Source organism: Gossypium hirsutum, chromosome D12 (genome assembly GCF_007990345.1).
Source record: "Gossypium hirsutum isolate 1008001.06 chromosome D12, Gossypium_hirsutum_v2.1, whole genome shotgun sequence".
Taxonomy (NCBI): domain Eukaryota; kingdom Viridiplantae; phylum Streptophyta; class Magnoliopsida; order Malvales; family Malvaceae; genus Gossypium; species Gossypium hirsutum.
Window position 1 is genome coordinate 26835778 of NC_053448.1, and position 72089 is coordinate 26907866.

A 72089-nucleotide genomic window follows, 5' to 3' on the forward strand; every position below is an offset into this window, starting at 1 on the left:
TAAATATAACACCCCAAACCCAGCCTAAAAGTTTAAGCCGAATTTGGACGAGTTACACCAACATATTAAAAATTGATTTATTTTCGGAGTTTTAACTTTGAAAACAATAAATTCATTTTTGTCGATTTAGATGGTTTTGTAGTTTCGTGTTAGAAATTGACAAATGCTGACGGGATTATCAAAAGAAAAGCAAGACAAATCCAAAAACAATTTACAAACCAAAAAGATCAAATCATAGTTATATCCATGCAAAATCATCTGAGCTCCCATACACTGTCCGGTCCTAAGTCAGATGTCCATCTGAACAGTTTAAGGTAGGACAAAGGGTGAGCTAGCAATCATCGCGTATAACCAAATGCAGATTCAAATAAATATCTCTTATTATATAAATCAAAGTAACGTAAAGAACTTAATAACAGTTTTATAACCAGTACGAAATAAATCTAAAGTATCATGAAGATTTCCAGAATGATAGTATAACAGAACCGAACAGAGCAGAGTAGAACATAACAGAGTAGAAGATGTGCGTTATGCAGATGTTACATTTTTCAAGCAATTCAGAATGCAGATGTATTAGAAAACATCCTACCCAAACTCTGCTACACACCAAAATAGAGTTCCCTTGGAACTCATCTAGCCAAATTACACCAATAGATAACTGTGGACGGTGCCACTAGAATTTTGCAGTTAAAACTGCCAGATCGGATACATATGGTCAAGCCATTATAGTACAGCCAAACTGCCAAAACTAAATTATGGATAAATCACCAGATAATGCAGATCTTTAAACTTTCAAAAACTTCCTTCTTTCACACCAACCCAAGTCTCATACAATGAGTCATGGAATGCATATGCAGAATCAAAGAAATGAGCATGTAAGTTATACTATTTTTCAATAACAGAATTAGTAAACATGGGATCCCATGTTTTGTAAAACAGACTTATTAGACCTTAACAGATCATATTAGATTTTCCATAAAGTCAAATGCATGGTTATAAATCAGAATTAGTAACAATCAATCTAATATATTTAGATATTGCATATTCTTCATCAACAGAGTAATGTAGAGGCGTACCAACAAACTTAACAAAATACAGATCGTACCTAGATATTTCGTAGACATTAGACAGTAGCAAATTACGTTCTTAGAGATCCTACTCACTTAGGTTCAAACATAACTAACATACGTACATATCATAAGTTGTTTATTATCAGATCATCAGATATCAAGTTATATAGCCTAATTCAGATCATACAGACCCTATAGTATGTCTGTGTTCGTTTCAAACGACGCTTGTGGCCTAAGGGAAAATTTTTAACTATTGCTTCACACGCACGTGTGGTTTCACATGATCTGGAAAACTGACCTGTGTGACTCCACATGTTCTAGCATACTCCCGTGTGCTTGCCTGTGTGCCCACACGGCCTACCACTCGACCGTGTGTTGTCAACAGTCCCATTTTTTATGACTAAAATTTAAAGAAGAAGGGCTTTCTGATACCCACCTGATACGGATTCGACGCAAGAGCAACAAGAATGAATTCTCGTCTCTAAACGACAAGCAATTGCCTAACAAACTATTAATTCGCAGTCAAATCGCTAAAAACTAACATTCCAGAATTGAAGTTACTCGAAGAACTTTCAACACGAAAACTTTAAATCGAACTTACCGACCAACGAATTAAACTAGAAGGAGAAGTCAGACCCTGTACAAAATTAGTATAACGTAAAATAACAAAAAGGAATGTCATTTGAAAATAAGAACCAAAATAAAGAAACTAAAGAACGAAAAAAGAATGACAAAAAAACGTCGCAGAAAAAAAAGAACAAAATGAAAGTAAAACCCACCAGAGGTTTTTGGAGGTTTTAAATAACCAACTGAAACTAACTACCATATAACAAAATTAAAAATAAAACATTCTTTATTGCTTTTGCTGGGATTTGAACACCAGACAATAAAGTACACAAAAGCTTAACCATCGAACCAGCAGGCTCATTCTTGACATCAATTGATTGAATTTAACTTATAAGCCAAACATTTAAAGGTAAGAGTTTAAGCAAAATTTCCAAAAATAGGATTCGAACCCAAAACTTTACACATGTACCCAGAACATTTGACCACTAAACCAAACTAGTTTACTGGTAAAAAATTTCTAAGATCTAAACTCATAATCGAGGGATGACCACTCTTGGTTTCAAAACTCAAATTTCTTCTAACCCGATTTTTGAGATGTTACAAGTATAAATGAAGTAGAGATATATTTCTATTGACTATAAGAATTTAAAGTTTACCTAAACTTTTCTTGATCTTGATTGACATCCACTTAATAAGATATTCATAACATTTTTAATTATTAAATTCTTTTTTATTATTTTCTACTTTCTACTTTATACTTTTATATTTTTTTATTTTTTTTATTTTTTTATATTTGTTGAGGTGACTTAATAGGCCAACTTTTTGATCTATATGGAATGGCATGGCATGTGCTAACATTTTAGCATTTCTATTTTTCAAGTCAACATCTATTAATGGTCAAACTAGTCAATGATAATTTTCATTAATAAAAGGACTCAAATGATTTAATTTTGGTTATTAGGATTAATTGAGCATAACTTTTCCCTAAAGCTTAATTGATTTTTTATCGTTTACTAAGGGGATTTTTTTCGTTTGCAACTTGAAGGGTTACCAAAGGATTTGTTTTTTTTTCTGGGAAAGGAAATTAGATTTTGTTAACACTAAATTAAAGTCATTTAATACATAATACACCCCTATTTATCAGCTACTAATACAGGTTTAACACAACCAGGAGGAGAGTTGAAAATACAAAACAAATTCTAAAAGTTTAAATCACCAAAGGGAGAGGTGGGTTGAAGATTGCTCCTAATTGAGTTAACATATCCACACAAGTGTTCTCTTCTCGAAATATATGCTTCAAGGTGCTAATAGTCAAAGATCCAAGGAGCATCCTGCACTCATCAATCAAAGGCAACAGTAAAATATTAGAAGTTATTTTAGATTTCATAAAGTAAATAACAGTAGTAGCATCAACTTCAATCTCAATGTTGTCAAGATTTAGTCTAATCGCTAACTGAAGTCCATCCCTTAGAGCCAACAATTCTGCTTCCATACTAATTGATACGAGGATATGTCTATAAGCTCTAATAATTCAATTCTCATCATAGTCATGAATTAGGAGTGAGCTCTGTTGGAACGCCGGCACCCCTACGGCGCAGCGAAAAAATAAAACATTCGGTGATCCTAACCATGGATCCATGTGTGAGGAACGAATCGGGGTGAAATAAAGGTTTCGAAATTACTGAATCTTTAAGCCTCAGCAACGAGTAATCTGATCTACTATCGAACCAAGCCGCAATCTATCCTGACTCCGGCCTCTACGTAATCCACCCAGTTGACAATGAACGGAAGGAATCTCCAAAACTGTTTTGGAAAAATTTTGCTTTGACGGCTTCTAGACCCCAAGCAAAGAAAAAACAAGATTTTTATATCTATTTTTAGGGTTTCTAGAAATTAAATAAATATAACTATGTTTTAAACCGAAAATTATAATTATATTAATTATAATAATGATTTCGGTAAACTATATATTTATTTGAATTTATATACTAACCAAAATCATGTTCTCATTATGCGTACAACAACCTTGTACATAATGTGTTCGATATTTGATTATCCAATTAATTTAATTCTATAATTAATTTAATTCAAGCGACGACCAAACACAATACCAACTATGTTTTATTCCATTCATTTCAACTATAAGGTGTGACCCTGTAGGTTCTTGTAACGTTAACAGTAATACTAGAACGATTCCAATGTTACAAACAATGAGTGGCACCTAGCAATGCATCATTGCTACCTAAGTCACAAGAAATCATGATTCGACATAACCTTTTATGATTAACCTTTCATGCAATAATCCTTAAGTCCTTTATCTCTGGATTGGACACAAGTCATGGAATAGTCACACTTGCATAGTCCATTCCATGTTCCTTGATATCTTAAGTAGACTATGATATACAAATAAGTATGACATCTCATATCAGCTTATTTGAGCATGGCCATGCATTTCTAGTCTCACTCAATCAAGTGGCCTAAGATATTACTCCCATTATGTAGGAGGGACTTATCCTATATCGATCAACCATATCCCTCTACATAGATCGTGGTATATCCAACATCAGCCTTTATAGAATAACCAGTTACGGTGTACGTTTGACTGTATCAAAATATACAACTCACGATGTTGGGATTATGATGATCTCAAGTCTGAGGATCATATATATATTAATCACTATAAGTAATGTTGTGACAATTACATAATAATCCAAGAAACATACTCATAATGGGTCAGTCCAATATGTTGTTCTCTAACACACATATTCATGCATCGATTTTGACATTCCATATCAATGGCAACTCTTTATCATCAATCAACTACATGTTAGTCTTAATGCATTATTGTTCTCCTATCCAACAATAATACTTGACTAATGACCTTTTAAGAATAATCATATTACTCTCAGGACATTATTATAAAGCAGATTATTTATACACACAGAAAAGAAACTGAAATAATAATGGTAACGCCTTATATTAATAAACATGATAAATCAAGTATGTTATTACAACCATCCCATAATTGATCTTTGGGCGTACGCTAACAGACTCTTGGCCCCGTTTTATTTAGATTAGCTAAAGATGATTCATCTGTATTGAATTTATACCAACCCTTATACAAAAATCAACAAGTTTTATCTGTAGGTTAGATATTAGATATTTTATACATTAATAATTTATTTTATATGAATTTTCATTTGAATGTCTTTGTGTCATGTTTGTAAAAAAAAAAATTCACGTGTTACGTGGATGTTAGGTAAGTTTCTTATGATAATAATTTGAAACAAATAGAATATTAAGTTGTAAAAGGGCATAATTTTAGAAAATTAGAAAAAGGACAAACAAACTAAATTTAAGGATGGGATCTATAAATGAAGATTCAGCTTTACAATATTGTATCTGTCATCAAAAGTATAATTAAAATTCTAAAATCTATATAACAAAAACAAACAAATAAAAAAAAAAGTGTACTCGATATAATATGGGAAATTAACGACCTAATTAATCTCATCATACTAAACAAAGTTCAATGCGACCTAAAAGATTTTTTTTAATTAAAAACAAGAAGCGTATGTTTTAGTAAAATAATATGCCAGGAATATTCATTATAACTTATTATGATTTATCTTGTCTTATCTATAGCTGGAAACTAAATAATGTAAAGGAAAATAATTAAACATCAAATTATTAAAAAAATGTTTACTTTTACCAAACAATTATATATTGGACATGATGAAAGCATAACAAATTGGATGTTTGGATGACGTCCATATCACAATTTGTGGTCCTTTTTCTTTCATTACAATTTGGAATAAACAAAGTACAAATTATATTTTATATAATGAGTGGCTAGTTTTTTTTTAAAGAAATGTCATACATAAAATAAAAAGTTAGTTTTATAAAAAAAAATAGCATACATATAGATACTTTTATTCTAGTTATTTTTATTATTATTATAACTTCATTTAATCAAATGTTAAAAAGAATTAAATTGAATTTTTAATTTTAGAGAGGGGTTATAAAGTAAATTTTCTCTTTAATTAAGGGAGACCAAGGTTCTTACTTGCCCCTTTTGACTTGATTACACACATATCTAGCTTGATTACATAAGAGAAGTGTTAGGATTTTTGTGTTCTTAGTGTAGTAATTTCATCATATTCAATAAATTACTGAAAACATGTCCTCTCATGGTAATGTGTCGAAAGTTGGTATGTTGGGTACATGAGTTATGCATGATATGCTTTCACTCACAATAATAGAATCATATGTAACACCCCATGCCCGACCCTATTGTCGAGTTCGAGCTACACAATGTCACATTCGTTGCTAGTGCAACTACAATTTCAATTACAATTTAACTCAATGGTTTATACATAATAATAAAGTCATTACATCATTAACACATATTATATAGTTAATATCGGAGTTAAATCTAGCTTATGAAATCTCATTTGAAAACCCGAGTTTGAAACAGGACTAAAATGTAAAAATTGAAAATTATTAGGAGAACATCGTGAATTTGATAGTTCCAAGTCACGATGCCGCTCGCTGTCGACGTTGAGGTTCTAACGTTGCGACGTCACTCACTGATTTCAAACATCCATAAGATACCAATTCACAATGACCTAACAAAATGGCCAATTTCATACCTAACTCATTTGAGCATAAAAGTACATCTTCAACATTTAATATACTACTATAGATATATCATCATTGTCCATTTTATCGACTTAACCATACAAAAATCATGACAAATCTCAATACATATAACAACTTCTACCTTTCAACCATTTAAACCTTATACCATATATATATGACAACTTAACTATTCATGTGCATAAGTTTCAAAATGACATTTACTAATTCAAGGTTTCAAATTACTATATTCATTATAAAATCGACTCAAATTTAGGTACATGTCATATATTGAAACGCAAGGAATTATACAATCATTGCTGAGTCGAGAGTTGTGGTTTCGATGCTGGATCATTCCCTGAGACTGCGAGATTTACAAATACATGTGCACGAAATAAACAAATCATACGCTGATCAATAAAGCTCAGTGGTACTTTCATGATTAAAGTCAATAAAAACAAAAGCATTAACATAAAAAGAAGATAATCATTAAATGATCAAGTTTCATGTAACACCCTATACCCGACCTGATTGCCAGGTCCGAGTACTGTGTGTCACAGTTCACTCGAACAACTTGAAATAACTTCTAGGCTAACTTATTATAAATATGTTGGCTTTAATAATTACAAAATTTAGCTTCGGCTAACAACTCTCATCATTCTACGCTACCACTATTACAATTTTAATAAATCAACAGATCTGGAAGTATATACAATTCTGACTTAAGTCTGAAACACAAATACATGTGATTGAATCCCCGAGGCGTAGCCTATAGGAATTTTCCCCTCTAAACACTAGAACAAAAATCTACGCCCACCCCTCATATTGGTGGTGACTAGCTTAGTCCCTCCCCACGATTCCTGAGTCAATCTTTATCCTGCAATTAAACAAAAATTTTGTAAGTTTGAATAAACTTTGTGAAATCCTGTGAAAACAGTGCATAATAATATTTCGTAAATTTAAAGAATATAAAATTTTAAATCAGAGATTTCCAACCCCCTGTATATCCTTGGCTTTCTACAGATCTCATTGGCATGGTCATCACCCTGCCCTTTTTCGTAGTTTACCGCTAATGGGTTCATTCTCTAACTTAAACATGTATGCATCCCTTTCTGATATAGGATCTCCATGGACTTGGTCTAAATACACCTCATCCCAACTTCCTTTACACCCTATCCAACTTACCTCACACTCTTGAACGTAGGTTCATTGCCAACCACTGGCGATCTTCCACTAATATTCTTTTTATTTTTGGATCCTTACTCATACGGCTTAACCCTAGGCTCTTGGTTTACCTCATTCTATTCTCTTGGACAACCAAAATTATCATCTAATTTAAAACGATCTGCAACCTGCCTCTTCTTTACGGATTACCCGTCCATTGTAGCCTTTGACGGTATCTTTTTCTTTTAGTCCTGTGTAAACTAACCGATGACAGTTAGTTTTGGTTAACCTTCCTCTTCTCTATACATTCCTGATAGATTCTACCAATTAAACCGTTCGAGGAATCATTACTTTCAGGTGGAATTCAGCGGACTTACCCGCCTCTGTTGCCTTTTTACCCGCGGACCCTTTGAATTAGGTTCCAGTTAATCATCCATTATAACACCAGCTCAGGTTTATTCACCTAATACAATAGACTCATAATCGTGAATTCTCCATAACTCAACATAGTTAATCATTTTTACGAGGCCTACTTCCAACTTCCCAAACGCGTCTTACATTTTGGCAGATTTTTAAGTTTCCCCATTTACGCATCTTTCCAAACGCACTATTTTTACCCGATCATGTTACATTTCATGCGAGTCGTACCTCGTTCTCCCTTACTTTTCCCAGTCACCTTTCAAGATAAATATTTTGGTAGACTTTAATTGACGCCATAAACGAACTATAGACTTACACAATTTGACCCCATATTTATAGTCTTCGGGGACTATACTTGTAACACCCCTTACTTGAGACCATTGTCGGATTCAAGCACGAGGCATTACTTAGCTTATCTTACTAATTCGGAGCATAAAAATTTACTTTGAAAATTAATTTCGCTATTTACAGCAAACCTGTCCAATCTCGCAGTATTTACTAAATTAATAATAACTCAAGCTACGTGACTCAAAATTTAATTCCGTAAATTTTCCCTAAAACTATACTCATATATCTTCCAAACATAAATTTTTTAGAATTTTTGGCTTAGCCAATTAGTACAGTTTATTAGTTAAAGTATCCCCTGTTTCACCAATCGACTGCCCTAACCTCTTGTCACTAAAAATAAAATTTCTCATTGTGGGATTTTCATATAGTGTTACCGCTTGTTTCTACAGAACATAGACTCAATAAGGATTCTATACATATAAACCACAACTCATAAATATTTTTGTACCATTTTTAGTGATTTTCTAAACTTAGAACAGGGGACTCCAAAAATAGTTCTGATCCTGTCTCACTAAAATTTACATATCTTAAAATATAAATTTAATTTTTCTAAACCGTTATTTTTACATGAAAATAGACTCAACAAGATTTAATTCCATATATCATTAACCCTCTAATTCATTTTATACCATCCTAGGTGATTTTTCAAAGTCACATCACTGTGCTACCTGAATTCTGTTTCTCTACAAAATTTTACCCATTTCATGATTTCCATACATAATTTATCACCTAGACTCTTATAACAACAAACACCTTCATACTTAACCATTTTTAATAATCATTCATCATCAAATACTTACACCTCATTCTTTAGCAAAATCATATTTACAAACATGCAAAATAACTAAATCCCTATACATGCCATAACTCAAACGTGTTTCATCATAAAATACCGAGCAGTTGTGGTTGATAGTGTGGACGATCTCCGACTTCTTTAGGATCCTTGAAGTAGCCTTGCAATACTATAAGAGAAATAGAAATAAAAGAAGTAAGCATAAAGCTTAGTAAGTTTACTAGCAAATAAATAACAACATTAAACACAAATAATTAAACTCAAGTGTCTATATCTCTAGTTTACTCTTTAGATAATATCATTCTAGTTCTCTTGCTTGTTTTCTTAGTATACTTTTATGCATAACTTGCTCTTCTCTTGCTGTATCATTGAATGTCAATTGATAATATAATAAATTCTTAACTCCTATAACTTACATGAGCTTGCCATTTATGTTTTTAACTGAACTTTCCTGAACATGATTCGTTTATTAGCCCGTTGAGTTACATTGAAACAATAAGGATACTCGGGTCTCTTCTGGTAAAAACATGCCAAAGCCATGTCCCAGACATGATCTTACATGGGATGTTTTCATGTTGGTGCTCATGCCATGTCCCAGACATGGTCTTACGGGGACTTCTCATCTCGGTGCCAACGCCATGTCCCAGAGATGGTCTTACAGGGGACCTTTCATGATCTCAAGGATGCCGATGCCATGTCCCAGACATGGTCTTACATGGGATCTCTTTACCCAAATGTCATGACATTTGTATCCAGTACTTTCCTTATGTATCAACGGGACTTTCTAATATTAATTCTTTATCATTTTATACTTGAATCAACATCAAATAAATTCATGGAATAAATTCATAGTTGCTAGAAAATAGCATCATTAATAATAATTATTGAAATATTGCATATTACCGTAAACTTACCTCGGTACCAAATATATCCCAATTCACCAACTTTGTCTTCAACTTTATTCTTCCCTTTGTCTAACCTCGAGTTTCATTCTTCTTGATATAAAATATCAAATTTAACTTATTTAATACTCACATTCATCAAAACAGTCCTAGACTCTAACTTTGTCAAAATAACGATTTTACCCTTAAACTTTTACATAATTACATTTTTGCCCAAGGCTCAGAAATTAAATTTAATCTCATATTATTATGTTTTATGACATGCTGAACATTTTTCTCTTCTATGACAACATCAAATTCTCACTCTAACACTTACTTATGTACATTAGGGATTTTTACCGATTATGTCAACTTACTCGTTTTCGCTTAAAATCGGCTAGCAAAAGTTGTTTAACATAATTTATAGCTTCATATTCTATCATAAAACATCAAAATAAACACTTTTCACCTATGGTTATTTTTCCAAATATAAACCCTAGGTTAAATTATTGCTAGAATAAGCTAAATTAAGCTACCGAGACTCTAAAAACGTAAAGAACATTACAAACGGGGCTTGGGATCACTTACTATGGAGCTTGGAAGCTTGAAAACCCTAACTATGGCTTCCCCCCTTGCTGATTTCGTCCAAATAAAGAAGATGAGCATAATTTTCCATCTTTTTCCCTTTTAATTCATTTTAATTACTAAATTACCAAATTGCCCCTAACTTAAAAATTTCCTATTTCACTTATCCCATGTCCATTTTTGTCTACTAACTTAACCAATGGTCTAATTACTATATAAGGACCTCCAATTTAAATTTTCATAACAATTGGACACCTCTAACATGTAGAACTCAACTTTTGCACTTTTTACAATTTAGTTCTTTTGACTAAATTGAGTGCCTAAACGTCGAAATTTTCGAACGAAATTTTCACGAAATCATTTTGTGAGATCTTAGACCAAAAAAATATAAGAAAAATAAATTTTTTCCTCATCGGATTTGTGGTTACGAAACCACTATTTCGACAACCTTAAATTTGGGACATGACAATACTGGTTGTCATAGCCGAGCTATGGTCTTACACCTGAAAACCCCATGTTTAATGTCTTAAAAAAATTTCATGTGTTTGCTATTCTGGTGGACTACCCCCTATTTACTATCCCGATGGACTCCATCTGTTGCCATAGTTGAGCTATGGTCTTACTCATTGAACCTCTTTTGAAGTGTTGCCCCTTAGGACTATACCATCATGCGGTGTTACTCTATGGAGCCTAATAACCGTTGGAAAGGTGTCACCGATATCATTCTATTACTTATTTACCCTTGATGCTCGAACACCGAAGTGTCCCCTTTGCAAGACCCGAAGCTTCACACATCATGGTTTCCACTCGGCAACATTGTGTGACGAAATCTTAACAGAAACTTTATTTGATGTTTTTTGTGCTAATATGTCATGATTTCCTCCCTCATGTCACACTCACATTGATATCCATTGTATGATTATATTGTTATATTATTGAATGGATATCATTGTCATGCTTTATAGATTTATCTTTATTGAACATGGTGGAAATGTGTGATACTAAGTATGCTTATTGAATAAATTGCATTTTTTGGCTTATATGTTTTAGTCATTTAATGAAATATGTTTTGTATATTTGCTTCTCCTTTTTATGCTTTATAATTGGTACCATTGTAGCTTTGATGAGCTTTTGGTATCTACTTTGTTGATGTCATTGTACTTTTCATGCCTTATTTCCTTCATTAATAATTGGTATCTAGTAAGGGGGAGTACTAGAAATAAGAATTGGTTGTGAATTTATTGACTTAACATTCATATGCAATTCTTTTATTCTCAATTCATGTCTTGTTAACATTTCTTGTTAACAATTGACATCTTTGTTTAAGTATAAATTAGTATATTTCATTATGCATGAATTTAGGTGAATTTATGCAATTAGGAATTATTTGTATGGTCCTTAGAATTTTGCATAAAGTGTTCTTTTCAAGTGGATTTTAAATATGCTTATTTGACATATCATTGTTTCTTGAAGCTCATTGTTTATGTGTGAGAATAGAATTGGCATGATCTCTTGATGAATATATTATGACTCATTGTGGTGTTGTATCAATTTTTATTCTCCCTAAGCTTTGATTTTCAAAACATTTTTAAAATTGGCATAATTCTTCAACTGCTTTAAATGCTTTTTGATGTATTAAAAAGGGGTAGAAAAAGTTGAAATTTGCATATGCACTTTGTTTTGAATGTATATCTTCATAAGCTTATGCAAATAGATTAATGTCCAAGCATATATCCTTAATTGATACATTGTTTAAATGCATGACATTGGTAGGTAATTTATGAATATAAGTCGAATCATGTTTTATCTTGAGTGCATGCATAAAATCTTTAGGTACTTTATGAATATAAGTCGAATCATGTTTTATCTTGAGTGCATGCATAAAATATTTTTAAAGTATTATATTTTATTAAATTTCTCTAATGCTTAATTGTTATATCTCTTATTGAAATTTAATATGTTTATATCTTGTTTAAGTGTTTGTGCTTAAAATTTTCAAGGAATATTTCATTAAGGGGAGTTATATTTTGAAAATGACTAAATGATTGACAATGAGCCTTCTAAAAAAGCAAATTTCTCTTATTTTTTGATATATAAAAAAGAGGAATATTTTTAGCTTTGTTATCCCAATCTTTTGATATAATAACATTTAAGATAAAGTCACCTAGTAGCATGTGAAATTTTTCTCCAAGATTAGTGTGATTGTTTTTCTTGTTTTTTTTTGTTTTGGGTGTTTGCCTTTATTTTTTGATTGAATAATTGGGCAGTGGTGGTGGTTCTTGTGTGCCCCTGTTGAGTGGTTTTTCTAGAGACGAGGTTGGTGTCATACCCAAGGGTTGTTCGGTGGAAAGTAACGTGGATGTAGACGTTGCGTTAAATCAGCATTTTTGGGTGTGCTTCGGGGATCGGTAGTCTTCGTGAATCGGTGAAGCTTGTCGTTTTTCTCCCTGCGTGCTATCATTCTTTTTAAGCGTTTTCTAGCATTTTACGTGTTTTCCTGCATGAACTCTTACTTCTTGCATGGAAATTGTGTTTTCTTGCATGAATCCCTTGTTTCTTGCATGAAATTCATACTATTCACACGCATTCATTGCCAAAGAGTTTTTTGAGTTTTCTACATTTTATGCATGAAAGAACATTTTCTTTGAGCTTTTTTAATAATGTGCATTTATTACGAGACTATTCTCTATTGTATGCCTCTTCTATCTCTTAAGGTTTTTAGTTGTTTTCTTTTTATCTTTATCGTGTTATTTCTTCTCCTTAATATAGATAGTAGTTTTCCTTTTTGGTCTTTTGATCATTTTTTTATCCTTCTTTTTGTACTTTCTAGGTTATTTCTAAAGAGGTTATATTTTGTATTTTTAGTCAAAATCAGTAGGTTTTCTTTGTTTAGATCTTTTTGTTATTTTTAGGGGTATTTTCTCGGCCTGTCATTTAGTCTCTTGTGATTGATTTATAGTCATTGCTTTTTATTTTTTATTTTTAGTTTTGGTTGTGTTGTGGTTATCTTGCCATTTTTTTTGGTTTTTCTCTTTTCTTAGGTGGTTTTGTTGTTTTCTTGGATTTGTTATAGTTTTGGCCTCTAGAGTGCGTCAAGATCCTTGGTAGTGCTGTATTTTATTGCTCGAAATGGCCGAAGACATAAATGTGTTATTGGAAAGACAAAATTTCTCTAAAGAGGAATATATAAGGGTTATAAGTACGAAATGAAGCCAATACCCAGGGTTATGAAGCTTGGGATGTGGGAAAGATCATGGCAAAGGAAAAAAAAACAAAGAGGCGATGTATAGGGTTCCTAAATCTCTATGGTTCATAAATGAAGAAGTTATCTTGGTTAAATTTGGCAGTATAGAAGACAGAACAAGAATCCTTAATCTAATGCTATGGCTGTTCGACCAATGCCTTTTTGCGATGTTACCCTTCATTAAGGGCCAAGAGTTAGATGCCTACGAGTTTAATACTACACCTTTCTTGTTAAGGATTTACAATATTCCTTTGGAACATATGGATAGTGTAAGAGTATGCCCAAAGATCAATCATGAGATGATTGTAATAACGTACTTAATTTATCATGTTTATTAATATAAGGCAATATAAGGCGTTACCATGATTATTTCAGTTTCTTTTCTGTGAGTATAAATAAACTATTTTATAATAATGTCCTGAGAATAATATGATTATTCTTAAAAGGTCCTTAGTCAAGTATTATTGTTGACTATGACAACAATAATGGATTAAGACTAACATGTAGTTGATTGATGATAAAGAGTTGTCATTGATATTGAGTGTCAAAATCAATACATGAATATGTGTGTTAAAGAAAAAACATATTGGACTGACCCACTATGAGTATGTTTCTTGGATTATTATGTAATTGTCACAACATTACTCATAGTGATTAATATGTATATGATCATCAGACTTGAGACCATCATTATCCCAACGTCGTGAGTTGTATATTTTGATACAGTCAAACGTACACCGCAACTGGTTGTTCTATAAAGGCTGATGTTGGATATACCACGATCTATGTAAAGGGATATGGTTGATCAATATAGGATAAGTCCCTCCTACATAATGGGAGTAATATCTTAGGCCACTGATTGAGTGAGACTAGAAATGCATGGCCATGCTCAAATAAGTTGATATAAGATGTCATACTTATTTGTATATAGTCTACTCAAGATATCAAGGAACATGAGATGGACTATGAAAGTGTGACTATTCCATGACTTGTGTCCAATCCAGAGATAAAGGACTTAAGGATTAATGCATGAAAGGTTAATCGCAAAAAGGTTATGTCGAATCATGATTTCTTGTAACTTAGGTAGCAATGATGCATTGCTAGATGCCACTCATTATTTGTAACATTAGAATTGTTCTAGTATTACTGCTAACGTTACAAAAAAAAAACCTACAGGATTACACCCTATGGTTGAAATGAACGGAATAAAACATAGTTGGTATTGTGTTTGGTTGTCACATGAATTAAATTAATTATAGAACTAATTTAATTGGGTAATCAAATATCAAACATATTATATGTACAATATTGTTGTACACATAATGAGAACATAGTTCTATTAATATATGAATTTGATTTGTATATAAATTTAAATAAATATAGTTTACCGAAATCCTTATTATAATTAATGTAATTACAATTTTCGGTTTAAAACATTATTATATTTATTTATTTTTAATTATGATTATTATGTTCGGATAAAAATTTTATGAATTATGATTCATTATATATATACCAATTATAAGAGGGTTAGTGTGTGAGAGTTTTAAAAAAAACCTTAAGAAATAAAATCCTGAAATTTTGCTTGTGAAGTCTAACAACCGTCAAGCAAAGAATTCTCCAAAACTATTTTGGGGATTTCTTCCGTTCATTGTCAAACTGAGTGGATTACGTAGAGGTCGGAATCACGAAAGGTTGCGGCTTGGTTCGATAGTATATTAGAATTCTCATTGCTGAGGCGTCGTTGTCTACTCAGATTGAAATTACGGTAATTTTGAAACCATTATTTCACCCCGATTCGTTCCTCGCACATGGATCCATGGGTTGGATTGCCGGAATTATTTTTTTATTAATTTTCACTGTGCCATGGGGATACCAGCATTCCCAACAGATAAAAAATTTTCCATTAATGTGGGGAAAGCGATAGGAAATGTGGTGGCTATAGACTGGAGAGAAAGGAATGGAGGGTGGATGGAGTTGATAAGACTAAGAGTTAAGATTAATGTGTTATGTCCTTTACAGAGGGTGGTTCACTTGGTTGGAAGAGGTGGAACTGAGACTATATGCTAATAAGTATGAAAGATTGTCAACTTTTTGCTATATTTGTGGCCTCATAGGACACACTAAACAAAGCTGCTCCAAGAAAGATGAACTTCTAGAAACTAATAACCTAAGCTTCTAGTATGGGAGTTGGCCTAGAGCACAGATAGGAGGACCTAACCAAAACAGAGGCTTTTGGAGAAATGGGATCGAAATTTTAGTCAAGTCAAGTCCCTCAAGTGAAGCAAACAAAAAGAGTAAGACAAGAACTAGGAAAGAAGATGAGATCTTGACACAAAAAGGAAAAGCAAGGGTTGGAGATGAAGGCTCGGAATAAAACTCGCAAATGGAAAAATCATTGTCTAAGTCAGCTCGTGAAGGATGGGGTAGAATAAAATGTAAAAAAAATTAAAGGAAACAGCAGAGAGAACAATGAAGAGATCCCTTCTAGATTGGTTCAAAGAAAGTTGATGGACTGTATATCACCTTGTAAGGCGGCGACTGGTGACCAGTCCCGTTAAGAGCTATGAAGTTCTTTTGTAGGAAATGTCGAGGGCTTGGGAACCCTTCGACAGTTCTGAGCTCAAGCAATTTCTCATTACGAATAATCCTGATGTGGTTTTTTTATGCGAAACAAAAATGCAAGCTAATAATCTTACTCGTATTCAAAATTTATGTAGGATGACTGGCTGTCTGGCGATGAACTTGGAAGGTTGTAGTAGTGGTCTTACGATGCTTTGGAAATGAGCTGAGGTGGTCATTAAAAGTTACTCGAGCAACCATATTGATTCGATTGTGATGACAAAAAACCATAGTAACATTCGGTTTACAGGTTTTTTTGGCCATGCAGGTCCTAACATTAGAAACTATTCTTGGGATATTCTTAAAAGAGTTGGTAGAATGGTTAAGGAATAGTGGATTGTGGGGGGATTTTAATGCTATCATGGATTATGCTGAAAAAGAGGGTGGTCGTAGGAAGCCTAGGGCTCATATGGAAGAGTTTAGGGAGGTTCTAGAGGAGTTGGCCCTGGTTGATGTAAAAACTGACAGGGGTTGGTTTACTTAGGTTAATAATCGGGAGGGTAATGACCTGGTCAAAGAGAGGTTGGACCGTTTTATCATGACAGCTAATGCTTTCTCTATTTTATTCTTTCATTGAGACTAACATGATTAGGCAGGCCAAATTAGACCATGATGCTGTGATTTTGGACACTATAAGAAAGAAACCAAGAGAGAAGCTCAAAGACCCGAGGCTCTTTTTCAAGTTCGATGCTTGCTGAGAAAAAGATAATGTGGCCAAAGAGATTATTCAAAAAGCGTGGTGTATGAGGGGTAGTAATATCATGGAAAAATTTGAGATGGTCAGTGAGAAGCTTGGGCCATGGCAGTACAATAGGTATCGGAAGATGAGGAATAATATTAGTTTATTGACTGAGCGGATCGATAAGATGATTGGTAGCCATTATGAGATGCCTAATGCTAATAGCCTGAAAGAGGCTCATTTTAAATTGGGTAACCTTCATGCCGAAGAGGAAGGGTACTGAGCGCAAAGTTCAAGAATTAGATGGCTCAAAGAAGGGGATAGAAACACTAGATATTTTCACATTCGGGCTACAAGTAAACTAAATAAAAATAACATTAATCGGCTCAAGGATCCAAATAGGATTTGGATGAATGATACTAAGGATATTTGCAATGTGGCAGGGGACTATTTTCACATATGATTTGTAAAGCTTGACATGAGCAAGGCGTATGACTGGGTAGAGTAGAATTTCCTTGAAAATGTCATGAGAAATTTGGGTTTTGATGACACTTGGGTTAATAAAATTATGAGATGTGTTTGGTCAGTAAATTATGTGGTTAAATGTAATGTGGTCCTTTCAGAGACCATTGTTTCGAAGAGGGGACCCCCTCTCCCCCTATCTCTTATTATTTTGTATAGAGGCATTATCGAGAATGCTTCTTTGTACTCAACAAAATAGTCTTAGTCGTGGTATTTGGGCTAGCAAAAATGGACCTCGCATAAATCACTTATTTTTCGCAGATGATGCTCTCCTCTTTATTAGAAATAAAAAGAGGGAAGTTAATGCTTTTTTGAAGATTCTAAAAGACTTTGAACTTGTTTCGGGTCAACAAATAAATTTTGAAAAGTCCATGGTTTTGTTTAGCCCAAACACCCTTATGAACCAAGGCAGCATTTTGGTAATATGCTCCACATGAGAGTTGTTGAACATTTGGATCATTACCTCGGTTTACCTCTTCATATAAGAAAGAAAAAAAATCCTTATGATACGAGTCACAAAAGCCCAAATTCTTGAGGGCAAGGCCCAATAAGAAGATTCCAAGCCCAATCAAGAAATCCACCCATACTTAGTTGAAAATCAGGCCAAATTGTCAAAGTGGCCCAAGTTGTAAAGTTTTATTTTTATTTATTTATTTATTTAGTTTATTTAGTTTAAATTTTTATATTCAGTCCAAGAGTCCCAAATAAAAGACCCTTGGCCGAATTTCCATATTAAAATAATTAGGAGTTTTTTTTAGTTTTAGTTTTAGTGTTCTAATTAAATTAGGAAAACATTTGAAAGGCCTATTTATATGGCTTGGCCAGCCACCCTACATTACATTACAATTACATTGAAAATTTCAGATTTGATTTGAGTGAAAATTCTCTTTGAGTTCTTCAAGGATTTTCTCTTGAGTTTTCTTTAGAAGTTGTTTTAACAATCTTTTTGATTGTGGGAGCCATCTTCAACCTTCTTCTTGCCATTGATATTCTTTGGAGGGGAGATTAGAGCCGTTTGAAGGGAGTTGTGAGATCTTTCGAGATTTCAAGGCTTCTTAGGACTTATCTTTTAATTTCTTACTGTCAATTCTTTCTTTATTTCTACTTGTGCTGAATCATTATCTAATCTATTTTCTGTTCTTATTGTGTTTTCAGCCTTTTTCTATCTTAAGGAATCAGCCCAAAAATCCCCAATTTCTAGGGTTTTTCCATACTCTTTTTGGGTGAAATTAGATTGTCGAAATTTGGTGAAAACTATCTTGGTGTTAATTGGGCAGAATCACAATCTCCTTGAGGGTTTCAAGAACCCTAACACTTATTTCTATTCTCAATTTGATTCTTTGCTGATTTGGGGATTTTATTTCAGATCTGAAAATTCAAAAATCTAATCTTTTAATTTTCTGTTTCGTTTCAGATCTAATTGTTTAGGGTTTTCGTAGGAGTTTCTCGTGACTTGGCAACTCGATCTTGGTCCGCGCGCAACCCCGTATCATTTGGTATCAGATTTTGGGCGTTTTGGGTGTTCTTGGTTGATTTCTAAACTGATCTCTATTTTTTAAATTACAAACAGCAGTTTTACCCAGAAAAATTTTCGAAAAAAATTCATTTGAGTGGGTAAACGTTTTCTGATTGATCTGAAATTTTACATACATATTTTTGGCACTGTTATTGAATATACAAAAATATTTCCCACAAAAAAATAAGTCGAAAAAGTCAAAAAATTGAAAAAAGACGAAATCCAATAAAAAATTAAAAAAATATTCAGCGGGTTGAATTTGGTGCCCAAATTTTCCAGATCAAAAATTCAATATTTGAATACATTCCAGATTTAATTTTGTGACTTTTGGAGATCGAGAACACCTCGAACGAAGTTGTCAAGTTACTTCGCAGTTTTTCGGGTTTTCTGTTTTCAGCAATTTTTATTGATTCTTAGCTGTAGATTTTCATTTGTTTGCTTTTTATTATCCTTTTAAAATATCTAACACCTTCTTGTTTCTTGTGTTAGTAGGATTTAAACGTGTGCACAATCCTTCCTCGGTGCAACACGAATCACTTGGTGTCTCGTCAGTTTTTGGCATCCTAGTGCAAATTAGGATTCTTTGGTAGTTTGGTTCACACTCTCTAATTGGTTGATATAAACTCTGATAAAGAACTCACAAGATTGAATTCGACCTCATTGAGAATTTGATTTTTCTTTTTGAGTGATTAATGGTGAGGTTTGCTAACTTTTATTTTTGAGTGTTGAGTGTTTATTTTTTACAGGTTTTGAAGATGTCTAAAGGTGATAATAATGATGCACTTATGAAAGTCCAACAACAGTTAGACAGACATACTGCTGCAATCACACAAATAAATGCTACACTTCAAGCATTGAATACTACTTTGAATGAGGTACGAGTGAATCAAAAACATCAATATCGAGATCCAATTAAGGAAGATAGGGATAACCAGCCCCATAGGTGCAACCCTCAACGTGTCCCTAGAATGGATGATGATTGTCATGATCATGGACAATCATCTTTGGCAAACCAAAGAGCGAGCAGCAACGAGAACATCTCTTTCATACTCGCTGCCACGTACAAGGTAAGCTTTGTAGAGTTATTATTGATGGTGAAAGTTGCTCGAACATAGCCAGCACGACGATGGTGGAAAAGCTTTGCTTAACCACTACCAAGCATCCACAACCTTATCAACTACAAGGGCTTAGCAACGAAGGCCAATTTAGGGTCACTCAACAAGTGCGCATCGCCTTTTCTATCGGTAAGTATCAAGACGAAGTTGTGTGCGACGTAATGCCTATTCAAGCCTGCCATTTGTTGCTAGGAGAACCGTGGCAACTGGATCGAAAAGTCACTCACGATGGTCGTACCAATAGGTATTCTTTCAAGCATCAAGGAAAGAAACTCACCTTCGTGCCGCTCACTCTGGAACAAGTCCATGAGGACCAAATCAAACTGAAAAATTCTGTTAAAACAAGTGAGGAAAAAGAAAAAGAGAATGAAAAGAGCAAAAAGAGATTGAGAGTGAAAAAGAAATTGAAGAAAGAAGAGAAAATGAATTAGAAAAAGAAACAAAAGAAAAAGACGTGGAAAGGGTAGTGAGGAATGTTTCCACTAACCAAGATATGAATTTTTCTTGTGTTGCTACTTTTCAGGTTCCTGAAAGATCGAAAGATAACTTTCAACTTCAATACCTCTCAAATGAAAGACGCTTTCATACGATCAACTTAGGCAAAGATGAAATCACACTACATGATCCCGAATGTAAGCGAGGTAAGGAAATTTTAGAAACCGAGTCCAGTGCAGATTTGAAAATTATTGATAAAACTTTTGGTGACTTAGTTCTTAAAAGATCCCCTCATTTTGATCCGATTAATTGTTACTCTTCGATTGTGGTTGATAAAGTCATTACGAAAAGAAGCGTGATTTGTTATTCTCTTGATTTACCTTGTGTAAAATCCTCGAATTTGTCCAAATCTGTTTTGGAGAATAAGGTAACGAAATTTTCCAAATTTGTTTTCAATTTATATTCGTGCCTTAAACAGTTTATGTGGTTGTACATGAAGTTTGAGTTCCATTTGACAAAGGTTAACTCAACAACGGAGATTCGACTACACTATGCCCCCGATGAGCGAAGGTTTGTTTTAAATGAAAAGGGTAAAATCGACCCTTATTCTTCTGCTTATCGAGGTAAGATGCTTGAAACCTTTGAAACACTTTTGTACTCCTCGGATAGTGATAAAGATCGTGTTGATGAACACTTAGATCGAAACGTGCTTGACTGTCCTATTTTATTTATTCTATCTGTTTTGATGGTTGATAAAAGATTCTTGTTTTTGATAATGCATGTGTGAGTGAATCTATAGACCGTCGATTCATGCATGGTATGATTATGCAACTCTGTGAACCATGTGAATCTTTTCAAATACCTACTTGTGACGATTATGTTTACCATTTGATTTATTACTCGCAATTTATTCATGGTTTGTGGAACAATGTGAGACGACTGAATGCCTTAAAACATGTCCATCTTTGTTTCAAATATTTGACGAGGCAGTGGTGAGTAATTAGATTGTTTGCATGGTAATCTGAATCTGTCCATTCACATACGTTATACCTGTTCTGTTATGCTTATGATTGGACTACAAGCTTGTTTCCGTTGCTATTTACTATCTCATGGCTATTCTTTTCAGTGGACTCAATTGCCATTAGTCCCGTTCGATAGAGGAAAGTCGAATTCATTTGATTTTTCAGATTCGAGGACGAATCTTTTTGAGGAAGGGGGAATGATACGAGTCACAAAAGCCCAAATTCTTGAGGGCAAGGCCCAATAAGAAGATTCCAAGCCCAATCAAGAAATCCACCCATACTTAGTTGAAAATCAGGCCAAATTGTCAAAGTGGCCCAAGTTGTAAAGTTTTATTTTTATTTATTTATTTATTTAGTTTATTTAGTTTAAATTTTTATATTCAGTCCAAGAGTCCCAAATAAAAGACCCTTGGCCGAATTTCCATATTAAAATAATTAGGAGTTTTTTTTAGTTTTAGTTTTAGTGTTCTAATTAAATTAGGAAAACATTTGAAAGGCCTATTTATATGGCTTGGCCAGCCACCCTACATTACATTACAATTACATTGAAAATTTCAGATTTGATTTGAGTGAAAATTCTCTTTGAGTTCTTCAAGGATTTTCTCTTGAGTTTTCTTTAGAAGTTGTTTTAACAATCTTTTTGATTGTGGGAGCCATCTTCAACCTTCTTCTTGCCATTGATATTCTTTGGAGGGGAGATTAGAGCCGTTTGAAGGGAGTTGTGAGATCTTTCGAGATTTCAAGGCTTCTTAGGACTTATCTTTTAATTTCTTACTGTCAATTCTTTCTTTATTTCTACTTGTGCTGAATCATTATCTAATCTATTTTCTGTTCTTATTGTGTTTTCAGCCTTTTTCTATCTTAAGGAATCAGCCCAAAAATCCCCAATTTCTAGGGTTTTTCCATACTCTTTTTGGGTGAAATTAGATTGTCGAAATTTGGTGAAAACTATCTTGGTGTTAATTGGGCAGAATCACAATCTCCTTGAGGGTTTCAAGAACCCTAACACTTATTTCTATTCTCAATTTGATTCTTTGCTGATTTGGGGATTTTATTTCAGATCTGAAAATTCAAAAATCTAATCTTTTAATTTTCTGTTTCGTTTCAGATCTAATTGTTTAGGGTTTTCGTAGGAGTTTCTCGTGACTTGGCAACTCGATCTTGGTCCGCGCGCAACCCCGTATCACCTTACCTCTTAGAAACATTCTTAACAGTTTTTCATGCAGGATAAATAGTTGGCCTAAAAGACTTTTATCCCTATGCTGGAAAAGAGGTTTTTATTAAATCAATCCTTCAAGCACTACCTACTTATGCACTCTTTGTTTTCCTTGCTCTCAATGGTATCATCGAGGAGATGCATTCAAAGATTTGAAAGATGTGGTGGGCTTGTAAAGATAAAGACCGCGGGTAGCCTATGCTTGCATAGGATAAAGTTTGTATTGCTAAAGGGATGGGAGGGCTTAGGTTTAGAGACTTTCGACTGTTTAATATAGCATTCCTTAATAGATAGGTTTGGAGGTTGCTCACTAAAAAATATACTTTATGTTTTTAGGTCTTTAGTTCCAAATATTTCCCCAATGGTGACCTATTCCATCCCAAAAAGGTGGATAAGTCATCATACACTTGGAGTAGTATAGCTACTACTGCTAGGGATCTTGAGAAAAGCTTTTGGTGGCAGGTGGGTAATGGAAACAGAGTGGATATTCTTTATGATAATTGGGGTTTTTAGGGTTGAATGGAGATTCCATTAATAGCGATGGCTCGTACGTGCATGAGAGAAAGGTGCATAAGCTGTGGACTGTTAACCGTATGGGCTGGAACAAAAAAAGTTTCGAAATTTATGGCAATTGCATAGGGGACTTTATTTGTAACATGCTTAACATTTCAAACGACCCTAAAGATTGTCAGGTCTGGTTCCAAATTTATTATGGCTTTTACACGTCAAAATTGACGTATTCGTGGCTTATTTAGTGAATGGGTTTGGGTCATCACCGTCTCTTTTAAAAGGCCATTTGGAAGCTAAAAACCCTTTCAAAAATCAAAGTGTTCGCTTAGAGACTAGGTCATGAAATTCTGTCAACAAATGTTAAGATAGCTTCTATTCGACAAAACGTGAACAAGGAGTACCATCGCTGCGGGGCTGGTACTAAAACTTTAATTCATGAACTTAAAGATTGCCCCACGGCTCTCGCCATTCTCCCCCACGGCTCTCGCCATTCTCACATGTGGTGGCCTGAACGATAGATTGATTAACAACAACTATGAGTGTTGTATTGTCTAGGTTGATGAATCCACGCGGTTGTTGGACAAGAAGGTCATTACTGACTTCATCACAATATTGTGGAATAGCTAGAATAATAAGAGCAACTTCATCTTTCGTGGTAAGGAAGAAGAGGCTCGTGTAATATAAGAAAGAGAGCTATCACCTTAAGTAAGGATTTTCGTATTCATAATCTTGTCAATAAGCCGATGCTACTGTTTTCTCCTTTCTCAAAGAAGTGGGAGAAGCCTTTAAGAGGTACTGTAAAATTAAACTTTGATGTTGTTGTGTCAAACAAAAAAACCTGTTATAGGATTATTGTTCGTGACCACAAAAGCTTCATTATTGGTGGTAGCTTTGGTTTCAAAAAAGAGAAAATGGTGGGCCAAACTCTATGCTTTTGAAGAAAGTCTCAAATTAGCTGGAATGATGAACATTACAAAAGCTACTTTCGAAAGAGATTGTGCTACCCTCAAATAAAATTAAGAAGCAAAAGGATGATATCACTCTTATGGGCTATCGCATAAATGAGTGTTTTCGAAATATGGATATGCTTTATAATGTTGATGTAAAGTGGGCAAATCGTACTTGTAATAAGGTGGCTGATTGTTTGAGTAAATATGTTATCTCTAATGAGAGTCACTCTTTATTCGGTGTAGATTACCCATCGTTTATTCATAAGCATGTAATGGATGATGTTATTAATTAATAGTGACCGTTTTATCGATTTAAAAAAAAAACAACATTTAAGAGAAATTTTATATGTCCTAAATCATTTAGTTAAAATATAATTGAAAATTTTATCAAACATTTTTAAAGCATTTCAAAGACTTGCAAAATAATCAAAATATGTTTTAAGTGTATTGCAATTTATCTAAATGTTTTTGGGTTAATACCAAAGTGTTCTAAGGTGTTTAAATTTTTTTAAGGAGCTTTGGTATTAATGTTAGAATTGTGTGACCCAAATTCCTATTAAATAAAATAAGAGATTGTTTGCAAGTTAAGTTAAACAAAATATATTTTCTTTTTAGAAGATTTAGTATTTATTAGTATAATATATTTATCATTTATTAGCATAATTTATTTGACCTACTAATTTAACCTATAAATAGGATCTTTTACAACCTTAGAAAACACACTTATTAAAAGATTAAAACTCATAATACTTTTGAAGAATTTTGTGTTTATGTTTTTAGGGTTATTTGTTTTTGAGTTTTGGGGTTTAGTTTTTATCTGCATCTTTTGCAATTATAGTAAAATTATCTTTGCTCGTAGTTTTTTATCCTCTTTAGAGGGCTTTTTTCCACGTTATGTTCGTGTGTTTAATTTCTTAATTTCTTCTACTATTTTTACTTGTTATTTGCTTAATCGGGTTGATCCCCACCAAGTGGTATTAGAGCTAGTTTAATTTTCCATAAATCAGCTCATTCAAAGATGGTAACAGCAAGGTTTGACATTAAGAAGTTCGATGGTGTCATAAATTTCAATCGGTGACAAGTTCGAATGATGACAATTCTAGTTCAGATTGGCTTGAAAAAGGTCATTACCGAGAAAAAGCTTGAGAATCTAGATCAAACATAATAGGAAGAGCTTGATGAAAAAGGCCTGTCTGCAATCCAGTTGTGCCTCGTGAATTGGGTATTGTAGGAGGTATTGACGGAGAAAACCTCATCCGCCTTGTGAAAAAGGTTAGAACCTCCTTATGTGGCTAAGTCTTTGGCTAACCGTTTAATGTTGAAACAACTTCTATTTATGTTTCGCATGAACGAAGGTAAACTTCTTAGAGATCGCATTAATTAATTTATTACTCTTTTGAATGATTTAAAGAATGTTGAGGTTAAGATTGACAATGAAGACCATGTTATGTTATTATTGTGCTCTTTACCCTCTCTATACAAGTTTTTCAAGGATACCCTGATTTATGGCAGAGAAAAAATTTCGTTCGAGGATGTGAAAGGTCATTTGTTGAGTAAAGACAAACTCAATAATGAGTTTGGTTTAGATAGCAAGGCAAATAGGTAAGCTTCCGTCTTGGTAGCATCAAAGAAATGAGACAAAAGGTGTCGCTATTGTAAGAAGTTAGGTCACGTTAAAGCGAATTGTTATAAACTGCGAAATAACAAGGCTGCTGAGAGTAACGAGGAAGATGTAGCTGGTGCTAATTTGGCCGATGAAAGCGATGACGATTTCTTGTTAGTGTCAACGAGCGATCGCTTCGAGCTTATGTTCGAGTGGATCCTAGATTCAGGATGTCCTTTCCACATGTCACAATAGAGAATGCTTCTTCACACACAGTTCGATTGAAGGTGTTGTTGTGCGCATGGGAAATGATTTATGTAGTAAGGTAATCGATATTGGTGTTGTTAAAATTAGGATGCATGATGGGGTGATTAGGACTCTCTTAGATGTTAGGTATGCACCTGACTTACGAAAGAATCTCATATCCTTGAGTATTTTAGACTCAAAAGGTTGTAGAATCAACATCGAGTCGAGCAGTATTAATGTGTCTTGTGGGGCTCTCGTTTTGTTAAAAGGTAAAATGATCGACAATCTTTATATTTTGGAAGGTTCTACAGTGACCGGTGAAGCCGGACGTCCCTCATTCGTTACAAAGTTGAAGTCAACTCATTTGGAGTAGAGGCAACTTGGTCATAGGAGGGAAAAATGTATGACTATTTCGTTGAATTCGTTGAAGAAAGGTTTTCTTTTGGATGCAAGTTTTGAAAAGTTAGGGCATTGTGTTCATGAAAACTAGACTCGAGTTAGTCTTGATTTATCAGTGCACAAGTCAAAGGCTAGAAGTCTTCCAACTTCTAAGCACAGATTCGACTCAGTTAATTCCCTGTATAGTTCAAGATAGGCCCGTGGTGGGCTTTGGCAAAGATGACGTTTTGAGAATTCCTGTCAAGGTGGAGATTGTTAGAGTTGTGTGACCCAAATTCCTATAAAATAAAATAAGAGATTGCTTGCAAGTCAAGTTAAACAAAATATATTTTTTCTAGAAGATTTAGTATTTATTAGTATAATATATTTAGCATTTATTGACAAAATTTATTTAACCTACTAATTTAGCCTATAAATAGGCTCTTTTACAACCTTAGAAAACACACCCATTAAAATATTAGAACTCATAACACTTTTGGAGAATTTTGTGTTTACGTTTTGAGGGTTCTTTGTTTTCGAGTTTCGGGGTTTAGTTTTTATCTCCATCTTTTGTACTATTCGTTCTTTTTCCATTATAGTACAATTATCTTTGCTCATGGTTTTTTTATCCTCTTTGAAGGTGTTTTTCCACGTTAAATTTGTGTGTTCAATTTCTCAATTTCTTTCGTAATTTTTTCTTATTCGTTGCTTAATCGAATCGATCCCCAACAATTAAAGAAAAATTTTGCTCCAGGGGTTGTTGTCTTGAGACAAAAGCCTATATGTCTAGAGACATGGTTGCCAACGACTATTTTTCAGCCTTGTCTCGAGACATGATGTGCAAGGATAGTTTTTAAGCCGGAAATTATGCTTCTAACGACTAGAATCCATCCCCAACGACTATAAACATCCACAAACTTGTTCATTGATATAAATGCACTTCAAGACCTACGAGAGATATCCAACCATCAAGATCAAGAGAAAAATATCCAAATCTTTATTCTCTCGTTTCTCTTGTAAATATTCTCTAGGAGCTTATTGTTAGATCTTTAATCACTCTCATTTCATTTCTTTGATAATATAATTTTTGTAAAAACATATCTTGTAGAGGCCTCTTTGTTTACCCTGTTTCATATCACCAATTGTAAATTGGGAGAGTTTTAGTTGAGTCATAAAAACTAAGAAGGATTGTAGTTTAACCATAAAAGTTAGGTAGTGAAAGTAGGCAATTGAGGCTGAATCACTATAAATTGATTTTTCTAAAAATTTATTCCATTTCCTTATCATTTAAAAGAGTTCGTAAAAAAATTTAAATTACCAATTCACCCCTCTTAATCTTTTCAAGCCTATATAGATGTATAATTTCGACAGAATTTTAAAAAGCAAAAGCAATAATTGATCATTGAAAAAACAAAAGAAAAAAAATTAGAAAAGATTTGTGAGATTTAGATTACCTAGATGCAAATGAACAATAGGCAATGAATATGGTAAGGTGGAGTTAGGTGTGAGGGGTTTTAATTGGAAAATGTGAGGTATATATAAGGAAGAGGAAATTGAGAGTAGCATTGATGTAAATTTAATTTTGATAAAAAAAGCATTTACAGGCTAATAAGTATGGAAATTAAATCAAAGTAAATTTGAGTTTTGACTACTATTCTAATTAACTCATTGCATTCATACTGTTATCATGGCTGTTTAAAATATTATAGAAGACAAATTTCGATATGGAATATTAAACATGATTTATATATATATTTAAAATTATAAGAAGAGGATAAAAATTTTAACAGTAACGTGATTAATGCGACTCGAATTTAAGTCACATCAATAATGATAAACACCTTAATTAATTATTAGGTCAATACATGTAGTTCGATTTTTTTAAAATCAATAATATGTTGTTTTATAACCCATTAATTTGTATTTTTCTCATTCATTATTTGTCTCAAATGTCAACATTCTAATTATGTCAACTAAGTCTACTTACTAAATTTGTGTTAATACATTGCTTTACTATATATATGTACATGATTTAGGGTTTTAATGATGTTATAGATGATCTAAGAATTCTATGTATAATTCTATTCCAAATAAATAACTCGCGTAAAACCTTTGCTTGACCGGTAATTTCAATATCTCCCATTTCACTTTATGCCCAGTGGAAGGAACTTTTGGTTATAATATAATATTAAATTTAAGGAAGGGCATTTTAGAAACTTGATCATGTCTCTCCAAATTCAATATGGAGTGATTAAGGTCATCAGATCAAACCAAAAATTAAAAGATATCTTTGAGACATTGCTAACACTTGGATTGCTATAAAATAATGCCTAAGTCCTTATATATTTTTTATATTTAGAGTTTAATCATTTTAATTTAATGTAACTTTTTACTTTTTTTTTTAATTTAAATATTTTAGTTTAATTATAACTATAGTTATACCTATTTTGTTAAATTCAAGTCTATAATTGTTACATAGTCAAATGCCGTATTTTTATTATTTCAAAATGTTACGTCAATAAATTCAACCGAATAATTTTACTGATTTTAAAAATTTAAATAAAAAATAGAAAGGCTTAGATCATATTCTAACTAAAATAATAGAAAGGTAAGTCCAATTAAATATAAACAAAAACATATAATAGGAGCTTAAAACTTGACGACTTTCCGATGCTAAGAAGAAGGAAGAAGACAACAAAAATAACTTTGACGAAAACCAAACACTTAACTTATTTTTAGTACACTACAATACTCTGGTTTCTTCATCTCTTCTGCAAAAAAGGAAGACAGGAAAGATCCCAAAGAAAACCTATTAATTTTCTTTCTCTATCACCATTTTAATTTACAGAAAGAGATAGAGATAGCTAGCTTCTCGTTTGTGGAGAGAATTTTAATGTAGTTTATTGTGAAGTTTAATATATGTATGCCTTTAGATGATTAATGGTGGTGGAGTTTGTTCGGACATGACAGGAACGTTATTGTATGGCCATGTAGATGAAAACTGTTGCAGTTGCTTGAATACCAAAATTTGCTGCATGTCCGACAATTTTTGTCGGAGAACAGTGTACTCAGATCGGAGGCTGTCGTTGTCAGTCCTTACACGGTGACAGTGGTACAAAAGGAACCTCAAACGGCTAGTCAGTTCTCGGTTCTCGATTCTAAGCTGGTTCACCAGATTCCTTAGGTTTTCTAAATGCTTCTGTTTGCGCATCCGTGACCTCCTGGCCGACTCCCGGTTCGACATCATCCGTCTTCTCTTGCGTTCCTCAATGATGGAAAGCTTTAGGTTTGATTCGTCCAAACCGGAATTGGAGTGGGTTTGGTTTCGTTCACTCGAAGCAGAACCCGACCCAGCGGGTCCTACTGATTGGATAGTGGAAAAAAGTTGGGAGCAATCCCAATCGCATTCGAGACTTTCCATCGTCGGAACAGTGGACGACATGGCTTTACTAATAACAGTAAGAACAAAAAGAAAAACCAAAAACTTGTAAATTTATATATGGGAAAGGTGAGAAGGAGGAGAAAAGGGAAGAAATGCAGCCTAGGGGGCTCATATTTATGGACAAATTTGAGGAACGGTGTGGGCTCTACATGACTGAAACTCAAGGGTATTTTGGTAACATACTACATATAATCAATACAAGATGTATATAAAGTAGAGAAGTTTATTTGATATTTTTGGTAATCATATTTTAAATCTTTATTATTAAACCTACTTCATTGACTAATATATTAACTATTGATATGGACTAGAATATCCCCTTTGAACACAAATTAAACCCGCCCCGCCCTATTTTTCGTCTCTATTCAATAACTTTTGAGTCAGGTGGCACTACGGTGGGGTTGGTTCCAGCCATACTTTTTGCAGGGAAAAAAACATGATCCACATATGGCAAAAGGGTCTCTTTGAAAAATATTGTTTATTTATTTATTTTTGCTTGGTCACGAAGAAATAAAGTAGTGTGAGGATCACGAGGACACGTGCCAAATTAGTATGGCACAATAATTTTTCCTCCAATTTTTAAAAAATATTTTAGTTTTTTATTTACTTTTTCGTATTTTTTCTTTTAAACTTGTATTATTTATCAAATTATTTTAAAATTAATATTAATTTTACTAACATGACATACATGTCAATTGCTATATGTATGCTGCCACGTTAATAATTAATTAATTTTTTTAAATTTTAAACAATGATATATATGACATCAGTAAATTATCGATCATTAATTTTTTCATCAATTTTAAAATAATTTAACAAATAACTTGAAAAAGTAAAAAAGACAAAAAAAAATGAATCAAAAAATCATTTTTTTTCTAAAAAGTAAAATAAATGATTAGAATAGGGTGAGCCAATAATTGAAAAGGTTCTTACGTGGGAGTATGGAGAGTCGAACCGGGGGCTAAACCGGTGTCTGATTAATTGCATTAATTAAAGAATGTGACACCATAAGTAGCGTTAAAACTGGATATCAATATCAAATGACGTTTTCACTTAAAAGGTTTATATAATCTAAAAAGAAGGTTAAAAAATTAATTGTTATTAATTGTGAAATTGAGAAAAGTTAAAGAGGTGTATGTCACCCACACAGCTAATAATTTAAGACAAATATTAAGAAATTATTTCAAGTTTTGACTTTCGTTTTTTTATCCTAGACACAATTTTGATGTTATTATTCATCATTAATCAAATTTGTATATATGGAAGTCTTTAGTTTGCTAGAATCATCATTGAGGATAAAAATAAATACAGGAAAAGGAAAAAAATTAAATAATTAATGGTGTATTTAGAAATTTATTCAATCATTTGAGGGTAATTGTTAATAATTATAAATGAGTAATTATTCATTGAATTGAAAATAATTGAACTCCGAGAGATAGAGAATTGGAATAATTATGTGACAATTAACTCTTGTAAATTTCAATTTTTTTATTAATAAACATAATATCAGGGGCAAAATTAAATTATAATTTTTACGATATAAAAAATATAATTTTACCATTTTAATAAACTATATCTTTATAATGTTTAAATGATTAAATCAAATTTTTATATTTTTAGGGAGCCAAAGTACCATTTTACCTTCATTAATTTAAAATTTTAAAGGGCTTAAATGAATTTTTTTTATTTTGAATTGTGGCCCCTACATAATATATAAATTAAAAAATAATTATATTTTGTTAGTCAAATTATACAAATTAAAAAGCTTAAAGTTTTTCTTATCCAAACAAGAACAAATAGCTTAAATTTTATGTTTTGAGGAAAAGAAAAACATCTTATCTTCCAAACCATTCCCAATTAACTTTAAAAAGAAAAAAAAAACTAAGCTTTGTAAATATATAATTTCAATTTTAGGAACCAATCCTTAATTAATTATTACTTCAATAATTACACTATTATTTTGCAATATTAAAAATGTAAATATATGGAAGTCATTTGCTTGCTGGAATCATCGACAAATAATTAAAAAGTGATGGAAATTTTAGAGAGGGCGGTTTGAATCTATACAATAGACTACAAGTGTCCTTCGACTATCAAGTGTTAGCTTGACACCCAAGGTTCTCCCTTTTTAGTATTAGTATTATTTGTCGAAACCATTTTTATTTTTGGGAAAAAATAAAAATTAGTTGTTGAATTTAAAAAAATAAAAATTGAGAGTCGCCACCAATCTTTTATTAAGGTGTGATTGGATCACCTAAAAAATAGCTTTAGTCTACGAGTTTTTAGAAAAAATGGTTTTGAGAGTCAGTTACGTACGAGGAAGGATTAGCACCCCGTAACGCCCAAAAATTAGTACCAAGTTGAATAATAAATGTCTTAATGCCGAGAGTTGAAAAATACGATCCTTAATTAAATTAAGTTACTTATTAAAACTCTCTCATTTTGAAAAAGAAAATGTCACACCCAATGCGTTAGGGCACGATATTTTATTTTTTTCAAGATGAGTTTGTCCAAAAGATTTGTGTGATAAAATTTAAAAGAATATTCAAGTGTTTAAGATTTATGACGAAACCGCAGCCCAATACGTTAGGGCACAATTTCTCAACATACCAAACATTAAATATTTTCTTTATTAATATATATATTTTTAAAAAAAATTTGTCTCAGGAAATCAATACGTCACATCCAATGCTTTAGGACACAACATATTAAATTCCCAACAACAAGCTTTTTTATTTTTATTTTGATCAAAGAGCAATTATCGATTATTAGATTTAACGAAGAAAATCGGAACCCAATACGTTAGGGCTCAATTTTCTTGAAAATCATAAATACGAGTATTATCTTTATTTTGGAAAGTTTTGAATAAAATGATTTTGATGCTTGAATGATATCGAACATAGCCTTTTAAGCGAATAGAATGCGATAAATGATTATATACAACATGGAGCGATAATTCGTAAATAAAACATACACTAATGAATGATAAATAATAAATGAATTCGAAAGAAAATACATAGACCTATTTAAGAGAGAATTTAAAGGTAATAGCTAAAATAATATGAAATCAATAATATATAGAATAAAAATAATTTATTACAAATTATACATGTATATATAAAATAGTATTGTATAAAAACATTTTTATATAAATCTTTAAGATATATAAATATGTAAAGCGAATTTAGAAAATATATTACAAAATAGGAATATCAAAGAATATATACAAATCATGTTGAATTTACCTAAAATATAAAAAAGTGTGATAAATCGAAATAATAGCAATATATATTGAATTTCAAAATAATGATACATTATAATTTTTTTTAAAAAGGGTAATATATACATATAATTCAATAAACTTATAGCCATAATACATATAAAACGTAAAATAAAATGGAAAATACTAAGATTAATCATTAAAATAGTATTAGATTCAAAATTAAATATATATTTTTAAAAAAAATAGTGGAGTAAGAAATCAAGCACATTGAATTAATAAGGATTTAAATTGAACTCCAAACAGAATTAAAGGAAAAAAATGAAGGGCCCAATTAAAAGGCGCGAATAACTCATAGGGCTTGAATGAGAAAATATCACCATCCTTTGAAATGCGTTACTTTATTTGGGCTAAATAAATAAATAAATAAAATTCGCAATGGTATCACCTTATCTTTTTTTAAATCGTAAATAAGTAAAAAATAATCGAAAAAAGAAAAGAGTAAGCCACCTTTAAAAAACTGCCAATCGTTCTCCCTTTTTTATTGATTTTTCTCCTCTCTCTACAATGAAGGGAGAGGCCTCTATTTATAGTTGAGCCTCCCCAAATCCAACGGTACAGATCAATTACATCAACGACTAAGATTAAAGGGTATCTACAAATTAAATCTCTAAGATTACAAAATCATATCTTCTAAGATTGCATATCATATCTAAGAGCACATCCTTGAAGATTATGTTTCCATAAGCTTGTAGATGGACCTTCAACCTTTTCAAGTAATGGACCATTCCGATCGGGTCAAATGATATAATTTGTACTGGACTTAGACTTTATTTTATTATTTTGGGTTTATTATTTTTTTGTGAGCCCGGGCTAAAATTGGGTATTACATTATTATTTATTAATAGTAAATTTTGTTTTGTTCTTAATATTTATATTTTTATTAATTTAAGTTTTTATTATTTAAGTTAAATTTCACTGAATTTAATTATTATTATTTTAAAAAATAAATTATTAACTTTTTGTTATAATATTGACTAAAAAATTAAATTTATAAACATTGTAGCCCGTATGGTACCATAGAACCATGTGTATTTCATGCTGGTTTTTGAATTTTTATTAAATCATGTATTTTTAATTTTTGGATACTTTTATAATTTTTACATTATTTATTAATGTGACATACAAGATAAATAATGTCATGTCAGTATGAAGTACATGGTGATTGTTACAGATGTTGTCGTCTTAATATTGTTAAAAAGTTAATATTTTAATTAACATGTTTGACTCTTTGAAAGGTTGGTAGTCAAATTTAACTAAAAAAAGAGACTAAATCGATACAAATATAAACATTGAAAGTTAAAATTATAATTATGGTAAACAAAGTAAAGTTACTATTCTAGATCCAAGCGGTGCAATACATTTTTGGTTGTAATATGAAGTGAAAATTTGATATTAGTTAAGGTGTAAGGGCGAATGTTCAATATGGATAATTATAATTTTATGTCTTATAAATTTATACATAACTTTGAAAATTTATAATTCAATTCCAAGGTGATAATAGATGACGGGCTGAATTCCATCTCCATACATTCAGAGTAAGAAGAAAGTCTTAATGGCGGGGTCGGTTGAAGAAGACAGCCCTTCACCGACCTTATCCCTCACATATGAAAGGATTTAGATGTCCCCACACTCATTATAAATTTCATATACTCACTGATAGTTGGCCCAATGTCGAGAGCATAAGCATTTGGATGAAGGAACTATTCCTGCCTTCAACTTTGATTTGTTTTATGTGTGTGAATTAATATTTATTTATATTCAAATATTTGCACGTAAAAGTAAGCTTCTCCTTTTTATTCCTCACCATCATAACATCTACGCAATAAGTTAATTGCTAATACATTATATATTATTAAATAATATACAAATGCTCTTAAAAATTATCTTAATCAGCACTTCAAACCTAAAAACAACATCGCATTATATATATATATATATATAAACATTGTTAATCAGAGGCGAATTTAGTGGCTGACAGAACCAACCCCTTAAAATGAAAATTTACTGTTTTGGCCTTTTAAAAAATTTTAAAATTTTAAATAAGTAAACGTAAAATTATACTTTGTCCCCTTTAAAATTATGAAAATTTGATTTAATCTTTTAAAAATTATAAAAATATAGACTATTAAAAATTAAAATTTCATTTCTACCCCCTAAAATAAATTTTCTAACTTCGCTCGTGTTGTTAATCAAACTTTTTCTTTTTGTTGCTAAAAGTGATTTATGTTATTTTGTTCCTATAACTCTCCCTTTACTAAGGTGAGAATATCGTACTTTTAAATATATTTAAATTCAAGTTATTTAAATGATTATAATAACAATAATGTTAATCAAATTAAGATTTAATCGATAAATTTAATTGATTAAACAACCTCTTACCATTCTTTGCTAGTTGATTCAATCTTCCTTGCGTGTCTCAATTTTTTTTTAATATGAATTGGATTTATTAACCAAAATATGTTTTTTTTTCTCTTTTTCCAAGTTCTTTATTAAATTTTTATTTTTATTTTAAGGAATTTAATCTTTTTATTTTAAAATTTTAAAAATATAAATTTAATTGTTAAACTTGTTAAAATTTATCTGTTAAATTTAAATTAATTATAATATTATTTCTTCTGTTACATGATTATTAAGTAAGTATTTTTTTAATTTTAAAATAGCATGCTAATTAATTTAGTAGAAAAAAATAATAATTATAATAATTGAAATTTAATTTTGAAATTTAAAAAATATAAAGAATAGATTCCAAGAAATATAAATAAATGGTTTAAATTATAAAATTAAGAAAAAGTATATAGCTTAAAGCATATTTTTATTCTTTCTAAATATCTTTCAGTTCAGGAATAACACCGAAATTTTGTACATTGAATGGGTCATAAATTTTTTTTGGGTAAACTACACCCATGGTCACTTTTGTTTACCTTAGGTTACATTTCAGTCACTTATGTTTAAAATGTTACGTTTTAGTCACTTACGTTATCGTGTTGTAACATTTTAGTCACTGAGCCGTTAATTGTCGTTAATGGTGTAATGGTAAGCTGACGTGGCACATTAAATCATCATTTCAAACAAAAACTTTAGGTTAAATTATACAATTGGTCCCATAATTTTTCGTTTTGAGCAATTTAATTCTTTTATGTTCTTTTAACTTTCTTTCTTTTTTTTTCTTTTTTTTCCAGTCTCTTCTGCTTCTCCCCCTATTTTTCTACCTTCTTTATTTCTTTTAACATACCAGGAAGTCGAACTGGTAGTGAAGAAAGAAGCATGGTATGGGTTTATGGGTTTTGGTTATAGGTAAATGATGACAGTTGACTTCGTACTTCTTTTTTCATTGCCAATTCGACTTCCTAATATGTTAAAAGAAATGAGAAAGGTATGAAAACAGAGGGAGAAACAAAAGAGAATGGAAAAAAAGAGGAAAGTTTAAAGAACATAAAAGAAAAAAAATTAAATTACTTAAAACGAAAAAAATGGGGATAAATTGTATAATTTAACCTAAAATTTTATTTGAAATGATGATTTAACGTGCCACGTCAGCTTACTGTAACACCATTAATGACGATTAATGACTCAGTGACTAAAATGTTACAACATGATAACGTAAATGACTAAAATGTAACATTTCAAACATAAGTGACTAAAACGTAACCTAAGGTAAACAAAAGTGACCATGGGTGTAGTTTACTCTCTCTTTTTTATATCAAAAACCAAAATCATGGCTTAAATTTTTAACTCAATTGCCAATTCTACCAATAAAACGAAAATAAAAAAGCAATCGATTGCTAAAATCACTTTCATTGCATATAATAGTTGACTAAAAATTTATAAAATTATATCCAAATATAAATAAAACTTATTTCATATACCATTTTTAAAAAATGTTAGACTTCACAAGCGGAATTAGAGTGTAACAAGTATTTTATTAGGTGTAGTAATATATATATATAGATATATATATTGTACATTTGTCAAATCCTCAACCCGCTTGTAGAGTCTAATAAATTTCATAAGCAATATATCAAATAATTACCCAATATAAATTCATATATACTAAAAATACTTTATTTAAAAGAGTGTGACTCCTATTCTTTTTTTCATTATTTTTACTTTTTCAATTTATATACTATATAAAACCAATTCCATTGCAAGTCATCAAAAATTAATAGGATCAACCGATTAAGTCTTAATTTAATTGGCACTGTTATTATTACAACAATAAAAAATATAAGAATTTGAGTGTATTTAAACACATATTTTCTTTCAATTTAAAAGTTTGGAGATTTTGAATAAAAATATACATTATATTTCCTTCTATTATATTTTATATATCTTAATTTTATTATTTTATTTAATTGATTGACATGTATTGTTTGGATTAATTTTTAGACCTTCCAAATCCCCATTTCATTCTCTTTAACTTTTATGTTAAAAATTATCTTAAGATATATATAATTTTGGGTATGAGTTATTTAATTAAACTAAAATTTAATATAAGTATCTCTTGTTCCAAAAAAATATAATTAATATAGTTAATTAGTTGTTAAAAACTATCTCTTGTTCCAACTCTTAATTTTTAATACCTAAGGGATATATAAATATGTTTCAATTAAAACAATGTATTTTTTACCCTTTCAACTTAATTTGATATATTTTTACTCAAAAATAGGTAAATATTAACAATGGTTGGGGAATATTAAAAAGAAATAAAAAATATTTAATTAATATTTTTCAAAACACATCCGCTATTGTGTGAAGTAAGTCCTCATTACCTTGACCCTCTTGATGAGGTCTATTAACCATGTCTCTGTATCGAGCACTGGTTTGATAAACATTGTGTTCCTCGATCTCTACTTGATTCTCTCCCTCAATAGAGTGATCACTACTGTTAACTTCTTCCTCAACAGTGCATCTTGATTCGTCAGACATCTTTAGCTATAAAACAAAATAATGCATAATCAACATCCAAATCTCGACTCGGACTTGACTTGAACTTGGCATGTACCTTTAGAACCAATTCAGAGCTCGATTTAATCTGAGAATCGACTAAACCTATAGCTCTATTACCATTAAATGTACATCCAGACCCAACTTGATCAATGAATCCTCGACACGAGATGCCACATTCGTTGCCGGAACAACTAGAACTTCATTTACATAATAAATAAACAAATTATACAAGTCATTATGACCAATTCTTAATTATATTATGTTATTTAATCAAATTCAAGGTTTAAACAAGCTTACAAAAGCTCTTACATGCCACTTATTGATAATAAAAGAGACTTTACAAACTTGTTGAGTCGAGAGTTGCAATCAGGATGTTGTCTCACTCATTGGAACCTTGAGATATATTGATACCTGCGCATGGAAAAAACAAACTGTATGCTAAATAATAAAGCTAAGTGGTACTTTCACGATTCAAATCAATAATACAATAAACATAAAATGTCAAGAAAGCAATCCAAATATGTTTAATTTTCAACAATTCAAATTACCATTCATGTCTCATGTGCCAATTTCATGCCATATCTCATTTGACAAATTCATATGAATAGATATCATACCATGTTTTCTATTAACAAGTCATATTCAGTTTCATTTCATTTCTGAATCAATTGATTCATTTCATATCCATATCGGCATTTAGGGCTCGTTTTAACCGGTTCCTATGATCTTTTACATGCTATCATTTTCCACGTTTCATATATATACATAGTATACCATTTTCATCATCATTTTATATCCAATATCATTTAGCAAGTTCTTGTTTTATAACCCCTATTAGCCGGACATGGATTCAAGATAGATACACGAATCAGCCAACAATCACACTAATCTAGCACCCAATGCCTCATCAGAACATCTGAAGTATAAAGTGTGCTTCGCACCTCATTGGTATAATCGAAGTAAAGTGTGCTCTATACCTCGTTGGATGTTTGAAGTATAATATGCACTCTACGCCTCATCAATATTAACCGAATTATATCCCATACACTAACCAATGGCATGCCAACTATACCCGATTCTTCCCAAGACAGTTAATAGGGTAACCGATGAATGAATACATATATGTTCATGATCACAAATCATAGTTCATATCATACTCGTTTATGCTATGCTCAACTCAATTCAATTCTCGGCATTCTATATCATCATATACAACCTGAATAATGAGACAAGACGAATGCTCACCTCAAATAAACCAATTCGTAACATATCATGTATATACATATATTGAATTCAAATCATAAAAGTACAAACTATATTTTCATTACTCGTCTACAACTCTCACCTTTCCTTTCTCTCGAGATGACCTAGTGTTGTCTTTAGCTGTGTTCTATAATTCAATTATAAAAACATCAGTTCACTTCCAAATCACATTAAAACACATAATCAACATATTTTGCATTTTATTCATTTTAGTCCTTGTAATTGAAATACTCATATTTTCTTACACATCGAATCAAAATCAGATTTCACATCCTTTTATTAAAGGCTCTATAATTTCTATATATAACATAATTTCATGAAAGCTTGCAATTTATACAATTTAGTCCCTAATGTCACAACATTTTCTAACAGGCTTAACTTAATTTCTAGCTTACTCCTTATTATAATCCAAACTTACTAATTAACAATCTCTTTAAATTCAAGCTTAAATTCATCAATTTTACTATAATGACAACTTGCTAAACATCTAATAATTGAAAAAAATTAAAATACGGGCTACCTAAATCAAGCTCCCATGATTCAAAATATATAAAAAATTTAAAGAACTAGCTTAATTACCTTAGTGAATTGGTGGTTGAATGTTTGCTTAAGAACTTGAGGTTTTTCTTTCTTTAGTTAGCTTGGATGGTTGAATGAAGGGGAAGATGAGAGATTTTTAAGTCATCTCTCCACTTACACTTATATACATACTAGGATTAAAAGTTTAATAAACTTAGTTAACCATGATTAATTCACTTAATTTAGACATATATATATACATTTTTAATCCTAACACATGTTTAAGATTATCTCAAACCAAAAAAAAATGATTTTATCACCATTTTAGTCCTTTGAAAAATTGCTAACTAGGTCTTCAATCCTTTTCTAAATTAAAATTCAATAGCAATTGAACTTTTACAATTTAGTCTCTGAGATTTAATTAATGATTTTATCAGTTAAATTACTTAACTGATCTTTAATATATTATCATATCAACTCTAAAAATCTTCTTATTTTATCTTTACAGACTTAATTTATGGAAATGGAGTTCCGAAATTGTATTTTTCGACACTACCCAAAATGAGGTTATTACAGAAGCTCCATTAAAGAGAAGAATCAAATGAGTTTTTTCTCTATAATCAAGATATATCCAAAGATTGCAACTCTTTAAGTTCCAAAATAAAAATTGACTCCAAATTTACAAGTTAATACTTGACTCAAAATTTATGTGTATAAATTTTTGGCATGTTTGAAGGGACGATCTTTGCCTTAAATCTCCTCTCTCAAAAAGTCAAAGTTCAAACTTGTAGTGGCTTTAAAAAACATCATCATCATCATCATCGAACCAGATCGCAAGCCTAATCAATCTAATCATGCAGTTCATTCGACTTCATGATCTACCATAATTTAATGATAAGGATGATTGCGGAAGAAGAATTGTAGTTTGTCCCAATCGCAGATTTGACTTAGGGCTCTAAACGTTCAAAAAGAAACTTGGATTTTGAAGCAACCTAAAACACAAACGAGTCCAAGTCAAAAAAAAATTAAGAAAAACAATTGAAATTAATAAACTAAGATAAGTAAAATAGAACAATAGAACAATAAGGAAGATAGATGGAAAAGATGGAACATAGTGTGTAGAAGTCCTAAAGAGCCTTGGAAATAAGAAGAATTTGCAACACCCTTCAAACGGCTCTAATTTCCCCTCCAAGAAAGAAAACTTGGCAAGAAAAAGTTTAAAGATGATCCCCATAATCTGAAAAGATTGTTAAAACTCTTCTAAAAAAAACTCAAGAAAAATTCTGAAAAAGAAAAACTCAAAGAGAAGTTGAATAATAATCAATTAAATGAATTGTATACATTGCAAATGTCTTTATATAGGCTAGATAAATAAATCTAAATAAAACTCTTAAGTATACTAGAACTTTAATTAACCTAAACAAAAAGTAGTTTTAAACTAAACTTTCTTATTGACATAAAACTCCTAAATAACTTCAAATACTTAATATTATATACACATTTTTGGACTTAACTCTGGCATCCTTTATTCAATTTCATTTATAATCAAAGTCCCAAATCCATATCGTTATTCCGTCCATCATACTTCTAAACATATACACAATTATATTTATATATATCACATCTCAAAATAGATTCAATTTCATATTTATATTATTATACGTTATTTCCAAAACTATTCACTTTGATCCTCAATGCAAATAATAAATTTGAATCGGATCAATTCAGCTCTTTTTATCATTTGTAACTTGTCTTATAATATTGCCATGCAATATAGTTCATAAGTGCAACAATTTAAGTTGTCAGGGTTATAGAAACACAAACCGTAAACTCCGAGCTATTCGTTAATGACCTTGTCTTTTCCTTTCTTTCTCAAGGATTTCGGGTCGACGTTAGCTACGTATTAAAACCAATATAATAAATTAACACTACACATCCCAATTTGAATTCAATTGTTAAATTATTCAACTTTTTCATATTATTGAATTTAGTCCCCAAAACCATGACTATAAAAATTTTCACATTTAATCCCCAAAATCTAATGCCAAATTTTCTAGAGTCTTTATAGGACTTCCTATTTCACAATTACACCTCCAATTTCGAATTTAACACAATTGAGTCTTTATTGTACAAAATCATCAATTGACTTTACAAATTAGTCGTATTTCACATTTAACCTTAAAAATCTATCAAATAGTCGCTAAAACTTTAGCTAATCAACAATAGTAACATCTTCAGTCTTAAGCAGTATCGAGAAATAGGACATGGGTCAGCTAGCTCTAGGTACTGAGATTTCAAAAACATAAAAATTTCAAGAAAATGGACTGAATTAACTAACCGATTTAAGCTTGAAAAACCAAAAACCCAAGGCCGTGAGTTCTCATTCTTCACCCTCAAAGTTTCGGCCAAAATGCATGCAAAATGGAAAAATGTCTTTTGTTTTCCACTAACTTATCTTATTATAACTATTTACTTTCCATTTTTTACATTATTTTATCAAAACTTAAACATAATAAGTCATGTTACCATCAACTACTCTTAACTTTGGTTTAATTACTTTTTTAATCCCATTTATTAAGTTCTAATTAGAATTCTTTAACAATACACACTTTATCACTTACGCACTTTAGTCCCTATACGCGAACTAAGCCCTAATTCAATAAAATTTCTTAACCAAAATTCAATTCACTTTTAAAATAAATCTGTAAATATTTAATAAAAATATTTACGAGTTTGATTTACGAGAACGGGGCTTCAAAATCATACTTTTTGACACCACTAACTTCCGGACCGTTACAATTCTCCCCTTCTTTAAGAAATTTCTTCCCTGAAATTTACTTGGAAAGAGGTGAAGTACTAAAATTTAATTTAACCTATTTATATGTTATAACTTTATTGGTCTTTCTTGGAGTCAAGTAAAATACATCGATTACCTAACTTATATTCCTATCTAGCATCATAATTGCATCATCGTATAAAACCATTATAATCATGTTGTCACATAAATGTATCATCAAACGAACCGGTCCAATTATACCAGCACGTAAGTGCATCACCAGATGAAGTCGAAGCTACTATACTAGCACACACAATGCATCATCAGACAAAACCAAAGAAAAATATACTGGCACACAGAGTGCATCATTGGATATACCGAAGCAAATATACTGTCACACACAGTGTATCATCTGATATACCAAAAAAATATACTAACACACACAGTGCATCATCGGATGAATCAAAGTATAACCTATACATTAATAGCATAACTATTTTCAATTTCCTTATAAATTCAATTTAAGTTCTAACAATCTCCATTTGCCATTCTAATACCATATATAAATATATGTCATAATTCAACTTAATTTCCTATCAAGTACCACCTATCAATTAAATTGTACTATTTTCTATTTTATTCAATTCAATCTAATTTCTCAATATTCAATACCCATAGTCACAATTTAATTTATACGATAATTATGAATTCATTTTAATTCACCATCATGCGAATAACATAATTTTATAACAAGTTCAATGATCTTAAATCTTGAAAATACGTGTCAAATCCTCGTGGTTTTGATTTACCCATAATGTTTCCCCGACCTTTTTCTGTTAGATTAGATCTCTATGTAACAGCAAGAATATTATCAACATTTCTTAGACAATTTTGAGTGATATGCTCTAAAGATTCGCATAAAAAACATGCTCTGATTTTCTTCCAACATTCACTTTTGTGTTTTCTGGCATAAATTTAAAGTTCGAAATAGTTATGTCCTTTTTCAACTTCTTACTATTGCCAATAGATATTGATGGTTGTTTAACTTGACCTTTCTCAAAGTCTACATCCGGTGGAACTGGTTTTTCAGAATCTCGAGACTCTCTATTTCGTTTAAATAAAGGTTGTGAGCCTATAGTCTCTACTCTCTTTCCAAATACTAGAAGAGGCTCGTCTTTCTTAGCTAAGCCCAAGGCTTGTTCAACCATTTTCACTCGTTCAGTTAGGTTGGCAAACTCTTTTATTTTGTGTGAGATTGACCGAACTCGAAGTTCATCTCACATTGCCCTAAATAATCACTTCCAACTTTCTTCTTCAATCGAAACAAGTTCTAGAGCGTACTTACTAAGTCGTAAAAATTCTCATTCATAATCAATTACTGTCATCTCGCCTTGCTTCAGGAATAGGAACTCTTGCTTTCTGTCCTTTAAGTAAAATTCACCAATATACTTTTTTTGGAATTCAGATTGAAAGAAATGCTAGTCAATTCGATGAGTGGGCAAATGAAGAATAATAGTCTACCACCAATTATATTCTTCTCCTTATAGAAGAGAAATGACACATATAACGCATTCGCGGGGCATGCATTCTAACTGTTAAAGCACTCGATTTGTTGCCTCTAGCCAAATCTTGGTCGCCAAAGGATTGACCCCTTTTTCCCATGAACTCTGTGGCACTAAACTTTCATAGTTCTTTTATTGGGGCTCATTTTGTAGTGGTTGCTAAAGTAGCTTGTGGATCAGTTCTTCTTATTCTCTGAAAGATTTTCGCTATCTTGTGAAATAATCCCTTATTATTTCAATCTTCTTGTCGAAATCTCACAATTATATTTTGTTGAGCACTAGCTAAACCTTCACTAGGTGCTTCAACCTCAATCCTATTTTCAATCTTAACCGAGTGACCACTATTATTTATGTCATCATTAACAACAGTTCTTGGTTCCCCTGACATTTTCAACTATAAAACAAAAACAATTATAATCAGTATCCAAATCCCGACTCAGACTCGACTCAACTTTGGCATGTACCTCTAGACTTGATTCTGAGCTAAATTTAATCTGAGAATCAACTAAACCTATAGCTCTGATACCAATAAATGTAACACCCTTCATCAAGTCCGATCGTCGGACCCGAGCAATAGAGTACTACGAACAAATACCACATAATTACGAATAATTTATAATCAGAAATCACAAATAATTATTAAATAATCACTTACGAGTACGCACAATCACATTATGTAATATTACAATTCGATTTACTTATAATAATTCAATCTAACATAATTGTAACACATATACATTTCTCCCTATAACAATCAACATAATTTTATCACATCAATATTATATACACATTTTCGGACTTAACTCCAATATCCTCTATTCAATTTCATTTCTAATCAAAGTCCTAAATCCACATCGTTATTCCATCCATCATACTTATTTACATATACGCAATTATATTTATATATATCACATTTCAAAACAGATTCAATTTCATATTTATATTATTATATGATATTTCCAAAACTATTCACTTTAATCTTCGTTATAAATGATAAATTTGAATAGGATTAATTCAACTCTTTTTATCATTTATAACTTTCCTTATAATCTTCCCATACAATATAGTTCATAAATGCAAAAATTGAAGTTGTTCGGGTTATAAACAAACTATAAACTCTGAGCTATTTGTCGATGACCTTGTCTTTTCCTTTCTTTCTTCGGGATTTCAGGTCGACGTTAGTTATGTATTAAAACAAATATAATAAATTAACATTATACATCCCAATTGGAATTCAATTGTTAAATTATACAACTTTGCATATTATTCAATTTAGTCACCAAAACTGGGACTACACAAATTTTCACATTTAATCCCAAAATCTAATGCCGAATTTTCTATAGTCCTTATATGACTTCCTATTTCATAATTACACCACCTATTTCAAAATTTGTACAATTTAGTCCTTATTGTACAAAATCATCAATTGACTTTACAAATTAGTCGTATTTCACATCTAACCTTAAAAATCTATAAAATAGTCGCTAAAAATTTAACTAATCAAAAATAGTAACATCCTCAGTCTTAAGCAGTATCGAGAAATAGGACATGGGTTATCTAACTCTAAGTACTGAGATTCCAAAAACATAAAAATTTCAATAAAATGGACTAAATTAACTAACCGGTTTAAGCTTGAAAAAGCAAAAACCCAAGACCGTGAGTTCTCATTCTTCACCCTTAAAGTTTCGACCAAGATGCATACAAAACAGAAAAATGTCTTTTAAAACATCTAAATTATCCCTATTAATTTCATTGCCTCCAAAAGAAGCTGATTTTATATTTATTAGATATATAATATAAAAAGGTTTTCAAATGAAAAAAAATGATGTAATCCTGCAAATTCTCTTATTTTTGTTTAACATTAGTATGGATGCAAATTTCCTTATGAATGCTAATGAATACCTTACCATATTCCTTACAGTATTTACAGAAATAATATTGCTTATATAATCCTTATTTATCACTAATCTAATATATATACACATACTAAAGCAAGCTTCGCACCAAACAAGTCAAGCCTCACTACAAAAATTTATACATTTACTGACTGAAACTTACATTGATGCTCATAAATTGTCAGTATAAATGTCCTATATTAACGAATTTTAAAATCGTTAGTAAATGTAAACATATTTATTGACCATTGCTTTAAATTTATCCTTTACAAAGGGAAGACCAAAATTCATCAATACAAGGATACTTTATATTAATGAAACTTTATATCCATCGGTATAAATTATATTGCCAAAATCTTTCACTGTATGATACAGTATTATACTAACAGACGAAAATTGTCAGCCAAGACTTTGTGGGATAGTAGTTTTTACTAATAGAATAACCATCAGTACAGTCTAAAAGCATATACCAGCAGATTCTAGTTGTTAGCAACAACACAAATTTCATTGAAGTATCCGTATTGACAGTAGTATGTTTTGCTTATTGTGTGTATGTTTTGCTTTTATTTATTTACAGATGTGGTTTTGGTCTTCTAATGTATGGATTTGGATCAAAGAAATTATTGATTGAAGATTTTGCTTCAACCGCTTTGGCAAAGCATTCTGTTGTTGTAATTAATGGTTACCTTCAATCAATCAATATAAAACAGGTGCTGTTTTCATCACATAACATTAAAGGGACCAAGTTAGTTCCTATCGTATTAAAAAGAATCAAAATATGGCCAAATTGGAAAATGGACTATTTGATTCTTTTTATAGGATAGGGACTGAATTGATCCATTTAATAGTAGAGGGACTAATTTGATCATATCTCTACTATAATACACGATTGCTTATACTCCCATCTCTCAAGAGTAGTTCCTCTTAAGCAACCAGGTAACGCTAAATGCCCACTTGATTGAGTTCAAAGATCATAAGCTAGTTAAGATTTGAAACTGAAGACAAAGCAAGGAGACTTCTAAGTAATGTGTCATTTTTGTTGAAACTAGGGGGTTATTTTTTCGGTATTACTCCTGAAAAAGTGATTGCCAAAAACTGTTGTTTCTGGATTTCTGTATTTTCCCTTTTTTTTTTCTTCTGGTTACTGCTGCACCTGTTTTTGGAAGGTGATTGTGTAAACATTTTAGTGTGCTTTAGTTATTGTAAGAATATTTTTAACATTGTTAATTTTAATATTATTGTAAGAGTATTTTGAATTATAATTCAGTTATCAATTTATATCATATATCTTTTATTGAATTTGAAGTATCATTTAAATTTGTCGTTTTTGGTTGGATACAAATTTTTCAAAATTAGTGGCGTTTTTTCATAAACGCCGCTAAATAACCGTACTTTTAGCAGCGTTTGTAGGTAAACCGCCGCTAAAGGTCATGTTCTTTAGCGGCGTTTGTGGGTAAAGCGCTGTTAAAGATCATGTTCTTTAGCGGCGTTTGTGGGTAAAGCGCCGCTAAAGGTCATGTTCTTTAGCGGCATTTGTGGCAAAGCACCGCTAAAGGTCATGTTCTTTAGTGGCGTTTTTTCTCATAAACGCCGCAAAAGTTAGCGATGTTGTCAATAGCGGCATTTTTTGTGGCGCTAGTGAAAGCCCCGCAAATACTTTTAACGGCGCTAAAAAGCGCCGCTAAAGGCCTAAAAAACGCCGCTAAAAGCCTGTTTTGGTGTAGTGAAACAATTCTTTTTAAAAGCAATAAACTAAATCCTAACCAACCTAATCTACTAACCACTTAACATTTTATCCCGAATTGAATTACCCTCAATTACAAATACAAAGGCAACACAAGTACGGAAATAGCAAAAATAATTATATTATGCTCATGAAGGGATTCAAACATAGAACCAAGGGTAAGCTGACACCTTACCACTAAACCAGTATGCCCATTCAGTCATTAGTTAAGCGAGAATAATTTATAAATCAAACGTTCAAAGAAAAGGGTTGGAGCAAAAATAGCAAAATTTCAAGGGAAATGATTTGAACCCAGAACCTCTTACACATAAGCACAACGCTTAACCATTGAACCAAGTTAAATCACTTAACATAATTTCAAAATCTTAACTCAAAAATCTGAACGTGACCACACTAGGTTTCTCTAACCCAATTTCTTCTATCTCAATTTTCTGGAGGTGGCAACTCTCCTCTCCTTAAAAGAATTTCGTCCTCAAAATTCCTATTATCACACCATACGCTTAACCATAAACTCTGAAATTTTCTCATTCATACTAATCAGCACGCTATCGCTGCGCAACTCTGGTTTCAATGCAAACTTGATCTAGACCATATTTCACTCTCAAACCAGAAAACTTTTTCTAACGAATTTCCCATTTACTACCTCAGATTGTCTCAAGAAACTTTCTACAGAATTATCACTCACTATTCCACAATCCCAAAGTCTCAGAAACCCTAGTGACAATCAAACACTTAATTCCAAAGTCTCACTAACTAACCAGTCTCTGATTCCCTCTCTGAGCCAAAGCTTACATCCGACTAAGGGAATGTCGTGAACAATCCCTAATACAATGCTCATCAGATCCACATATAAAACACGCTCCCATTTTCCTCCAACACTTGTCCGAATGGCGCTCACTATAGAAAGCACAAATCAAAACCTAACATACGCTCACTACCTATACCCGCTGAGACCTAACTATTCTGGCATGTTTCCTAATTAGCAGGTCAAGTCAATAGGACCAAAACTCCTCTTATTCCACACTTTTTCCTTTCCTTTTCCCCACTCTCAAAGCAATTACTTTCTTTAGCTAAATTATCGCATTTGACTAAAGTTGCTTGATACTAACTACTGATCCATAGATCCAAATTGGGGCTTGATGACCCGTTGCCAAACTCTTGGTAGCACTTGGGACACAACATCATCCCAGACAGAAACGGGTGTCTCCATAGTCTCATTTATATCTAGATTGGGCATATTTCCGGGAGAAACGGATTCAGCGTGATCCATTTTACAACGTCCACCTGCCACAGAAACTTATCTTACTTTTCTATAGTTTAGAAGTCCCAAAGTTTAACTTAAATTTATGTTTAAACCTAAAGTCTAAAGTTTTAATGAAGTTATCATAGTTTCTTTCCTAAATTAGAAAAGTTTGTACACTACAGTATCTAAAGCTCAACAATTTTACTAAAGTACTAAAGTAAATATAACTAAAGTACAATTAACATAATTATACAAACTTACTTGGATCAGCGTTAGAGTCTCGGATTCACATTTTCAAAAATTTAGTAAATTTTGGTACAAATTCACCCACATTAGATTTCCAAAAATGTTCTTAACAATAAAAAATGTCAAAACATATTATGCATAAAAATTTTAAACCCAAAAACCACAACCTGAGTTTTGCAACCTAACTCTGATACCATTAAATGTAACACCCTAAACCCGGCCTAGAAGTTATGACTAGATATTGAGGTGTTACACTAACTTATTGAAAAGCTTTTGCTTTAATCAAACTCAGTGCTTGTTTCAAAAGCATAAAGTTTGACAACACTCTCATATATGTTTAGAAAGAAAAAAAACCCAAGTCCGAAAACACTTTATTTAAAACCCAGAATTCAATTCAAAGTCGCGTATTGTGAAAGTACTAATGTTGGCAGATCATTTCCAGTACTAAGACAAACATTCGTTAAATAACATAAACTTATTTATTGAAAAAACTTAAGTGATTACTTAATCTTTGCAGCGGAAATTTCTAGAGTTTTAATTTTGAAAATCATTGTTTTAGTTTGGTAAATCATATGATTTTGGCAATTTAACGATAAAATACCAAAATCTAACAAACAGTGCAAAAGCCAAAGAATAAAACCCAAAAGCTAATTATTAGTCCCAAAAGTCCAGAAAAAAATACTAATGTAAATCACCATAATTAATTAGTCGAGAAAATAATCCGAGCTCCTGCACGCTATCCGATCCTAAGTTTATAGTTCACCTGAAACGTATAAAATAAACGAGTGAGCTAAAATCCTAGTGTGTGACTCAGGCCACAAACAGGATTTTCCTTAAGAAGTATGCAAACACGAATAATTAGTTTAGAATTTTCATATCACATGACATATCAAACCCATATCGTTTAACAAACCAGAATCGTATCAGATAGCATATCAGAGTATATCATATATCATAATCGACATATCATATTACTAGAAACATATAATAGATCAGAATGTCATATTTCATAATCATATGTCAGAACGAAATTTCTTAACTTCAAAATCATAATCTCAAACACAATCTCTTATACGAAATCAAATGTGTGTTCATAATCAGATACAAATGCAGAAACAGATCCTACCCCTACTGGTTACATACCAACTCCGTCCAACCAATCACACCAATTAGGACTCAAGAGTCCATCCATCCAATCACATCGGATCGTGGTGGTATGCCACTTATAATGCCACTTATAATGGTGCAACTGAGCTGTCAGATAGATATTACGATTTAACCGCCAGAATTTATAGTAATATTGCAAGAACTTTTCCTCCATCATATCAAAATCCACCCTAATGCACATGCTAACAAACAGTCGCAGCGAATCATAAATATGACATGTTTATGTAAATGTCATTAACACAGATTATATCAAATAACCTACACATAATATTTTTAATCGGAATCATGCCTATCATTCATAATAATACTTTCAGATTTATCAGAACACAGAGCGTAAACGTATTTTTCACATACCTTACTCATAACACATACAAACAAATATCAACAGATATCGTGTTTTGAGTCTTGTTTAAGCCAAACAAACCCCATGGGAGATCTAATTATGAATTTCTAGGTTAAACGGATCTAAGTGAAAAATTTCAAAAAAATGGGCCCGCACAACTTAACTGGATAGCCTTTGTGGCCCATATGAGCTGACACATGGCCTCACACATGCCCGTGTAGCCCACACGGCCCAAATAGCCCAGACCGTATGGTCCACACAGTTTGGCACACGATCGTGTGACGCATAACAATTTCAAAAATAAACTTTATTTTCGAGTTTTTTTTCCGAGTTCCAATCGACGTTTCAAGTTAAAATCACACACCTGAATATTTTTTAATGCAAAGTCAACCACAAAATTTCAAGAACCTAAAACCAACATTTAAAAGACTAATTTAGCAATGATATACTACATTCTAAGCAACCCATTCAGTCAATAATCATTATCACACGCCTTATTAAATTGGAGATAAGCCTTTTGGTGTTCAATCACTTACCCAAATGATCACAGCAGTAGTCCTAAACCGCAATTACAACGTTGAAGGAGTTGATGTTTCACAAACTTCACCTACAAAAACCCCAACACCATTAAAGGCGACAAAACGTGTTACGAGACATCCACTAACCACGAATTAAGGAAAGACAAAATAAAACAACAATAACACACTTACTACTGAAGGAAGAACCTAATGGCATTTACACAATTAAACAATAGAATGAATACCCTCCAACAAGAGTTGAATTTGCAAGCGAAAACAAAAAGGGAAGAAACAAAGCAAGAGAACAATAGAACAAAGAACAAGAACAGAAGAACAATAAAATGATAAATAAACAAAACAAAACAAAATTGGGGAAACTAGAAAAAGAAGTATTGTGGGAGAGAAAAGTGGAGAGAATAAAAAATATTTTTATTAAAATCAAACAATTATTTTTAAAGGTAATAAACTAAATCCTAACCAACCTAATCTACTAACCACTTAACAATTTATCCTGAAATTGAATTACCCTTAATTCCCAACACACGGGCAGCACAAGCACGGAAATAGCAAAGATAATTGTATTATGCTCATGAGGGGATTCAAATATAGAACCAAGGGTAAGCTGACACCTTACCGCTGAACCAGTAAGTTCATTCTATCATTAGTTGAGCAATAATAATTTTAAATCAGACGTTAAAAGACAAGGGTTGAAGCAAAAATAATAAAATTTTAAGGAAAAGAATTTGAACCCAAAACCTCTCATAGACAAGCACAATAATTAACCATTGAACCAAATTAAATCAGTTTACATAATTTCACAATCTTAATTAAAAAATCTGAACGTTATCACACTAAATTTCACTAACTCAATTTCTTTTAACCCGATTTTCGAGATGTGACATATATCTAGTTGATATAGCCGAATTTTCAGGCTCCTTCCATGGTGTTCTTTCCTTCCATATTCGGTGAAGAAACTCCATATTCGGTGAAGAAACAAAAGAAAATATAATGTCTCCACTTTCTTTTTATTTTTCATATTTTAATCATTTTCATTTTCTTTTCTTTTTTCTATATAACTATTATATATATAATAAACACATGCTTAATAACATATCTAATAACGTACGGGCCATTAAATAAAAACATGGTTAAATTGGCTTACAAATCCCTCTTTTATGCTTGAATTCAATTAACTTAATTAACTATTAGCAATTTACTTAATAAACTTTACGATTTAACCCTTTTTCTATAATTAACTATCTAAATATTAAATTTTTTAACAAAAATTATTACGACATTAATATCCTCGTAAATATTAATTGTTAATATTTATGAACTGACACATCGAAATATTGTCCCCTAAACCACTATTTCTATCACAACTAAAAACCGAGTTGTTACAATAACTAATGTTACACTTATCACAAATGATTAAACATGATTTATTATGCAATACTAAAAACATTACTAATAAATTTAATTTTAATGATTTGAGAATTTAGGTTTTATTTTTACTTTTTTATTGTTTAATTTTTAAAGTTTTCAATGATATTAGATTATTAATATTTTTATATTAATTTTTAATTTGGAATGCATTTCTTTTATTTAGACTAGGTTTTAAATAAAGTTTAAATTGGGGTGAGGTTGGTATAGGATTTGGGTTTGGTTGGTATTGGGTTTGGGTTTAAATATATATTATATTTAATAGGTATAAAGTTGGTTAATTTGTTTTAAACAATTTTGAATTTCAAGACACATTAAATCAACCGATTACTTAATCCCACCTTAACGCATATATAAACTATTAATATATGATATGATATGATATAACATATATAATATAGTAAAAGCGCTAACTTTCAAATATACGAAGAATATAGGAGCTTAGAGCATATTTCAACTAGTATAATAATAAACAATAATATATAATAATTAATATATTATGTATTGTTATAATAGTATGTAATATAGTATTACATAATGTAATAATATATTTGAAAACTATTAGTACATATATATAACTATTAATTGGTCCAAAATCAAAATTAAATTTACCAATTGATTTGCTTGAATTGGCTCGACTTGATTGGTTAAGTCGATTTTAGTTGTTAACTATAATAGATGACATACTATTACATAATATTATAATGTTTAATCATTAATATATATATAAACTATTAATATATTATATACAATACGATATGATATAACATTATATATAATAGTATGGTTAACTTTCAAATGTAAAAAGATTATAAAGACATGAAGCATATTTCGACCAATATAATAATAAACAATAAAATATAATGATAATTAATATATTATGTATTAGTGTTACTGTATGTGATATAGTGTTATTGCATAACATAATAATATATTTTAAAACTTTAATACATATATATATATAACTATTATTATATTATGAATTATAATAAAAGGTATAGAAATACATAATACTATTTTTTTAATCATTAATGCATATATATTTATATGTAACATTATAAGAGTGTTAACTTTCAAATACGAAAAATATAGGGATTTATAACATATTTTAACTAATAAAAAAATAAACAATAATATTTCATATTTCATTTACTATTACAGTATGTGGTATAATATTACATAATATAATAATTTATTTTAAAACTATTAACACATATATGACTATTATGATATTGTGATTATAATAAAAGATATGTTACAATAGTTATGTTTAATTTCGTATATTACAACACGTCTATAGCTAGTAATATATATAATATTATTAAAAAATTAAATATCTTCATAAAATATTATTTTTATTAAATTAGATTTTTAAATTGGGTTTTTAATTTTATAAATTGTATTTAAGTATTGAGTTAATTTTTTTATTTTATTTTGGACATGATATTTGAGTTATAATTAGTTTGTTTTGAGTTTGAGTAATAATGGGTATATTATGTGGGTTTGGGCTTAGTATAATACATTTGTGTTTTGGAGTAAATATTTTAGAATATGAGTATTAAGTTTATAAATTTAATAAGAAAGGTAAAATTTATTCAATTGTCAATAAATGTAACAATAAAATGTATTTTTGTCAATTCATATACATATAATATAGTAATAACTTTACATGCAATAAGCATTTTAATTATTTTATATAAAAGAACTCTATTGATTATATATAATTTATATTTTTTATAAGATAAATTTGAATTCTTTTGTCGCATAAAAGTAAACCGAATTATTATATTCGAAATTAATATATATATATAACCTAGAAAATTTAAATTTATTTGAACCCGTCATAGCCTACCCGATTCGATCCAAGCCCAAATCTAAAAAATCTGAGTTCGAAAGGGCTCAAGCTCGAAAAAATTTGAACTTCGAATAAAGCCTGATTCGACCCCACCCAATCCCACCCATTTTCTCCCTCTAGGAGTGAGGTTGTAACTTGGTGAGTGAGTTGGACTTAAATCACATATTGTACTACAAATTGATAATAGATTACTCTTTGAGCAAGACTTTATAGGCATAAAATAATTTTTTTTAATTGCGTAATCAATTTCTATGTTGATCTTAAATTAACTCAATCAGTTAATAAAACTAGTTGTAACTCAATGTAGAATTGAAAAATAAATTTAACAAACTTTTACCGAGTGCTTAAAAGTATCAAGATTAAGCATCTTTATAGCCTATTTAAAAAGCTGCAATCATTTATGAAATCTATTTAGAATGAACATTTTTGTGAAGACCGTGTACTCCTTTGAGAGTTATTTTCCATCTTCAGTGGGAAGGTGTTTGAGAGCGAGAAGGCTCTTGTGGGGTTCCACTAAGATTGCATTAGTCTTAGAAATGATTGTTGAGTTGATAATGGGTCATTATTTAGACAAGATCCCACGTGTATACTAAACTGTGCAAATTTCTTCATTTCCTTTTTTGAATTTTAATTTATGCTACTGTGTAATGTTACACACAGTATTTCAACACTCTTACGTAACCATGACTCCTTCAAATGTCTTTGGGTTTTAATGCTTGATAAGAATTTCTCAGCTACTACTGTTGCTGTGGGGCTGTTAATAATTTTATTCAACCCTGGTGGAGTTAGAACCTCTAGAGTCAGAAATGTTATTTTCAAGCGTAAGACTAAATGAAGTTAAGAGACACATTGAGAGGGTATGGAATCGGATCGGGTTTATTTCGGATTTAGGTTTTTTTGAATTCGAGTTTTTTTAGTTCGAATCGTTACGGACTCAGGTTTATTTAGACTCAAATTTTTTTAAGTATGAATTTTTTCGAATTCGGGATCGGATTGAGCTAAGCAAGTGGACTCTGGCATATTTAGATAATTTTGAATTTTACGAGTTATAAATATTTTAATTTTAAATATAATAATTCATTTAATTTTTATATGATGACAATGCAACTCAAATTTGCTTTATAAAAAGCATAAATTATCTTTATTTAATAAATTTATTTTATATAAAATTTATAAAGTGTTTATTGTATGTAAAATTTATTATTCTATGATATTATATAAATTAAGAAAAATATTTTTTTATTTTTTTATTATTATATTTTATTGACAATTGAATATTTTTTTCTTATTAAATTTATAAATCTAATATTCATATTCTAAAATATTTATTCCAAAACTCAAATATATTATACTAAGTCTAAACCCAAATATTCATTATTATCCAAACTCAAAATAAACTAATTATAATCCAAATCTTAAATCCAAAATAAAAGAAATCAAGCACAATACCAAAATACAGTATGGAAAAGTTAAAGTGTAATTCAAAAATAATATCTTATTAAGATATTAAATTTTTAATAATATTTTATGTATTTGTAGTTATAATTATAAACATGTATTTTAATATACTAAATTACACATAACTTTTAGTGCTATATCTTTTATTATAATCTATAATATAATAGTAGTTATTATATTAATACTTATAAAATGTATTATTTCATTAATACTATATCACATACTATATCACACACTCTAAGTCCCTATACTTTTCCTAAAATTGAAAGCTAGCCCTCCTATATTATATAATGTTATAGCACATCATATAGTATATGACATATTAATAGTTTATATATATATGGATCAATGATTAAATATTATAATGTCATGTAATACTATATCTTTTATTATAATCTATAATATAATAATATTTATATATAATAGTAGTACATTATATATTAATTATTATTTTGATTGAAATATGTTCCAAGCCCCTATAATTTTCATACATTTGAAACTTAGTCCTCCTACTATATTATATAATGTTATATCATATCATGTAATATATAATATATTAATAGTTTATATATGCATCATGTCGAAACCATTTTTTTAAATTAGAAAAACGGGGATCGACTTAAAAAAGGAAAATAAAATGGGAGTCGCCACCGATCTTTTATTGTGGTGCGATCGGATCACCTTGAAAATAATTTTAGGTCTGCGAATTTTGAGAAAATAGGTTCGGGAGTCGGTTACGCACGAGGAAGGGTTAGCACCCTCGTGATGCCCAAAATTGGTACCGAATTGATTGTTTAATGTCTTAGTGTCGAAATTTTGAAAAGATTTTAAAATATGATCATTCGAAAAGAAAATTTGAGTAAAATGAATTGGATGATAAGACTCGCTTATTTTAAAGAAATAAATTATCGCACTCAGTAAGTTAGAGTGTAATATTTCAGATCTTCAAAGTTAAGTTTATCCTTTGACTTTTAAAACCTATGCATTTTGAGAAGGATATCAGATTATTTGGGTCAAATGAGAAAATCAAAACCCAGTAAGTTAGGATTCGATTTCACAAAATTCCTAAATATCGAACATTGCCTTTATTTTTTAAAATCCTCGTCTCGAGAAAATAACATGTCATATCCAATGCGTTAGGACACAACGTGTCGAATTCCCGAGAATGGGTTTTTATTTGAAATTTGTATGTTTGAAAAATTTCAATTATTTAGATTCGACAAGGAAAATTGGAACCAAATACGTTAGGGCTCAATTCTCTCGAGGATTCCAAACTTCGAGTATTTTGAAGATTTTTGAATAAATTGGTTTTGATACTCAAATGATATTAAGCATAACCTTTTAAACGAATAAAGTATGATGGAGCAATAATGTACATCGTGAAGTGATAATTCGTAAATTTAAATATACACTAATGTATGAAGAATAACCAAGTAAATAAGCAATACAATACATAGGAGCGATAATCTCATATCCCACATTGTACAACATTCAAAGATTAAACGAATCATTAACCAACTTCAAAGATCTACTACATGAATAATAATATTTAGATGAATTTTGAAACAAATGTTATGAAAATTAAGGTACGTAATAATATACATGTATTAATTTAAATAAGTAATGCATAGGGATTGAAAAACTTTATAAAAATAATGATCTATATAATAATATGTAAAAGTTGAAATATACAAAATATGGAGGAAGATATATGTATTTTTTTTAAATAATTATGTACATATATATAATAATATTACGTTTTAAAAAAACTTTTATACAAATAAAAATATATAATGAGTGAAATTAAAGAAAAATAATATAGAATAAAAATTTTAAAGAGTGTATATATGATATAACGAATTTACATAAAAAATGATTAATCAAAGTGATAATGAATATATAACAAGACATAATTCAAAATAAATTTTAAAATAATAGTATATAATAGTTTTTTTTAAATGTATGATAAATTAAAAATAATAACTAAAAATAATAATATATCTTAAAATTATATTAAATAACTTAAAAAAAGTCAAACGGATGTTAAAATGTACTATAAGTAAATTTAAAATAGATACCAATCCAATTTAATTATGCTATTAAAAACTAAATTTGAATTGACACTTAATTTAAAGTACAAAAAAAATAAGAAAAAGGTTTAGTTGTCGTAAAAAACAATAAACATTTACAAAATTAAATGAAATACTAAAAAAATAAGAATAATAAAAAAGTAATCGCATTAAAATTACAGCATTCAAAGGACTAAATTTACAATCAATTCAAAACTAAGGACTAAAGTAACAATTAAGCGCACAACTTCAAGAATTCAAATCCAGAGAACAAAAACGCCATCGTTTAAGGAAGGACTTAAATGAAATCGTAACCAAATACATTGTATAAATTAAAAAAGGACTGAATCGAAACAACACCCAAGCACGGAGGGGTTTACAGCGCAAATAAACCATTTAGCAAAAACGTGTGGATCCTTACCTTGGGTCTGGTCACTGCCCGGGTCGAGGGCCTTTAAACGGCGCCGTTTTCAAAGCTACTGAGACATGCTTGAAACGGTGCCGTTTCAATAATCAGCATAAAAATAAAAAAAAAAAACCCTAAACTAAGCCTAACCTGTCATTCACAAAAAAACAACTAAAAGGCTAAACCTAAGGATTTCTCCCCGCGCCGCTCAACCTTCCAGATCCCATTTGCTCCGATGACGACAAGAGAAGCAGGGATCCGACGGTCACATTACGCAGGTAGATTCTTATCCCTCATCGGTTTTTTTCAAACAATCCGTAAAAGAAAAAAAGAAAGCAAAGAATCAAAAAAGAAAAAAGATCGAGAGTAAAAAAAAAAGAAAATCAAACTCGAAATCACCTTCTTCTTTTCAATTTTTTTTTGTTTGTATTGATATTCTCTCTGTGTATCTGATACAATATGCGTGTGTATTCCCCCCTCTACAGATTCAGTTTTAATGGCCTATATAGCCGAAAAGAATAGAAAGAAAAATCAAAATCTCCCCCCATTTTTTTTACAACTGCTATATGTCCTTTTTGTTTGGTGCTGTGTTGGCTTGTTTGTTTGCTGCAGGTACACGCCAGCTGGAGACGCACGTGGAAGACGCGGCGCTTGCAAGAGGCGGACAAAAGCGATGGTTTGGGCTAGGTTGGGCTGGATTAGGCTAAAAATGATTTGGGCTAGATATCAGGCCAATGTAATTGGGTCTGATGAATTTTTGTAATTTGGACCGTTTATTGGACTGTTTAGTTTTGATAATTTTGTTTTTATCTATAAAATTGGGCCGGGCAAATTGGGCCTATTACACATCAAATGTTAAACATTATAATATCGTGTAATACTATATCTTTTGTTGTAATATATAATATAATAATAGTTATATATAATAGCAGTACATTATATATTAATTATTATTTATTATTGTTTGTTATTATACTAGTTAAAATATGCTCTAAGTTCCTATACTTTTTGTACATTTGCAAGTTAGCCCTCCTACTAAATTATATAATGTTATACCATATCATATATTAATAGTTTATATATATACATAAATGATTAAAAATTATAATATCATGTAATACTATATCTTTTATTATAATATTATTTTATGTAATAGTAATATACTAATTTAGTATATCGGTTTAAACTCAAGTTAGGTAATCAGTTTTGGTTTCAATTTCGGTAATAATTATATAATATATAATCATTACAGTTTAATTTTATATATTTAATAATTATTAATCTTATATATATTTATTATTCATATATAATTATAGTATTAAAATTATTTTATATTAAATTAATGTTTTTAAAATTTTATTTCACTTTATAATTTAACATAAAAAATTTATTAATTAATTTTCGTATTAATAAAATTTTAATATAAATATGTGATGCTTATGAATACATTAAAAAAATAAAGAATTATCATTTGTTTATATTTTAAGTAATATCATAAAATTATATTAATTATTAATGTCTATTATGGTTATTCAGTTATAAAGTAAGGGTTTTTCGGACTTTGAATCGAATTTATCTCGAGCTTAGATTTTTTCGGGCTTGAATTTTCTTAGACTCAAAACTTTTTCAAACTCGAATTATTACGGGCTTGGATTTGGACCTATTTTGGAAGCTCTAAGGGTATCGGCTCGAAGTTCAACATCCCTTTATAGATCTGCTAGCCCACTCTAGAAATGTGGGTTGCTGCTTGGGTTCGCCTTCTACGGGCCAGTTCTTCATTGTTTAAAAAAAACACTTCTGATTCCAAAAGCACTTTTGGAAGAAAAGTTGTGCAGAAGAAACTGTTTTTGCCTGAAATTTTTAGCTTTTTAGAAGTGCTTTTGAAAAGCACTTCTAAAAATGAGAAGCTAAAAATTTTAGCTTTTCCTCTCCCAAAGACACTTTTGGTGCTTAATTACTTTTTCACCCCTCCAATAACATAATACTTTTATTTTTTTTCTTGGTGCTTAATTACAAATGTATTAAAATCATTAATTAAAAATAAAAAAATATTTTTTAAAATACTAATTACAAATATTTAATGGTTATATTTAAATATTTAAAATATAGTTTATATATTCTAATTAAATTTTATAAATAATTAATATTTATTGCTTAAAAATATTTAAAATTTATATTTCATATATTAAAATATTAACAACAAGTTATAATAATTTTTTTTATATTCTTACTAAAATATAATAATGTTACTTAATTTAAATATTATTTAAATGCATATTTGTTACTTGATAATAATATGTCTAAAATGGACATTTTATTTCTGAAAAGTACTTTTTGACAGCAATGCTGAACACTCAAATTTTAAACCAAACTTTTTAAAAGCACTTTTTCACAGTACTTTTCAAAAATACTTTTTCACAATACTTTTCAAAAATATTTTTTCACAGTACTTTTCAAAAGCAACTGGCCCTACGTCTTTTCACAAGCTTGTGTTCAGATGCCAGTAAAAAATTAATTGCCTGATATGATTTGAATGTAGTAAAAAATATGTCAACTTGAAGAATAATCACAATATATGCCAATAGGCAATATCACAATTTCTTTCTTCATTTTTTTGGTTGATTTAAGCAACTTTTTCAATCAATTATGAGACCTAAATTACCATCAATTTCTTGTTGACTTGGAGAAATTTGTCACTTTCAAAACTTGCAGTTTTCATATACTATCAAAAATCAAAATCACATAGACTACGAAGTTTCATCAAACTTAAAGATAGAGTTCACAATTGAGCAAGAAACTAACATTTAGCACAATAGTTCCTTTCGGCTTTCCCTTTGCTTTCATTTTCCAACTTAACATGCATGGTGTGCAAAACTAGACTAAAATAGATGAAATTAGTGAAGTGAAATGGTGTTTGACTAATGCCCTAAATAATAGCCCCATCACTGCTTTGCTTTCGACTGATATGAGTGATGGACAAAACCCCAATGCGGCTAGCATGTTAGGCTCTCAACAACTTGTCGTCGAAAACATAGAGACATCTCAGTCCAGTATTCTACACTGTACTTTCGAAGTTGGTTTAGAATTTTATGTGCATTAATGTTGGTGGGACTCAAATGATTTAACCCCACAGAATTTTGTTTGATTCTTGAACCTCTTTAATTATTGCTAATATTTGTCTTCATCACTTTTCATACAAAAGGAGATGCCATAAACATTTGAGGTTTTATGTTCATATTTCCAGTTACATTAACTTCTTTTTCAATACCTAGTTATATTTTAATCCCTCACCACTTCTACTCAGTATCTAAACTATTTTTACTTAATGGATATCTAAACTTGAAAATGATTAATTAAAGTATTAAGTACTTAGTTGATGTCATTAATTTTTGTACTAATAATCAATAAAATAGTGACGCATTTACTAAAAATTAGAATGTTTTAAGATTTTTTTATTTCATATGCATAATTAACTTTGGCAAATGGGTGTCTCGATTTAATCATCGATTTGATTAAGTCATTTTAGATGTATATTTTTAGTAATTTATTTTTTTATAATTTTAAATAATTGTATATAGAACTTGATTTTTTTTTTTTAAAAAAATCCAAGTATTTTTAGAAACATTTAGAAAACTTTCAGTTTTTTTTCTAGATTTTATATTTTTATGAAAATTTTTAGTTTATTATTTATATATATATTAATTATTTTTTAGACTTTTAATTTTCAAAAAATACTTGTTACATGTCCTAATTTGAAGCTGATGGTGTTATGTTATTGGTTGCCATCATCAAAATTTTGATGGAGTTAATTAAGTATACTTAAAAAGTACCAGTTCACAATTTCAATTAAGATATTATTTTTAGGTAGTTAATTAACTATATCAAATTTTTTTATGATTTGACACTGGCAATCAATAACACAATACCAAGTGATAGGCTTATATTAGGACACTAGGCAAGCATTATTTGAAAACTAAAAAATATATAAATTATTAACCTAATAAAAACTTGTAAAAAATAAAGAAAAAAAACTCTAAAATTATTAGAAAATTATAAAAAAAACTGATTTTTTTCTAAAAACTAAAAAAAGGAAGCCTAAATTTTTCTTTCAAAGAAAATCAGGTTTTTATCTTATTATTATAATTGTAAAAACATAAAATTACTAAAAATGCACGTCTAGAATGAATTTCGACATCAAGGAATTTAGGTTCATTTAAATATGGATATCATCTGTCTAGGTTTATTATGAATGTAAAATAAAAAATAAAAAATCCTAAAAGTTTTTTTTTAATTTTGAAAAATATTTTTGATTTATTTTAAGGCGTGTCACTATTTTATTGGCTATCAATACAAAAAAAAAATTAATGCAACAATTAGGTACCTAAAGAAAGTCCCTACTTGGTTAATGAATTTCAAGTTTAGGTATCGATTAGGTCTAAAAAAGTTTAAGTACCAGCTAGGTACAAGTCGCTAATAGACTTATCTAAAGGTCAAGCTATTCACCCAAGCCCTACTCGAAATTCGAGAGGGTTTGAGTAAAAATATTAAACCGTAAAAATGAGTTTTGGCAAAAAAATAGATCCATTTAAAAAATGGGTCGAACTCAAGCTTCAATATTCAAAACCCAAAACCAACCCAATCTGATCTGTTTTCAAGTTTATTATATGATTTATATCATATTTGAATATTTTATATTATAATGTAAATATTAAAATTATATTAAGCTGTTTATGTGTGGAAATTTAATAAAAGAATGTATATGTAATATTAGTAAAAATGTATATAATTACTAAATATTTTAAAAATAAAAATATCCATATTCAGGAACACTTATAATTACGAAATTCGGGTTTAAAATATACATTAATCATTATATATTATTGGTATAACAAATAGCGAGCATCAATTGCAAGTCACTAAGGCAATTATTTTATCTGATATGATATATAAATTAAAGAATTTTGTTATCCGGAAGTTAACAAAGCAAATACGCGAAGCAATTGCCTTAAGTAAGAATGGCCACCATACTTAATAATGTTGTAATATGATTACCATTAATTAAATCTAAACTTAAATTGGTAATGTTTAGGGGTTCAATAATCGTAACTTAAATAATGGTTAGTTACAATTGAATTTTTCTAACTTGTAAACTTGTTAAATTAGTTAAATCTTAAAAAACATACTTTTAGGATTGTTCAATTGATAAAAGTCTATTGTCGAAATAATTTATTTACCCATTAAGAAATCACCTTAAAGCTAAAATTACTATTAAACCAATTATTTTTATTTAAATTCAAAAATTCGCAACTTATACTATATTATTTTAATTTTTTAGCACTACAAAATTGATTTTTTCTTTTAGCATCCCAAAAGTCTAGGGCATGACACCGTCACAAGATACATCAAATTTAATTTACCCAAGTTTTATAAGATTGGATCCTACTACTTTGTTTATGGTGTGTATTGGCACTTATTTGAACTAGGTTTATGCAAGAAATAAGGTAAGGTTGACTTGATTTAGTAAATGAGGTTTGATGCAATTGTGGTGCCTTTGAATGACACATTGGTTAGGTGATTTAGGATGATTGAAATGGCATGTTTATGTATGTTTGAATGGTGTTTAAATCTCTTGAATGTGCACCTATATGGTTTAAATGGTTAGGTATGAAATGGACTTGTAATGATTTGATATTAGGTACGTTTTTGGTTCACACAGCTTAGGACACGGGAGTGTGACACAATTGTGTGAGGCACACGGCCTGGCAACATGGCCATGTGTCATCTGGGAGTTTCTTAGTGTACAAGCCAGTGAGTTACACGGCCTAGCACATGGCCTGGCATTCAGACGTGTGGGGCTACTCAAAGACGGCCTGGCATACGGGCGTGTGACACGGCCGTGTGACCCTACTCAATGAGTTATACGGGTGAGGACACGGGTTGGGACACAGTCATGTGTCCCTTGTTCGAAATTTACACGGCCTGAGGCTATGTCACATAGCTGTGTGACCCTTGTTTCCAATTTTTTCTACTTTTTCCCTAACTTCCCATTTCGTTTTAAATTAGTCTTGAATTGTCTTCAAACTATTTTTAGGGCCTCAAGGGCCTGATTTAGGGACAAGATGTATGTGATTGAATAGTTTATGAAATATTTAAGTTATTGAATGTTATGGTGTTTAAATGTTTTCGATTGTACGATAATGCTTTATAACCCTAATTTCGCAACGGAGATGGGTTAGGGGTGTTACAAAAACCTTCATCAATTATTAGGAATGTGGTCAGGTCGGGTTTAGCTTAGTCGACCCAAATAAAAACCCGGCCCAGAGCAAAACCTAGCCCAAAGAGAAAACCCAAAATAAAAGAAAAATTAAGAAAATAAAAAGCCAACCCTTCTTCAAATTTATTGTAGGCTTAGGTTTTCCCGGCAACAAATCTGAAAAGTAGGTAAAAATTTAATCTTTCCAAATTCCAATCTTTTTTTTTATTTTCCTCCTCAAAACCCGAAGTATTAAACATTGAAAAAGGAAAATGGAATGTAATAATAGGGAGAAGTACATGGTTCCCCTAAAACCTTTTCAGTGCTCTGTCGATTCCCTCTGGTGCTTCATCATTAACCTTTATCCATTACCAATCAGTGTCAAAATGATGGATGTTGATGGGTTGCCTAACATATATATGTATGTACTTACTCTATTTTTTTCTAGTAAATTGGCTGGCAAAGCTCGAACATTAAGAGGTGTACAAATTTCCTCAAGGGGTTCTTCCATAGGTTCGAACACCTTGGGAAGTGCTCCTATTGATAGCCAAAGTATGGGAGAAGAAACTCCAAGTCAAATGGTGGAAGAAGTACTTGCAACTCCGACTAGTAATTAATGTTTCATCAACATCATTTATATAAGGATTGCCACAACTTTTCATTATTATGTACATTATATACGTTGCTACTTTTTACAATGAATACTAAGAGAAAGCAAGGGCCTACAAACATGAAAGATATATGGAATCTTCAACCTGGAACTCATATAGTAGTAGACGCCAACCAATATGGCCAACCTATTTGGAAGGAAGGATTAAAATTGGTTGGATTCCTCGACACAATTGCAAGTACCAACTCTATTTGTCCTTTGAGTACGAAACATTGGAAAACATATTGAGAATCATTCATGTATGTAGTATATAATTATTTTCTAATTTTATGTATTGCAATAAATTTGTATAATTTGAAGCTGCACGTAATGAGTACTTGTTACATTAATTTGTTATATGTGCAAGAAAAGTCTGATCTTCAAAGTAAGGTGAAGGACTTCAACATCCTTTCACATGTTGGGAAACTCTGTAAGGAGTTTAAATCGACTTTGAAGACTAGATACTACAAAGAGATGGTCGAAGAAGGTCGACCACTAGAAGAAATATATGAAAACAATCCTCTTGGCGTGCATGATGATCAATGGAAGTGATTGATGGAGCAATGAGAAACACCACAAGATGTAGTATACATTTTTATTAGACTAAATGTTTCATTTTTTCTGCTTCCACTTATAGTATGATCAAAGTAGAGGGTGCATATATGCGTGATTTGTTGAATGAGCCACAATAAACTTAGCTTTCTTATTACTCTAATATATTTTTTTCTCATCAATTTTAACAATAGACATAATAAAAAAAGGCGAAAGAATCTCAGACAAATGTGCGTTATGCACAACCCGCTGGTACATAGGATATGCACTAAACATGCCAAGAAAATACAAACAATCCAAGCCAAACAAGTAGTTCGGAATAAGGCCCTCCTCAAGGAAGCAAAATCTCGATCCTATGCGGAGGTCGCAGAGTGAGAAGCTCGTTTGATAGCCGAGGCAGAAGAAAGATTTATGAATTTGATTGAAATTAAAGAGGCAAAGTTCACAAATATGATGGATGCTCGTGATAAGAAGTATAAGGCTCTCCTCAATGAGTGTATGGCAAAGGGAATATCAAGTAAGTGAAATACATACTAATAGAACTAGATTGTCAATAAATTTTCTAATGGTTTAATATAGATTGATTGTTGTTATTTGGCTCTTTGTTTGTGTTGGAACTGAATGTTAATTTCTTATTTAATGTCTTCATTGTTTGCTCAACAAAAAATTAATGGAAGTACTGATGAAAATTGTTGATTTAGCTTCAATTTATGGTTCTTTGGCTATTACTAAAATATTATTCCCACATGTTCATGTTGTTTTTCATCTAACTCATATAAATAGAAAAGGTACATTGTTATTTTTGCACTTGTTAATGCAGTTGAATTTCAGACTAAAGGACTTGATGATGAGGCCTTCAGTTCGGATGATGATGAATGAGGTCTGGTGTATATTATGTGTGTATATATATGTTATTGTAGTTGATGAATACAGTTGTCCCAAAAGTTTTTGATGTCATGGGCAACAGGTTAACAACATGTTGGCAACACATTCACTAAATGCAGTTACCAAGTGATGTAATGGATAACAAGCTAGCAACATGTTGCCAACATGTTGACTGCTTCTATTAGGATTTTGTATATAAACTAATAACTGCATTATTCAGTGGTAATTTTGTATTAATATGATCAATTTATGTTAATTAACTATGTAATTAGTATAATCACAAACTTGTCCAAACCCAACACATACAAAGTTGTTCATATTTTGCCAAAATAGGCTCTTCAAAAGTTGGGAAAAAAGGTTGTAAAAAACATGGAACCTGAGCCAACTATGTAAGATATTGGTGCAAAGAAAGTCCATCCCAACCTTTTAAGGTTGCCTTAGACGGGTCTAACCCAACCTTTTTAAGGTTGGCATAGACTGGTCTATCCCAACCTCTTTTGAGTCGATTTTGATTGCATCTAGTACAACGTTTATAAAGCCCACGTAGGCACGATCTAACCCGATGTCTTGACTGACCCTGAACCAACCCTTCTTGTGTCGGCATAAACATACACTAACCTGACATTTTTTAGGTTGGCTTTGGTTGGCACATGAGCCAAGTCTTTAAAAGTCGGCCCAAGTGCGACCTAACCTAACTATTTTTAAGTCGCCTTTGACGGGGGCATGAGGCAACTCTTTAAATGTCGGCATATGAATGCTTTATTCTGACCTTTTTTGGGTCGCCTATTTTCTCATATCCCAACCTCTTTTAAAGGTTGGCCTTGACTAGGTCTTTGCCAACCCTTCAATAAAGGTCGACCTGGGTTGAATTATGTCGACGCTTTTTGCAACTTGTCGCGATACATATGGCAACTGTGCTAACAACAATGTTTTCGAAAGTGTTGGGAGGGCCTATGCCAACCTTTTTCGCGTCTTCCTAAGTAAAAAAAAAGTGTCGTCGTGGGCTTGTTTTGTTGTAGTGAATGATACTAACTATTTGGACTAATTAATAGCATTATAAGAATAGAGGGATCAAACTATGTTAAAAATTAAAGTATAGAGATTAAATCTCAAATTTAAGCATTAGAGAGGCCAAAGGTGAAATTTAACTATTTGTGTAAAATGAAATAAAAAAGAAAGGGAGCTTGAGAGAGCCACGTGTCAACATAAGTTCCTTTTATATAGAGGTATATAATATTAGACGGACCAAAGTTGAAATTTAACCATTTTGTAAAATGAAGAAGAAGAAGAAGAAGATGGTGAGAGAGCCACGTGTGAGCTGTAGGAAAGTCATTTGGACATTTCTTTTATATATAGGTATATAGATTTTATTTTTGATCAACTATACCCCTTCCCTTCTGTATATATTGAATGCCTTCTCAAAATTGATTCTGTTACTTCTTTGTTGTCGTGGTTCTCATCACAAAGTCCTCATGCTGTCTACAAGTATTTCTCATACGTATACTCTTTCTTGCTTTAACTCACCCTAAAAATCGTTCCCAATAATATGAATATATGTTAACATTTATATAAAATGAATTATTAATATGTAAATTTAATATACATTTACAAAATTATGAACAAAAAAAATGAATATAAACATGTAATTTATTTTAAATCAGATCATTATATCATTCTTCAAAAAAATCATTATATTAAATAATGTAAAAATATAATTAATTGAGACATAATATTAACACAAAAATTTCTCAAAAATTGAATCACAAAGATAAGTGACGTAAATATAGAATAAAATAACACATAAAATAAATATAATATAAAAAATAAAACCAGTAAAGGAATGTAAAACACACACACAAATTGCATAGTTAGAAGAAAGATATGTATCTCAATAAATTGCTATTACGTGTTAAATAAATAGAATAAATTATGCCCCTATAACAATTTTCAAATTTGTTGGTGTTATATTCTTCGTAGTTGTTATTTTAATCACTATAAATTTGTCCTATAATGCTTTATATTGCCATAATTTTAAGAAATTTGGAACATGATTTGGATAGGTTATGACTAAAATGTTATTTCTCCAATTTGGAGCTTTCTTGAGCAATAACATAAAAATATAAATTGATAACAAAGTTGGGTTTTGCCAATAACACAAAATCCAAAAAATGATAAAACTAAAAAAATACAAACGTTCACACCTTATGTTAGACTTTTTCCAATACAATAAAAGCAATTATGTCAATTAAAATGCATAACATTAAGATGAATAGAAGAAATTTAAAGAGAATTTGTTTTTCCTTTAGAGAAAAATAATAAGCACATTGTCTTGCATGTATTTAAATATGTTCTACGTTTATTATTATATTATTGAATTAGTTTTTTTTTTCAAAATAGTAATCTCTTCGATTTTTTTTTTAGCCTTTTAAAGGTTTGGAGGAGAGGGATATTGCAAAATAAACCACTTTGTCCCCCTTTTTTTTTTTACAATATAACGAGTAGAGAATAGGGTAATATAGTTCAAAATTCTAACTCGTGCAAAACAAGTTTTTGACAAAAACTTTAAACAATTTTTTACATTTATTATTAATAAAAATAGTCATTCTTATTTATTTCTATAAATAAATAAAAAAAATCATCTAGTTTTACATAATAAGCCTCTAAATATTTTAAAACCTTAAAAAATATATTTTAACTTTATCACTAATTTTTAAAAGTATAAATAATCTTACAATAAATGATTTATAAGTCTATTTGGGCTCATAATAAATTAAAAGTTGCTCTTGTTACTCAGCTTAGAGCCTTGAGTATTGTATAAGGACATACTGTAGGGGTAACCCATTACCTTCTGGGTGGAATTATCACAACATGGGCACTCTTCTTAGCAAGAATTATTGCAGTAGGATAATGGCAAGAAGGATTTGAAAGGCATTATAGCATTAAGATTTCCAAGGATTCGCTCAAGACCCTACTCCTCGTCGTATTTAGTTTTTTAAATTTACTTAAAAGTCTACATTCACTAATTAATAATTCAATTAACTTACAAAATATGCATCGAAATATAATTTTAGATAATATATTATTATAATATTTATTTATGATTTTCCAAATAATATCATATATCTATATGATAAATGATTTAATTATTTGTAAATATTTTTTAGTTGATGTTTTACTTGTCAAAATAAAAATGACTTACTTTTTTTTAACCACTATACATAATTAATCCATCTTTTACAATTATATGAAAGTTTTTTGTTATCATTATTTAAAAATTACTACTAAATTTAATATATTTAAAGTATTCTACCAATTTTTATAAACTATAATTACAATTAATTTGTAAAAACTAAAATCAAACACGGATGGAATTAATATTGCATGAAAAAATAGGCTCCTTTAGAAATATAAGCACAGTTACAAATATCTAAATTAACTTCATTAAAATAATTTATCATTTTTAACAAATCGAATTAAAAAACTAAAATACAATAATTGAATTTAGATTTTGTTTTAATTAAAAAAATAAAATACGTTGGAATTTTGTTTTCCCTATTATTTATAGATAAAATTAAAAAATACACTCATTAAATTTGTACATCGCACAAGAATGAAACTAGTTTCTTAATATAATTTTATACCTTATCTATAATTTAATATAATTGTAACACCCTTCACCTAATCCGGTTGCTGGACTTGAATTACGGGATACTACTACTATTACCAGAGCAATAACACACAATTCACATCAATTAATTTAATCAAAAATCAATTCATTTAACAACTTCTCAATTAATTTAATCAAATATCAATTCATTTAACAACTTCGTGTACGATATGATGTACAACTAAAACTGAGACTTAATTGAACTTACGAAAGCTCTTAAGTTGTCCCGAGTATGAATAAGGATCAAACAACAAACTTTTGAAAGTATGAGCATAGGTATCGATACCCAAGTTAGGTATTGATACCATCTTTAGCTTTAATGTTTCTAAAATTAAGTTAAAATTCACAAGTATCGGTACTTAGAATAAGGTACCGATACCCCTATTAAGAAATATCGATACCAAATTGCGTATTGATATCGTTTTGGCATTTAGCCATTTCAAAAATTTGGACACAAGCCAACCTGTACTGATACCTTTATAAAGTATTGATCTTTGGAGATAAATATCAATACTGTATATTGGTATTGATATCATTTTGACATTTAGCCTTTTTCAAAAATTTGGAGACAAGTCAACCTGTATCGATACCTTTATAAAGTACCGATCTTTGAAGATAAGTATCGATACTGTATATTGGTATTGATACCAAATTGACATTTTGTCATTTTAAAATACTGTTCATTTGGTACAGTACCGATACTTTAACCCATAGTATTAGTACTGTTTGCCAAACAGTCAAGTATACCACATTTTGGTCCCATTTCATGCCAAAACAAAACTTAAGCTCATATGATACTTTTGAACACATTACTACCTGCACAAAAACAATGCAAAACATACCAATATACCACAATCCATCCATTTCCAATCCACTGATCAACATGTCTCATTTAGTCATCAACATGTACCTTTACCTATACAATTTAACCAACTAGACCATGCACAACTCAATACATCCCTATTTCTATTCATCATTTCATTATACCAATAGCCATTCAAAACATTACTGAAGCCAATAAACATCCATTTAGTACTTTGTTAAACATATCAACCTATGTAATACCAAATACTCAAACAATGGATACCATCTACTCAAACGATTATACTCAAGCATTTCATCATCAATAATGCTATCTATTCACATCAACTGTGGCTTAAAATATAGCCAACATGCATATATAGATGCTCAACATGAGACCATCCAAACCAAGCATCATTTAAGGTTCAAAATCATGAACATTCAAAATAAGTGTACTTATACATATCAAGCCTATATGCATACCACATAACTGAGTCCAGAACATTTAAAAGTCTACTGAGCCAGAAGTTGGGTAGTGTGAACTCTAAGACGAGCCGATCGACACGTTCTGTAAAATGA

The 72089-nt window shown here is 30.5% G+C and overlaps 1 protein-coding gene across 1 annotated transcript; it reads right to left on the reverse strand.

The window, feature by feature from the left end:
* Positions 1-29122: 29122 nt before the first annotated feature.
* Positions 29123-30048, reverse strand: LOC107945344 (bZIP transcription factor 44). Its single transcript, XM_016879302.2, has one exon. The coding sequence runs from the start codon at positions 29964-29966 to the stop codon at positions 29454-29456; it is 513 nt and encodes a 170-aa protein (XP_016734791.1). The 5' UTR covers positions 29967-30048; the 3' UTR covers positions 29123-29453.
* Between the last annotated feature and the right edge of the window lie 42041 nt (positions 30049-72089).

Coding starts and splice junctions, on each gene's coding strand:
- LOC107945344 (XM_016879302.2), bottom strand. CDS start 29,966: ATGTCGTCCACTGTTCCGACGATGGAAAGTCTCGAATGCGATTGGGAT.